The sequence below is a fragment of the Simochromis diagramma genome, unplaced genomic scaffold (assembly GCF_900408965.1).
Source record: "Simochromis diagramma unplaced genomic scaffold, fSimDia1.1 OVJJ01000216.1, whole genome shotgun sequence".
Lineage (NCBI taxonomy): Eukaryota > Metazoa > Chordata > Actinopteri > Cichliformes > Cichlidae > Simochromis > Simochromis diagramma.
In genome coordinates this window covers 1474624-1546712 of record NW_024386883.1, presented here as the reverse complement: position 1 = coordinate 1546712, position 72089 = coordinate 1474624, and the positions used below count along the sequence as shown (strand labels likewise).

At 41.7% G+C, this 72089-nt stretch overlaps 3 protein-coding genes across 5 annotated transcripts in view; all 3 read right to left on the bottom strand.

The window, feature by feature from the left end:
• Positions 1 to 23358, bottom strand: part of LOC120734227 (sodium/potassium/calcium exchanger 3) — a 33623-nt gene extending 10265 nt beyond the window's left edge. The window contains exons 1-9 of the mRNA XM_040032893.1: positions 22736 to 23358; positions 16026 to 16142; positions 5311 to 5387; positions 5061 to 5135; positions 4877 to 4961; positions 4338 to 4441; positions 3851 to 3925; positions 3736 to 3761; positions 2 to 55 (exon numbers count right to left, since the gene is read on the bottom strand). Of these exons, the coding sequence (XP_039888827.1) occupies positions 2 to 55; positions 3736 to 3761; positions 3851 to 3925; positions 4338 to 4441; positions 4877 to 4961; positions 5061 to 5135; positions 5311 to 5387; positions 16026 to 16142; positions 22736 to 22838 (716 nt within the window). The 5' untranslated portion in view covers positions 22839 to 23358. The remainder of the gene's footprint in view (position 1; positions 56 to 3735; positions 3762 to 3850; positions 3926 to 4337; positions 4442 to 4876; positions 4962 to 5060; positions 5136 to 5310; positions 5388 to 16025; positions 16143 to 22735) is intronic.
• A 10693-nt stretch (positions 23359 to 34051) lies between these two features.
• Positions 34052 to 66311, bottom strand: zmp:0000001168 (signal-induced proliferation-associated 1-like protein 2). Its single transcript, XM_040032877.1, is given in 17 exon segments — positions 34052 to 34404; positions 36153 to 36231; positions 37418 to 37490; positions 39599 to 39697; positions 40600 to 40732; positions 40820 to 40946; positions 42566 to 42955; positions 43374 to 43648; positions 43734 to 44084; positions 44086 to 44341; positions 44646 to 44803; positions 45750 to 45853; positions 46181 to 46355; positions 47841 to 48029; positions 48108 to 48232; positions 48869 to 50478; positions 57952 to 66311. Coding segments are annotated over 16 exon segments (3786 nt in total). The 5' UTR covers positions 49977 to 50478; positions 57952 to 66311; the 3' UTR covers positions 34052 to 34260.
• Positions 66312 to 71283: 4972 nt separating this feature from the next.
• LOC120734222 (histone acetyltransferase KAT5-like) overlaps positions 71284 to 72089 on the bottom strand; it is a 10431-nt gene continuing 9625 nt past the window's right edge. For all 3 annotated transcript variants that reach the window (XM_040032880.1, XM_040032881.1, XM_040032882.1), the window contains one exon: positions 71284 to 72089. This exon is cut by the window's right edge and continues 702 nt beyond it. The gene's annotated coding sequence lies outside the window, so the exon portion shown is untranslated.

Genomic DNA, 72089 nt, shown 5'->3' with positions numbered 1-72089 from the left:
CTTCATGATGATAATGTAGATTCCATACATCGTCATTAGCAGTAAGGACTCCCACCTGCACAGTGAGCAGAACGTTTATGTAAGTCTGACCTTCACAGAATCAGTGTTCATTGGGAACAACTTGGGGTTCAGTATCCTGCCCAAAGACTGGAGCAGTCAGGGATTGAACCATCAGCCTTCCAATTAGTAGAGGACCTAAGGCTAAGATTGAGCTCGTAATGCTGCACACTGCATTTTTCTGGGGGGTTATTCCATCTGTATTTCAAATGTGAACAATAACGTGACTATTTTTTTATTCATATTGGGAAAATGATGGAGAAAACACCTTTACAAATACTTCATATAATACTTATGGAAACTTTGAAAAAGAGAGATTTCTTACCCGAGGAGGACTATCACACTATTTTCAGATGAACATGTTGTGTGTGTTTTATTCCAGCTTTAATATCCCTGAAATCCTTCACTTGTTTTAAACTCTTTAAAAAAAATCTCAAGCTGTAATAAAACTCTGTGGTTTCTACAGACCTCAAAACCTGCTGCCAGAGATGCCACATACAGATTTCAAACTTTCTATGTTAACTACACTCCAGGGAGTCCATATTATCAGAGCCACAGTCTTAGTATTAAGTGATATTAAAAACCGAGGACCAAATTCAAGCAGTCGAGCCATTTTTTATGATGGAATTTAAATATCCCTGCTGAATAAAATGCTATGAAAGCATCTATAATCACTCCTACTTTCATCCCCATCCCCAAGTTCTTCTTCTTCTTCTTTTTTTTTTTAGAAAACTAATGACAGTATTGACCTCAAACTCTCCAGAATTCCTAATAAGAATTCCCTGAATTTTTGTTTTCCTCAGCGTGAAAAGTCTCTTGATAAATTGAGAATGACCCTGGATCGCTTTGTTTAGTTAGGATAATTTAATTAAACAGAAACAGCTTAAGTCTATCCAGCTCTCTTGACCACACTTCCTCCTCTTCACTGATTGGTTTGTGTTCTTCTTTGGTCACCTTTTATTCACAGTTTCACTCTGTCACAGTGTAGCAGTTCAGTCTTGAAATGTATTTATTTATTTAATCTTTTTTTAAAGATAGAAATGTGGGACACATTTATCTTTTATGTTTCCCCTTTTGTTTGAATATTTATAACTATAATTTATGTATTTATTTAGAATGGATGGATGGAATTTTGCAAATTTAAGCTTTTAACTGTAAATTCAGGCTTTTATTCATTTCCAACACTTTGATCAGATGCCCATAATGAAAGTCACCTTTGTATTCTGAACCTCTGAATTACCAGAAACCACCAAAAACATGGCTTTAAAAGTCCATTATCATTCAGATTTTACCTACAGACTGTCATTTGAACTCAGTAACATAGGAGCGCCCTAAACCAACTTCTTATAGTCTCTTATAGTTTGTAGTTGAGTAGTCAGTTTTACAAACTCAGTGAGGTATCCCAGAAGCATCTGGACAGTGGCCATGACAGTAGCAGATCTTCTAAATACTAAGAAGGGGTACTTCAGTGCTTCCTGTAATGCCTCCTTTGGCAGAGGAGACACTTGGGCATCATTTATTAAATTGCAATCCAAAGTGATGGAGTGTGCAAACAAACATCCAACCTATTTTCCATTTCCATTGCCATACTCTGCTGATATGTCCCAATGCATGCTCACTAATCCAGGGAAAGAAACCCTGATAAAGTTAATTCTGTTCACCTGACTGCAGCTTCTGCTTCTTTGTTGAGCGATGAAAAGTTTCTCCCACTGAAAACATTAAATCTGGATAAAGTGAATCAACTTTCTCGAAACTAATAAAAATGTTTTCAATCTGAACCTTCAACAGGTTCTTAAACCCACACATGAGCTATGAACATTACAACATGAAGGTGGAGAAGATCGTAACTTGGATAAAAAAAAAATGCATACAAAATAAAGTACAAGAACATATGAGTAGAGAAGACGAGCAACTAATCTCAATTAGTCATCCTAACACTGCATTTCTCTTTTGCTAAGTCCTTATGAATTCCCCTTCATATCTTTCCTTGACCTCATGGCTTTTCCCATAAAGGTCAAAGAGAAGTGAAGTGTTTTGTGAATGATTTTCTTATATAGGGATATAAATGTAGTTGAAATATATATATAAACATCAACACAAAACAAGGCAGTTCAGAAACACTGACACAGATTGAGTCATACAAAGCAATTTTTAAAATAAGCAGCTAAACGTCTAGTACACACTGTCCAGTTCACTTCAGGTTATGCATGTTTTCTCTTTGTCTTTGAATATGAATTGACTGAAACTGTCCCATTGCTCCTTGGCCATCTCTATTTTTTACAGCTAAGCCTTCACAACATAACTTCTCCACATCGCTGCCACATTTTCACTGTCACAGTTTGAGATTCTTTCCAAAACCTGAGAATTAGTCAGGCACGAATCCCTAACCCGACCCTCAATAGGCCCGCTGCATACTTATTCAGCTGTGGCATGACACCACTGTCTCCAAGGAGACACAGTGTTGGTGATCTAGGCAAATCACACTTCAACAATCGTAAAGATGTCTTCAAAACAGAAAAACCTTTGCACACTCGCGTGCATGCACATAAGTGCCTCTTTTTGTCTTACATTCCCAGCATATAGCATCCTTAATTAAACCCATTTTGTTTAATTGAGAAGGATAACAGTAAATTATTTTATATTGGATAAAGTTACTTCTACTTTCCCTGATTTGTGAATAAATAAAGCTATGACTGACAACAGTGAAATGGACACAGAAAGCACAATAAGTTCAGTGTGCTGCAGTCTGCTCTGTCCTTTCTGAACTACTTTGAGCACTAGGATGCCAGTGAACAAGTTCAAATACAATCCGTACCAACAAACAGGACTGACAGTAAAAGACGCCGCTGCAAACAGCGGTGAGGTGAAATACACCAAGATGGCCTCGGTTTGGGACTCAATAAACAGCCTGCTATATATCACGAAGGAATTCAGCACCACAGTGGACATTAGATCCTTGAATAAATCTACCCTTTCAATAAAATCCCAACACGGCGAACAATGGAAAGCTCTTTTACTCTAAAGGTCTCGGGAAGAGAAGTGAAGAAGGCATCCAGAGTGGGAAAAAAACCAGCTGTAAAGGAAGAGTTACACAAAAGAAATCAATCTAACAACCAGTATCAAATCAATCTTACAAATAAGCTGCAAATGACTGAAATGAGTGCCACTGATGGCATAAACCTCCAAAGGAAATCAATCAAAATTAATTTACTAACATTTTCCTTTCCTGCCTCTGATTAGAAATATTTGTTCAGATGTTACTATTTTTCAAGAATAAATCAGAAACATATTGATTTACCACAGTCCGTTATCACAGCTATAACGCTGCCATTACTAATAATAAAAAGTAATACAAATCACTTGAGGAATGAGGTTGTGACATCATTTAGAGCATGAAAGAATGCGCTTTACATTCATTTTTTGTGACCTTTACAATTCTCGTCATCAGTAAACCGCAAACGAGGAATAAAATCATGTCAACGGGAACGTCAGCTCCTGTTGCAATCCAACCCATTTAATTCGATTCCTGACAGACTTTTTAAACACGCCGAGTCTCAAACTGAGCTCATTTATACAAGCAGTGAAAACAGTGTAAAGTACTGGCTCACACAAAAAAAAACAGGGAGTTAAAAATTTCTTAAAACAACCTTTAAAAATGAAAAAGCTGTGTGGACTCACCAGACGACTGTGGCATCATAGATGACCTAAGGAGAAAGAAAAGACGGTTTAAAAGCAAAAAGGATGACACGGAGCTCAGAGGAACTACTCTTTATTGTTTAAATGTGTATCTCACCATGATGAGAGTCAGTACTGACAGGATGTAGTAGGAGGAATCTCTAAAGAGAGACCACCATGTCAGAACCACCGTCTGTGGAGAACAGATACTCGTGTTACAATATTTTATTATTCATTATTCAGAGCTGCGCATGAACAGGTTTCTTCTATTGCAATGTCTTCTATTACATTTTATTAATTTCAAAGCCAGATTAAATGAAGGTTCTTTACACCAGTTTGATAAGTTGCTTTGTCCTGAGATGACCGCGCTCAGACTAAACCCCTCTGTTTGGCAGTGGAGTGGAAAAAACTGTGGAAGACCGAGCCTTTAAAGCAGTCTGAGCTCATTTGAAACTTTAATAATGTTTAACAAACACATCACCACTGTAGCAATATCTAAAAGCACAACAGTTTCCCTTTAAACAAGCATGGAAAAAGAAAAGTTACACCACATGTGACAAACATCTGGCTGTAAGATGTGAGTAAGAGTCACAAGTTTAATCTACCTGGCCTGCAAAGATTCCACTCAAACCAATTATGACCAGGATGTTGAAGACAGCTGAGCCCACGATTGTGCCGACGCCAACGTCACCTTTAGTGATGAAGACACCTGAAAAAGTGCAGAGGATTTGTCTGACGTCAGATAAAATCTGTCTGTCATTCCGTGTTTTTAGGGGCTGTTTATCCTTGTAAACCCCAGATGAGAATCGACAAGCTAAAATATGATCTACTAAGAAAAATCTTTGTGTTGCTTTAAACTGGACTCTGCTGACATCTCCTGGATATGTCCGGTACCTACTTAGATCAGGACCTTTGAAACAACGAGAGCATTGAAGAGAGCCAATCCTCTCCCAAAAGCTTTGCTTTATTTTGAAAGTTAAGCAATTCTTTACCCATGCTCCACTTCACCAGGTTTTGGCACGGTCTGCTGACAAACATCACTTTTTCTCATTTAATCTGATGACAAGCAGTGAAAACAAATGTTGTCATGCTCTCTCTGAATGGAAAGAGCTGCTACTTGGTTAAGACTAGCTGGGTTACTAACCAATGAGAGAGGTGAAAAGCTCTGGAGCTGAGCTTCCAGCAGCCATAAATGTGGCCCCGGCTACATCTTCACTGAGCTGAAGGTTCTGGAAAATTTAATTAAAAAACAGTTTGAATAGTCCGATAATAATATTTTAAAACAATAAATTTATATCTGAAGGCCAGCTGGGGCTGGTTTTCCTCACCTCAGATATTTTCTCCAGGGAAGGAACAAAGTAGTCATCACAGACAATTGCCAGAGCGTAGAACATGTAGATGGCCTGGAAGAGAGGGACCCATACACACTTTGCCTTTACATAACATAAACCAGCTATATATGTCGTCCTGTTGTGTGCGTTTATTCTGTATTGATGTCAAGTGTCAGCATCATGACTCAGGGTTATAAATGGAGAGGAAAATGTGCAGATTTGAGGCAACATTGCAAGAAATACTCACACAGAGTGCATGGAGACACACGGCCCCATTCTTCCTCTGCTCCTTGGTGAAGATGTCCTCTGGAAACTCATGGATGGCTGCAAGGTACACACGTTTTATTAAATAAATGCCAACTAAAAACTGAAACCTGCAACCTGCAAACAAAACAAAAAACAGAAAGAAAAAAACCCAGAAGAATATTTTTATTAATCATCATTTGTAAACACGTTTTAAATGAATATGTAATTTTTATCATCATCATCACCAATTTCAGGTAAGATCTCTGACAGACAAGCTACAAACTGCAGCATCACAGAGACGCAGTGTTCGTTTTGCAGTGACAAATGAGACAGGAAGTGAGGTGGAAGTGAAACTGGCAGCTGCTTCCTGTCCTCCCTTGAGTTTAAAGGAAAAAAAAGGGGAAAAAAAGAACTGTTAATGACAGCTTAGCTCCCCTCTGTTCCCTCGACACTGCGAAAGAAAGCCTTGAGTGTGTGGTACAGCTCCAATTTACAACTCTGAGCCGAGCTGGATGAATGTAAACTACTGGGGAGCATGAAGCTATTAATAGCCCTTCTGCTCTGTGAGACAACAGCGGGTCGACAAGCACACAATAAGCACAGCATAGCCGCCACGATACACGCTGCACCTCGGCTGCATGGAAACCGAACAACAGATTGCATGGATTAAAAGAGGGTCCCCTGTGATCAGGGATATGAGATTTGATCTTTGACTCTGCGGCGGCAGAGATCGAGAGGAGGAGGAGGCCATATGGTCCCGAAGAAGGGGACAGAAATTTGTTCAGTTTGAAAAAATAAATGTTTGTGCAGTGACGTTTCCGCATTTTTGCTGTTGTGCCACGAACTGCTTCTTGTGCATGGTTTTTAAGAGGCGAGATGAGTTTGTGGACGGGCTGAGGTAAAAAAGCTCCTTTGTGGTCCAGCTGTTACTGCGGGGCACAGCTCGTCCAATAAACTGTCAAGGCTTAGCACGTAAACTTTCTGTCACCCAATCTGATGAATGAAAGAGGCTGGATTTGAAGCAGCTCCTCATGCACCTTCTCAAGCGGCCTGTCAGCTGTCGGACATGTGTGCTAACACACAAACTCTCAGATTAGGATGGAAACGAAGGGGCTTCAACATGTAGCTCAGATGGACCCTTTGAGGGGTTGCTCTGGTGAAGGTAGTTACTATGGCGACCTGCTCCCTGGGGGCAGCTTTTTTCTGATGGGTGGCAGTAGGAAGCCATAGGCAAGGCAACTGAGAGAGCAGTGAGAAAAGGGGAGGTGAATATGTGTTTCCCATGGTTAGGGTTTATGAAAAAAGGAAAGAAAAAAAAGTGACAGCAGCTCTGGACTGTAATGTCTAAAAATATTTATTTTTCCTAACAAACCCTCAGGAGAGGTCTGAGAGAGCGGGGGGAGGAGGGGGCACGGCACACAGATACAAAGAGACACAAACAGTCTACTGGCTTCCTCAAGGTTGCTGAATGTGCTTTTGCCAAGAGTCTTACGCTGTGGTCTCACAGTGCAAGGCCACAAACGGAAACACCAGAGGGTCGAAGATGATTGCACATCTGCAACTTTCCCAATCAGGGGATTTGAGCCAGCTGCGCCGTCAGAGCAGTAAAGTCACAAGTTTACTAATCACTCGGGAACATGTGGACAGCAGTGCTGGTGTGCGGTTACTCTGAGAATATATATACCGGTAGTCTATATATCATTTCTCTGGGCTCAGTGTTTTTTATTGCCAGCATCACAAGAAGCTCCCACAGCTCATTCACCTCTGATCCAGTTCTGTCGGTCACAGTGTTCACAGCAGCTCACTTATCTTTGTTGTACTCCTCCACAAGCAGCACTGCTAAAGAACAGACTCTCTTCAGATCTGTTCAGTTCGCTGTGTGGTTGCTGGTAAAGTGACAGACTGTCAGAAACACGAGTATGCATTGTACTGCTGACAGGAACGACTTCTTCACAGCCTGAACTAGCACAACCAAACAGCTTTTGTAATACTTTACAGCTAAGTAGGGTATAAAATTAACTTATTCCTTTTTGCTAAACAGAAATGTAGTGGGTTGGTAGTTTGTTACATTTTGTTGGCATATTAGATTCAAAGGGTTTATTAAACACCGTAAATAAGTTAAACCTGAAAATGCTGTCAATAGCCATGTCTTTAGGGATAAAATTGCTCTATAAATCAAACTGACTGATATATAGACAAACTCTTTTAGCTAAACCTTTCAGAAGACAAACATGAATGAAACTGTAAAGTCTGGTACATAAACATAGTGTAAAAAGTAAGGAGATTTGTGTTTGGCTGATTATTTCTTTGTTGTAAAAATGCATCTTGGTAATAAATCTTTTATGGTTGGGAAGTTTATTTCCTCTTAAACAGAGCCACATTTGTGGGTTAAGCAGCAGAGTTGAGCATGTGGGTTTTGCCCATAAAAAACCCCAAATCTTCAGCTTATTCTGCTATTGACACTTCTTTTGCGCTTCTGGTACCACAGGTGCTGACAATCAGGCTCCAATCAAGGCTGATTGTCAGCACCTGTGAGCATGGACCCTGTGGTTAGTTGGTGTCTACTCCAAGCATATCATGTCTGACTGTTTTTAAAAAGGGTCCGTGCCACAGGGGAACTTCAAGCTGGTGAAGATTCTTCAATAAACATGACACCAATTAAGAGTCAATATCAGAATAAGCAGTTTGGCATCGACAGAGAAGATTTGCCAAGTTTTTCATGGGCGTAACCCTCACGCTCAACTCTGCTGCTCAACCCTGCTGCTCAACCCTTAAACGCATTTTTCTTTTTCTAAAAGTGGCTCAATTTAAAGGAAAATGAACAGGTGTTCCAACGGTATAATATTTATTGCCAAGGAGCATTGCTACAACAAAGAAATAACCCTGCAACAAGTTTCCTTACTATTTGTGCTACACCAAGATGTTTCTGAAGTAAACAAATATATAAATTTTTACTGGAAAAAAGTCATTACCATATTACTAACATTAATAAATGACTGTTTGATTAAGGATGTTTCAATAAAGTGAGGTATCTCCTTGAGTATGCATCTATTTCTATAAAATCCAAGTGATAAATTGTAAACTAAAAAAATTACATGTGTATTTTGGACATTCTTTCCTCTAGTCCAAAAGACAACGCATCAGAGAAACAAATCATTCCAAAATATTAACAGGGACCAATACATTATAGAAATAATAAATATATGTTGTACTGGATACAATTTAATGACAAAAATATGTTTAATCACCAAACGTGTTTCAAGATCTGTGCCAATTGGAAATATCAGATGACGAGTATCATTTAGATTATGTGCAAATTAAAAACTGCTCATATCAACAAAACTTTTCTCTACTTTCAGATGCACAAATGCAAATGATATGCTATGGGTGGACAATTCAAATTTCAGTGTAAATACAAATACATAAATTGTTCACATTACCAAACAAAAAAACACAACTGAGGATTTAGATGAGCTATGTATGCTGACTAACAATAACTTGATGATATCCTGGTCATTCAAGACCTGGAACCTTTTTTTGCAAAGGATTTTTTCCCCTGTTATATACACCACATATGAGCAGCAACTTCAGACTTTGGGTTTGGGCATTTATCTGGATCTTACTTTAACTAAAAACCAAAACACCCAAATTGTGCTCCCTGATGGCAGCAGCCTTGTCTCATAGGACAATGTACCCTATCACACTACAAACTGCTGACAGAGCAGGGCGGCACCAGCAGAGTCAGATCATTTTTTAGGGATGGCCACTGGGGTGGCAAAGAAATATATGTTCTCTTTTGTCGTTTTTTCCCACTACCAAGAATATCATCATTAGCCAGGTCTATGCGTGTGTGTCTAACCTCCTGGCCACACATGGCCGGCCACTCTACAAAACACAGAACCTAAAAGAACTGGTAGATCTGGTCCACCATCCACCCCACCCCCAGAGGTTCCCGTAGCCAATCTGTCTGAACACTATAAAACTGATGGTTTTAATCTTGTGGCTGACAGGTGTACGCTCTGATTGTGTGCCATGAATCTACTCATCACTCTTTGTGTGCTCTAGACTATCCAGTGAGATTTATGCTGACCTTAAAGCAACAGTTGCTGTTGTATTTTTTGCTTTGTTGAAGTTTGTCAGTGTGAGATTGGCATAGAAGGAAAACGCAATCATTTATAGCTGAAAATAAGTCGCTAAAGAAAAAGGTCAGCACATAAATTTTAAAGATTAACTCTAAAGCACAATAAAAACCAGGAGGTATGGTTTAGCATGTTTGTAAAGAAACAAGTGCAAGTTGACCCTAATGTGTCTGCTTCCATCCTCAACGCACTGAAAATCTACAGCATAAAACTTTATTAGCTTTTAGTTGAGTCCTCCACAAGACTTATAGCCATTATAAAATAATGTTTCCATTTCAAACTGAATGGACGAATCAACCAGTTGCTACTTTACAGGATAATGACATCAGATGACAGCCTTAGTCTATTTTTAAATCTGCAGTGTGAGAGGACAGATTGTTTCTTGAATGTGTATTTTATCTCGCTGCAGATCAAAAACAGGCCATGCTGCAGATTAGATCTTGAAGCATAAGGTCAGTGCCGAGCAAATTCTGCAGGTTTTAGAAATCAAACCTCCATGGAGCTTCAGCGGAGTCGATGGATGGACAGTGGGCGGTATAGGATAATGTTATCGATCTGTAAGTCTGCAGGGCGTCCTGGAGTCAAGCTACGGTATTGACAAGCATATCGAGTAAAGTCATATCATGCACCAACCAGACTGGCGCTGGCGTATAGTCTCTTGCTCTCTCTTTCACTCTCTTTCTCACACACACACACACACACAAACAAAGAGAGCGCAAGAGAGAGAACTCTGCAAAACAGCTGCATTTTTCATGAGAAATCAGAAAAATAAATATTTTATCCAGGTGTGTAGTGTAAATTCAATTATGCATTTGTTCTTTGATTCCCTTTCCTTTGAGGCAGATTGAATGCAAAGCTGATGAAACAGCAGCAGGCTTCAAGCTCTAACAACCACCTTTCGCATCAATAAACACTGAACATCATTTTACGCTGTTCTGATAACAGAGAACAAAAGAAAACTGTGGGGTGTACGTTCGCTCAATAAAACTACAACACGATGCATCATTAGCAAGACAATAAACTCAAAGGAGAAACACAAAACTCATTAATCACTCATTTTAAAAGAACACCGGTCAACCCCCACAGTAAAATGTGGTCTTAGTACATTTTATCCATTGCATAGAGATTGTGGCTTTTGCTTCTCTACAGTAAAAGTAAATGGTATTCACATTGTTGTGCTCAAACCATCAAAAATTGTTTGAGAAACTGCAGCAGTGAGTTTCCAGAAATCATGACCTAGTTACTAAACTCGAAAGAAGACCTAAAATGTAAAACCATTACGTGAGCAGTTTCATATATGAGCCATTTTCTTTCCGCACTACTATACCAGCCAACCACATCACTGTGAAGAACTCAGCATCTATCTATGGGAGGCATGTGTTTGTGACAGGATACAAAGAGGGCTCTAGAGTGCAAGCAATTTGGCTGCATATGCGACCTAATTTCTCAATGATGTGACTAAAAAAGTCCTAGGTTGCACCTTGTCTTCGCAACTCTGAAAGTCTCCGTGTGGTCAACAACAAACACACATTATACCCATATTGTGGTCTAAACAAATCAGAGATAAAAGGCGTGGGACCTCTCTGATTGGCCGCGGTCAAGATATTCCTGTAGTTCTACATTAGTGTTCGTTTGAAAGTGCAGGTGGATAGAGAGAGGTGAGTAGCTTGAATAAAGCGATATCGAGTCATAAAATCCTGAATCAACTTTTAAATATAAATATATTTTGCCAGAAACGCCAGAATCTCAGGTTAAAGCTCACAAAACTATTTCAACAACCACCAAACAGCTAAAACATCAAATGAGAGCGAGTAAACGGATTCTGCACAAAGACATAAACACAAAGCGCGGACCCAACACATCAGAATCAGTGAGATGGCGGCTTTCTCACCCAACGGCACGTACACGGACACACCATCGGTGCTGAAGGCCAAGAAACTCACAGTTTCTGATGCCTTGGGTCCTCGTTTTGTGTTTATGTAGCCTAGGCCCGACAGAAGTGGATGTAGCTGTGGGTAATGAGAAAAGATGACTTTTTCGTTAAGTTAAGCCCTGATCCGTCTGAAATTCATAGCCAGTGCTCTGACACGGAGCCATCAACCTCTGAACGCTGAAAAAGCACAGTGTGTCCAGAAAACACATTAAATGCCATGATAAATGCAAGTGTCCCCTCTCCCCGCTGCCTTTCAGCGCTGGTGAGAAGAGGTCGTCAGAGGAGGCCGATGTGAGTTTAACATTGTCCACAATATTGCCAAAGAGTGCCAACACACTTTAAGCACAAGCACTTTTTGAGTAACTTATCTTTCTTTTAGAACTGTGCTCCAAATAAAGAACTTTGTGTTGACAAGATTGTTAGTTAATCATTTATAAATCAATCTTGTCTGTATGGACAGTGAATAGTGAACATGTAAAACAGTGGGGTTAAGCAATGCAGTTAATAAAGTTGGGCGCACCAATGCAACTGTGGCAGAAGGTTAGTCTAGAGCCCTGTGAGTTCCTCTGAGCTGAGCAGCACTCTTAGCTCACTGCACACTTCCTATGGTTGGTGATTGTAGCTCAGCACAAAGACACAAAGCTGCTAACAACAAGGACTGAGTGTTTGATTTTTTTTAGGTACTAGGTAGGTACTGCTTTTATGAAAGGAAATATGATAACTTTTCTTGACATTAATGAAGCAAGTAAACAAGCAAATAAGTAAGTATGTCACTATATGTAATATTCAAGTAAGAAAATAACCCTTTTAAAGCCAAGTACACCATATTTGATACATGGGTTTTTGTTTTTGAGACTTCATGACACTTCTATGATCAATGTAATTTTTTTTCTCCCCCAAAAACCAACATACATTGTACATGTACACTGTACCTTTTACAGTACATCAGAAAATGCTTGATGTAGCAAATATACTACAAATGAAAACTCATATTTTTTAAACTAGAATTAAAAAAATTAGAATTATTATTTCGTGGTTCAGGCTTCAAAGGGTTAAGTATGTATTTCAGCAAGTATGCAAGCATCCATGTATGTATGTAAGTAGGCAATTAAATATGTAAGTATATATCTAACTATGTATGTATCTGTGTAAGTAAGTAAGCTATTAATCCATTATATGTGCCAGGAAGTATGAAAGTAATTAAGTATGTATATAAGTAAGCAGTTATGGTGTAATTAAGTACAATCGAATATACTTACACAGTATTCATGTGAGAATGTAAATATGCCTGTAAGTATCTACCAAGTTTCAATATATTTATTGGTAAGGAGACAACTTTCTTGCAGTCAACATCTCCAAAACTGAGCAACTTCAAGAGCACTCCAGATGGATAAATGGCTCTGCAGACTTGAAGGGATACATGCAAATTTGATTTGAAACATAAACAGCTCCTTTTAAAGGAGAGTGTGATAAACATACTTTCAGCCCTAAAACGCTGAGTACTTAATGGACAGAATATGAACTGGAACAAGGACCCATATCTGCTGTTTTGCAAAGCTTCTTCTCCAGTTTCATTAGCGACTGTATAATGTAAGCGCCCTGATAACAGTCCAGGACCATTCGAAGACAATTTGAGTTGGATTATCAGCCAGTTTTTCTTTCTCAACACTTCCTCCCTCTTGAAAAAAAACTCTCCAAAAATGGCTGTGGAAAAATACTATTCTAAGCCGACTGTTGCTTGCCAAAACAAACATAACAAACCTCGACAACAACGCACTCTGAGCCATTTACTTCATTTACATCGTTTGGATTCTTTGAACCCTAAACCCCCACCCGAGGCCAGCTGTCTATTTTTAGCTCTTTGCACTTTTAATGCTTGAAAGACTGAATTGTCTGGGTTTCAAAATTTAGCATTCAGTTGCCTAGCAACCACAGTCTCCTCGAGGCTTGTCAGCTTGCTAAGAAGCAGAGGGATGAAAAGAGAGCCGGAGGGCTGAACGTTACTGTGCAATCCCCGAGATAATATCCCCCGAGGTCCAGGGCAGGGTTTTTAATCACACTCCAGATTATGCAATCGCTGTCAAGCGGCCGGCTGAGAAGGAGGACTGCAACCTGAGGCTCGGGCCATGCTCACTGCTGTGCCTTATACTACCTGTCCAGCCTTTTTACATCTTCATGTCTCCAGTCTATTAGCACAGCCAAGTACCTTCCCCATGTGCACTTGTGCCTTTGTAAGAGATAATGAGGGAAATCTGTTTGCAGCCAGGAACTCAATAAAGGTCATGTGTCATCAGATTAAAAAAAACATAAAACTGGTTACAAATGGAGCACTGGGGTGGAGATACAATGAATCTCATTATTTTATCTCAGGAGTGCGAAGTATGAGCACCTCTGCTGTAAGGGTGTGTGGCAGACTGAGGGACAGTGAGCTACCTGTATCTCACCTGTATATCTGTTTTCATCATCACGCAACAGAAAAAAAAATCAATTAAAATCATTTTTTTTCTTATATGTAAAATGATGGGTGCGTGTCTCCTGGTGGCGTTGATTAATTCTGACAGCCTGGGATGAAGGCATGGTTAACTATCAATCTGGAGGCTATAAATACCGACGGGTGTATTTAAGATGAGATTTTGCACTTATTGTGGATTTGCAGAGACATTCTAAAATAAATAGACGGTGACTGGTGGTATATTGTTTTTATCTTAAATTACTGCTTCAAAATAATTTCCCGAATTGCTGCTTAGAGGTGTTTCAACATGGCTTCAGAGGAGCAGTCTTGCCCCTGGTCGGCACAGGTTTTTGTGCAGATGTCATTGCCCGAGGAGCGCTTGAACTCCTCGGGCAAGGAGAGAAGAAATTTCACAAACTCACTTGTTGTAACTGTGGCATCCTATTACAGCAACACGCTCAAATTCAGTGAGCTCTTTAACAACAACTCGTTCTTCTGCAAACGTTTGTGAAGGCAGACTGCATGACCAGGTGCTTGACCCTATACACCTGTGGCAATGACACCTGAATTCAAAGATGAAGAGGTGTGGCCCAATACTCATGTCCCTGTACTGTGTTTATTTATTTTTAAGCTGCACATCCAGATCAGGCAGAACAGGTTTTGGGTGGCATTTAGTGAGGAGTGTGGTCTTGGCAGGCCATTTGCATGGAATATTATTAGCATAACTTGCCCAAAGACCAAGCTTGAAATTTTGTCCTCAGCTTCCAACAATAACTGTTCAGTTTGCATACAATACAGGATTGTGACTGACAGCCTAATATTAGAACAGCCATAGAGGGAATGCAAATGATACAGAGATACTCAATTGTATTCTGTCAGAAGGGCAACAGATTTTTCATTGAGCAGCCGTGTTATTTTATCTACTCTGTGCTATTCTCCCCGCACAACAATGAAGAGATTTCCTCTCCGATCTGAATTTTTAATAATAAAAGTGTCAGCTGTGATGAATGCAGCTCATGTCAGCCAGCCAGCTAATCAGCCTGAGAACCAGAGAAGCAGAAGTCCCATTACGGCTGCTCAGCGGCTGCATGTCTCAGTAATAATTTCATGAAGGGCAGTTAGAATCCATCCGAAGCGTTCAGGGCCGACCAAAGCTAAGGAAGCAAAGAAAGTAACTGGGCATTTGTTAGAGACAGACTACCTCAGAAAATCTAATCGGATCTTCACTCTGCCGGTCTTCTTATGGGCTTCATCCATCTCCTCTTTTCAGTGCACGAGCTTGACACGCAAACTACACACTCATGACAGCAAACACAATGCCTACTCTGTGTGACCTTTCAGTTCACCTGCAGGGGAGAAGCACATCTCTAGTAGACTTCTTTTTTTTACCTGCATACACACACACACACACACACACAAATACATAAGAACTCCCGTCAGGCAATAACTGCTGAACCACACTATAAAAAAACAAACAAAATCCATAACCCCAAATAAATTTGGCTTTTGCAGTAATACACAGCCTCCACTGTGGGTTGCTTCCTTGAAGTCCTCTTCTGACCTCCTGTGACTTCAACACAGGGTTCAAACTTGCACGTGAAAGATCAGGGAGTGTCCACACCAAAAGAGGGGGTCACACTTTCAACACAGAGCACAACTGTAACATCCCAAGAAGTCTGGGAGAACATTTGTCTCAGATGACTTGAACTGTGGTGCGTAGAATCATGTGCTGGCACACAGCTCATTGAAAAGCCATGTTTTTGTTTGAACAAATTACAATAAATGCCAACAACCTGTACTTCCTACAAGTTTTGGCTCCCTGCTACTTCATCTTAGGAGATCCAGTTGCCAATACAAATATGCACCTGCAGGTGGAAAAGTGGGAATTCCAGGGAGCAGGAGAATCAGAGGTGGTGGTGGTCACTGTTCAGGTGGGGCGGGCGCCCTCATACACAATCAGACAGCATAGCTTGCTCTCTATATTCCTAACTAATGACTGCCTCAGTGTATAAAACTGTTTTATTTCAGTTTTAAGAAAATGTAAAAATTCACTGTTATAGAGCATATGGGTTTTTTTTAAGGCATTATCTAACGTGGAATAAGTGGAAGGAAGTACAGACAGTGTTGTGGAGCTTGCTGGTGTGTCCTGGAGAAACAAGCGGCATCTATTTAGGAAAAGAATGGTGACTCACCTGCTCGGGGCTGATCCAGATCCAGGCTCTGGTTGTCTGAGTTCTCCTGCATTAACCTTCGTGTCCATTGTAGCGTCTCACCATTCACGCCTGGCTGAAACCCCAAAGACTCTGTCTCTGTTGCAAAACAACACGAGCCATTTTAGTGCAAAAGCAGCCAAATGAACAGGCCTCACAGGACTCCAGATTCAGAAGGTGCTTTGATTTAGAGTGAATACCAAAAACTATTCTCACTAATGTTTTGCACTGCATGTTGATGGATTGTTTCTTTAATTAGCCGACGACAGGACAAACTGCTTATTGATCTTTTCAAGCAAAAATGTCAAACACTTGCTGGTTTACATCTCTCACCTGTAACAATTACTGGATTTTTAAAAACCAAAATTAAAACTAAATAATCAGAGGTCATAACGAAAATAATTAGCTGAATTAAAATACCTGTCGCGATTTCTCAGAGCTGTGTGTGTGCTGCCTAAAAACTGTTCATTTTTACCAACACCATCATTTTTTTTCTGTATTGACGAATTCGAACGCTGGACAAGCAATCTTACTGTAATTTCCAATGTGAGGGTTTTTTGGGGGAGGTCTAGCAAAAAACAAATAAATAAATAATCACACTGTAGCGTTGTGTTTCTGTCTGTGGGAGATAACAGCATGTTCACTATTTCTCAGCCATCAGTGCTGAAATCTTTACAGTGTCTATTTCTGTTGTGTATTTTATTCCTCAACAGTTGAAATGTGTGGGTTTCCTTTTATAGCTTTGGCAGAGCGACAGCTGAATAAGTCCCATCAGATAAATCTGCCTCTACAATCTATATATATGGAAAAAAAATATATATAAATATATATACAGATCTCCTTCTCCACCACCACCCACTGAGAGCTTTCCACTACAGGCTGAGAAGATAGCGAGGGAGTTATTACGCTCTCTACTACACGCCGTCCTTTTATTATGAGGCCTCTCGGCGTCTGCCTCTGATGCATTTCGTGATTGCCGGGTGCTGTCGTGTCCCTTTGTACCTTACAGCTCAATGAGCCCATTTCACGACGGCAGCGGTCGAGGCTGAGAAGAGACGTGAAGGCTTTCATGTTGAGGTATCAAGAGGAGCTCGCCTCGTGTGAAATTCAAATAGGTTTCTGCCACAGATGGCTCTGTACCGCGTTTCACACGTTTCACTGGGACACATCTATAAATGCCTAAACCAACATTTTAGCTCATTAAAAAAAGGAGACATAAATACATGATGTTTATTCCTGTAATCTCAACATGCTATGATCTGCACACATCATGGCTGTTTGACTAACTGTATCATATATCTGGGTTTTGAAGAGTAGATATTTTAAAAGCCGTTTACAGTTGAACTAATTAATTTGTCTGTTGATTAATCGAAACACTGTCACACCTCCTTACCAGAAAGCAAATATCAGTTTTATCTTTAACACTGAATAAGCAATAGCTTCCAGTGTGGGGAAAAATACACTCACTCGCCACTTTATTAGAAACACCTCGCTGGTATTGGGTTGGATTCCCTTTTGTCTTCATAAATAGATTCAACAAGGTGTTGGAAACATTCCTCTGAGATTTTGGCCACACAGCTGCTTATTCATTGCTCGCTCCTCCACATCCCAAAGGTGCTATATTGGATTAATATCTGGTGACTGTGGAGGCCATTTGAGTACACTGAACTCATTGTCATGTTCAGGAAACCACTTTGAGATTATCTGAGCTTAGTGACACAGCGCATTATTTTGCTGGAAGAATACAGGATGATACACAAGGTTGATTAGCCAGGTTAGATAAACCTTGAAGAAAAACCTATGAATTTTACATAGGTTTATATTATAGGAAAAAAGATGTACATGGTCAATAATTCTTTATAAAAGTATGCTTTTAAAATCATCAAATCAATAATAATTAATTAAGCAAGCTTCAAAATCTACCCTGCAAAGTAGTTTACTAGGGCATCAAATCAAACGCACATCATAAAACAATCAGGTCTAACAAAAGTGTCACGAGTTATGGAGTGTAGGAGTGCTGAGGTACCAAATGCAAACAAATGAACTAAAAATAGACCTTTTATTAGGCTGGTGTAATGTCCAGTAACTACAGAAATCTTATATACACTGTACGTGATGGTACACAGGAGGGTACACTGTGGTCATAAAGGGATGGACGTGTGCAGCAACAGTACTCTGTGGCGTTTAAACAATAAGAAGCGGGCCCAGAGTGTGATAGGAAAATATTCCCCACTACATTACACCACAACCAGCAGCACGATCTGTTGATACAAGGCAGGATAGATCCATGTTTTCATGTTTATCCTACCATCTGAATGTGGCAGCAGAAAATTGAGACTCATCAGACCATGCAACACTTTTCTAATCTTCTGCTGTCCAATTCTGGTGAGCCTGTGTGTGAGTTGTAGCCTTAGTGTTTTTGTTTGTAGCTGACATGAGTGGCATGTGCTGTGGTCTTCTACCGTAGCCCAGCTGCTTCAAGGTTTAATGTGTTGCGTGTTCAGAGATGCTCTTCTGCATACCTTGGTTGTAACAAGCAGTTATTTGAGTTAATCTGGTCATTCTCCTCTGACCTCTGAGATCAACAGGGTATTTTAGCCCAGAGAACTGTAGCTCGCTGGATACTTTCTCTTTTTCAAAGCATTCTAAGTACACTGAGTTGGTGTCATGTGATTGGCCGACAAGCAGTTGAATGGGTGAACCTAACAAAGCAGCCAATGAGCGCATATAACTGTAAATATAAGCATTCATATAACTAAAAGCAATTTGTTTTCTAACTTTAATTAAATCAAACAAACACTGATTAAAAAATGATTTAGCCTCTGAATTTATCACTTTAGATTTTCACATTCCAACTACATGGACAGAGTTTTCAATGCACTATATTGTAAAGTTTTCTAAGGTGCTAAACCTCAATATTCCAGTGTTTCATTTTTTTTAAACGTTTTTTTAAAGACATCCTTGAAGTTACAAGTTTTGTAACAGAAATTACACATGCACACACTTTCCACGCATTAAGAACGCAGTGTGAAGGTGCTTTTTACCTTAATGATCAATGGTGTTAAATTTGGACAACTTTACTGTTACAGTAGATAAGACTGTCTGCTAGTAACATTTACATGTAAACAAAGGAATAAGGAACCAGACTGATCAGTGATGAAAGCTGATGGAACAAGAAATGAGGTGTTTGAATGGAAATACCTTAATCCTGCTGAGAAATGGCCCAGTATAAACACATAACCTTTAAATACATAATTTTGGTCATAACTCACTGTATGGCAGTGCAGACTGTGGGAAGGTCCAAGCAAGTTATGTCAGCATAATTTATGATTTCTTTTGTTTATTTTTGTTTTTAGTCTTAATGTGATGAAGAAATCAAATATTCGGAATCTTTTTGTAACCTGTGCTAAACTGGGATTAATGGTCTAACTACCATACAAACCTTTAAAGCTTCTTTTTTCCTCCCTTTGTCTGACTTGAAACAACAATGTGTTATTTAAGATACAGATGAACAAGGCCCTACGCTATCTTCTTTTCCTCTCTGAAAACCTAGTAGTATCGCCATCTTTGGCGGAAACAAGACATTTGATGCCATCAATCACACAATGACTGACAGGCTGGCTTCTTGAGATCGAACCCCAAACACCTTCACTGCCTCCACAAGGCCAGACAGACAGCAGTCTGCAGTATTAATTGTGCCTGACAGTGAAATCCTCAAAAGGTAGCAATACAGGTAAAACGTCTGTGTGTGTGTGTGTGTGTGGGGGGGGGAATCTGCAGTCCAATCTTCTCATGGAAACACTGTTATCTACACAGAAACACTGCAATGTTTCCACATAGATAACGCTGTAGTCCTCTGGGTCTCTTTGACATTCACACTGCACATTTAGTAAGTGTCCTGTGTCGCTAAACAAAGAGCTGATAAACATTAAATTTGACCTGAATTATACCTCAGCCACATTTTGATTAACATCTGAGTGCAGACAATACCAAATCAAAAATTTAAAAAAAGTGTGGAGACATTTTAGAGTCGGACAGTTAGGAACAAATCATGGATGATGAGTATTTTTTTATAACAGAAGAACACGTGCCAAACCTTTCTACGTACCTCAACGACAGGCATCTGGACGTGTGCACAATGTTCCTATCCTAAAATGTCACCGTTATTTTGTGTGAGCAGCAACATTACTATCTGTGTTTACACTGTAGTACTGCTACCTTTACTTACGTAAAAGATCCAAATACGGTACTTGAGCTGTTCAATCTTTCGAGATCTACATACGTGGATGTGTCACTGTAATCTTCATGCAGATGTTTAAGGAAAAGTATGAAGATTTCATGTGGAGGGACTCGGGAGCATTTTGTCAGGTTTATGCAGCTTTAAAAAAATTGATTGGTTGATTCTCAGTGCTCTTATCAGCCGTGGGTTCATCTGCGAACGTGCGGTAGATGCCCAGCAACATGGGCAAAATGTGTGTTTCACTTTATAGAAACTTGGTACTATTAAAAGTTCACATATACGCTGAATTTTATCAGGTAGACGCAAACACAGCTCCAAATGATCCCAAAGTTGCCTCATGTCTGCTGGTTATATAAATTAGCAGTATTGGTACAGCCATGTGTGTACTTTGCTTTCATATTATGTTTACTTCTGCAAAGTTGACAGAAAAATGTGAAAAAGATTAATGTTCACTAAACCTGCTAAGCTTTTTTACATCTTCCCAGAAACTGAGATGAGCTCCCATGTTGGAAGTGTCTTGCTCATGTGGTAATATTGGTGTCCGAAGGGTGTTTCTTGTGTTTTGCATTGCTTAAAAACAATGAATATTTTACCATTAATCTTTTTCTTTGGCAAAAATCACAGTAAACATGATTTTGCACAGAAATACTTGACAACAGTTTGCTTTGGATTGTAATACATTCTCCCAATCCTTAATGTAAAGCTTCTCTTTTCCCCACCCCAGTATCAGACTGATAGTAACAGAGCTACACATCCATAAATGGTTATAGGAGCAGTGGTATTCAGGATGCTACAGTATGTGTAATATTTTCCAACTATTGTGAGAGTAACCTGCCTGTCATCATTACAAACAGCAGGACACATGCTTTGCCCAGCGCTTTGTGCTTTTATATGGTTTTAAGTTGAGCAGCCTTGGTCTCAGTTCGGAAACCCTCTTCAGAGCTGATGGGCACACTCATAATTTAAAGGTGAAGTATAAATATTAATGACACGGCTCATTCAGAAGGACACTCTTCCACCAAGGATGTCCTGTGCTACTGGGATGAAGCCCAAAGGTTAAAAAAAACACTAGTGATGGAACAAAAAGTTCACCTATTCAAATATTTATCTGAACAAAGGGTGGCAGAGGGGTGCAACGCAGTTGGTGATGCTGGTGCTGATGAGTGTGCGTGACAGCGAGGGATCACATCAGCAAAGGCGATGAGGGGATGATGATGAGCTGGAGGAGGACAAGGGTGAGGGGGTGGGGTGATGCCTTTAGGTGCAATGCTGTTAAATGAGAATAACGCATCTAACTTAGCGGCTACTGATGCAACTGGAAGTGTCGCATAATCTTAGAGGGGTTGTGTTTTAAGGAGACGGAAGCACATAAAGATGGAGGTGTGTGTGTGTGTGTGTGTGTGTATACACAAATTATAAAGCCAGTTACTTATGTGACATTTCCTTCACTACATGTCCTTTTATAGATGTAAGTTTATTTTACCCTGGAGGCTGCAGGCATCAGTCCTAGGGGATATGAGTTATGTCACATGTTGCCAAAAGAAACTAACCGAGACAAATTAGATTAATTTAACTATTAATTAACAACACTTAGCAACATTTTCTTTTGTCCACTGAAAGCCATGTTCGCTGCTTTCGGGAACAGGAGGACACTAACAGGGCAGGCGGTCTATTTGGGGATAAGGCAAATATGCCCCGAAAAATTAAACATGCCCTGTTGTATACAGTAATTCTTCAGAGATGAAGATGTAATATAAATTGAACGCCCAACCCATAAGTGACCTTATCCGCAGTGATTGGATTTAAACATGCCACAGTTTGTCACTGCTTTATGTAATCATCAAACTGTCACCTTCCCTCAGGGTGAACAGACCCTGCTGCAGATTTCAACTTGACAATCAATCCAGTGCGCACCTGCCTGCTCTCCTACTTATTCATCACCGTTAAGTGTTGGAATAATGTACATGTATTTCTACACACGTGCATCTGCAGCTGTACCACAGGTATACATATGTAATACATACATCTTTATTTTTTCTCGAAGACAAACACATGAATTATGCAGCGTTTCTACTAGTTTCATGTGGCTCTAGTTGAGAGAAGCACTACCTTAATACACATCTAAGTGCGTGTGTGTGCGTTTTTAAACAATTTCCTTCTGGTTTCTCCTCCTCACTGCCAGGATGCAGAGAATTAATCATCATATATCTTTATATAAGAACGAGATAATAATAATTTAGCATCTAATGCACAGCAGCGGCATTTCTCATTCTTGAGAGCAAACACACATGGGTGGAAAGTCAGATTCATTATACTGCGAATGTGAAGAGAAAGAATGTGTTTTACATTTTATTTCAATCTTACGAGATATCCTACAGCTGATATTTGTACGGATTTATACAGTAGACGCACGCAGGCGCGCTCAGCCTCTGTGTCTATATTAAGGTCTCACCTGGTGCCTGGATGACCTGTGCGAGCCAAATGACGGCGACCAGCCCGACTCCACAGCAGCAGAACCGCTGGAAGGGCCGCCGGTGCCTCGCTGCTGCTTTCATTCCTCAGCCGGCCGCATATCCACCAGAAACATCTGTTGCTCTCTTTTACTTGTTTCACACTTTTACACCGCAAGAAGCTCCGAACAAACCGCCAGCAGTAGCAGGAGCAGAAAACGACTTCTCTGACAAGTTGTGTCAAAAAAAGAAAATCCCCGCAAACGACAAACCCGTTTTTTTTATTTTCCCCCCTCCAGGCTCAGAGGAGACGTTTTGCTGGTAAACTCATCCAAAGGTCCGGGTCGCACATAGCGAGGAGAGGCGCAAAAAAGCTTTCCGCCTTCATGTGTACAGTGTGAAAGGTCGACAGCAGATCCCACAGTGAGCTGCAGCAACAGGAGGCGACATGCTCTGAGCCCTGTGTGCCTTCACTCTGCCTGTCTGCTCACGCTGTGGGCTTCCCCCGTGCGGCCACCAGGCGACGACAAACGCAGCCGATGTCGAGCAGATGACATGTGGTTGATATTTCCACTTTTCCGAGCTGCAAGCTGTGGCTTATTAAAGCAAAACACTGCAAGGTGTGACGGACACCTCTCCAGAAGAACTGTATGATTTAACGTCCCCTGGGGCAATGCTCTGTCTACACCTGATTGGCTGAGCGCACCTGGTTCACCTAATTACAGGGGTGCAAAGCGGGGAATGATGGAAACTGGAGCCGAATGCGTTACAGTATTTTAAATAATCGCTTTCACATCCAGGGAACCTTGAAGCGGCTCTAAATATTTTCTTTCTTGTACTTGTTTATAATTTGAAATGTGCAAAAACAACAACAACCTTAAAACAGAAGATAACCTGACCTTAGTGCATCTCTTTTTAAAGAGAGACCTGGCAAAGAGAGCAGCAGAAGTTACAACAAATTTAACACATTCTAATAATAACAAGTGAAGAAACAAACACATCGCATATTCAGTACATTCAATTATTTTTCTTTAAAGGTACAGTGTGGAAAATTTCACCACTAGATGTCAGTAGATTGCAGATTGCAGTCAACTGAATTCTGTTTTCCTCTCAGTTCAGTTACATAATCTTATCTACTGTAGTCGCTCTAGGAAAAACAAATCTGGTGAATGTAGGCTTTAGGTCTGCTGTTTATTCAGCCAGTGTCCATGTCTATTTACGCTAGGAGGATGTAAATCTTTGTGAAAGGAGTCCGATACAACTCAATTAGTCAAATAAGTTCCCTTCTGATCAGTGGCAGCAATTGTTGTTGAGGACATCTTTTTCTGTTAGTAAGTGCTGCAGTTTTTGCTGCTGTTAGCTGCTGTTAGCTGCTGTTAGCCTTCTTTGAAGTGGATATAACATTTTCAGACTTGGATACTTAGTGAATAAACTCTCTTAAGATGTGAGAATATAATCAAACTGTTTATTAGAGGGAAAGTGTCCTTTTTTATGACACTCAAGCCTAAAATTAGTTGTTAGGCTAACTTATATAAGTTAGCATTTAGTGCTAACTTATAACCAGCTGTTGTCGTAGCCAGCTCATTGTCAGCTGTCCAGATACATCAAGGTTGCAAGCAACTGCAACAATATTGGGAATGAATAAACATGTTTATGCACATTTTTGTGTATTAGAGCTCTGTCTTCAGCTCAGGAGATGAGGCTTGAAGTGAGGAGGAAAAGGATAAAGTGGAAGTGAAGGAGGAGAGAGAGGAGTGGTGGAGGAGGAGAAAAACATAATGAGAAAGAGAAAACATACAGTATGAACATATAGACTTTGAAGGAGCTATTTGTGAAATTTAAATTAAACATTTAATTCAATTCAGTTTTCTTTATATTACACCAAATCACAACAACAATTGCCTTAAGGTGCTTTTGTAAGGTAAAGACCCTAAAATAACAGAGAGAAATAATGAAAACACCAACAATCAGATGATCCCTTATGAGCAAATGCTTTGGTGACAGTGAAGGAAAACCTCCCTTATAACAGGTAGAAACCTCCAGCAGAAACAGGCTCAGGGACACATGGCCATTTGTTGCAACTAGCTGGGGATGAGGGGAGGTAGACAGAACACAGACACACTATGGAGGAGAACCAGAGATTAACAGCTACTCATGATTAAATGCAAAGTGGTGTATAAACACAGTGAGTGGGGAAAAAAGGTGAGTAAAGAGGAACCTCCCCAGCACCTTAGCCCTATTGCAGCATAACTAACTATAAGCTAAACTAACCTAACTATAAGCTTGATCAAAAAGGAAAGTTTTAAGTCTAATCTTATAAGTAGAGAGGGTGTCTGCCTCCCGAATCCCAAATGGGAGGTGGTTCAACAAAAGAGGGACCTGAAAGCTGAAGGCTCTGCCTCCCATTCTACCCGAGGAACCGCAAGTAAACCTGCAGTCTCAGACCAAAGTGCTCTATTGCAGTGCTACAATCACTGTTGGGCAAGTTACTTTGAAAAAGTAATTAGTTATAGTTACTTCTTCAAAAAAAGTAACTGAGTTAGTAACTGAGGTGATTTGCATTTGTCATAAAACGATCGCTTGTGTTGTAAATGACTTGTTAACCTATAATCTATCAAAAAAATCTCTCATGCATGGTATTAAGTTATTTGTAAACAGAAAACACATTTCTGTTTACCAGTAGAAGCTGCAATCAGGTTTTGGAAATGTGATTTTTAGATATCAGATTGAAAAATATCACATTGAAGATTTGACCAAGAGGGTAACACAAAATGCAATAAATATATAGTGTAATGGTTCTATTGTGGCCAAAAAGGACTGGAGTAATTACAGTGCAGAACACAGAGCAGTTGCAAGACTCAGACTCACAAGAACACTTATAAAATAGGTAATTTATTTTCTATAGTACCCCATTCATTATTTTCGTTGACCACAGCCTTTTAACCCCTTACCCACAAGGATCAGCAGTCTGGCACAACTAGTGCAGAAACAGCCAGCAGGGGGCAACTCTGTCTTTGCACAAAGGAGGTCATGTTGTATTTAAGTCTATAGGAAAGTTCACCTTATATATGACCTCAGCAAATGCTTATCTTATGACCTTGTGCTCTCAATCCCTTATTTCATTGGCTATGGTCAAAATGCCAAACTCAAGTCCAGATGACCAGTGGTTAACATCCTATCCATCATTTATATAATCAGGTTTGAACCTCATGAGTTTTCTCTGATTACTCCAGCTTCCTCCTGGCCAGATAAATGCAATTTTACGTTTTTATATCCAAGGCTAGCAAATGGTTTCATTTCCCTCCTTGTAAAACATTTAGGTATGCCAAAAGCCCAAACAAACAATGACAGGAGCAGACCAGAGACCAAGTTGTGAGTTGACCACACCAGCCAGAACAACACCCATCATGGAAAATATTAAGTTTATATCCTAGGTGAACATCGCACAAGAATAAACATTTCAAATAACAGAACAAGATGGTAACAATCCCATGAACTCTGACGGTCCTCCACACAAGATCAGCTCTCCACGAGTTGCCAGCAGATGTAAAATGGTAAAGACCATTAGTTGTGTCCCTCAGCATCGTTGGATGTTTTGTTCTTCTCTTTTTTGGCCTTTCGGTAAAATTGTAAAAAGCATAAAGACATAAAACTAAAAGCAAAGATTTGAGTTTGCAAAACAAAGCAAGGTGAGAATGGTTTCATTAAGAAGTGTATTGGAGTGTGTGTGGGTGTTCTCACTGTATCATCTTATGCTGTTTTCGTATCCATATCAGTGCCATGTAGTGATGCATCTGGCCAGCTCACTAACAACAGCATCCAGATAAAGGTAGTGAGGTAGTGGAGACCTCACTGAATGAAGTATAATTAGCTGCAATCATTTATTCTATTTGCTAATCTCCCCATAAAGTTGTTCTTAATTAATTAAGCTGCATAGTGCTGTGCAGATGTTGCTTTCCTTGTGTCCACTTCCTCCCAACTGCAAGCGGCAGGAGGAGATTTCGAAGCTTCATTTCTCCAGCGAGCTCGCTCTCACAGGAAATGTCCACCCTGACAAGTCACATAATATACTTTTGTTATTATTAGCACAAGTCAGCCAAAAGAGTCACGTGGCTCGTTTGCAACACCAAAAAACTCGAGTCAAGTGATAAATTTTATTTCAGGACACTCAACTTCAGATTCAGATTTTCTGCTTTGACGAAGATTAAAGAGAAAGAATGAAAAAGAAAACATATTTAACTTCTCTCTTTTCTTCCCTATTTTCTCATTCCCAGTTCTTGAAGTAATGCAAAATAAAAATGACAGAAGTGTGCATGGATCATCTGTATGCAGAAACAAAGGCTACTTGTCACATGGAGACCTTCCAGAAACAGGGTGAAGATGAAGAAACACTCCTGCAGTCCGGTCTGCTAGTAATCCACCCTGCCAGGTTTCCAGAAAGCACACAAACCCTTTTGCGTAAAATGTGGATGGACTGTATGATAGAAGCGGTCTGGCTAATGTCTTCTTTTAAAAAATTAAGACCTTAAAAAAAGACCCATTTTCACTTCAGGAGAATGGAAAAAAAAGGTGAAGCAGCCTCATTCAACACCAGAGAGCCTGCAGCGCCCTGGTGTTTTTCATTTTTAATGTTTAACTCCAGAGTTTTTGGCAGGCTGGCAGGACTCGGATTAGTTTATCACTGACTTGTAGGTGTTGTTTTATGAAGTATATCACTTATTAACAGACTGCTTGCTTTACAAAACTACTGCATTTGTCCGTATGTTTGCATTAGATCAAAAGAAGAATGCAGTGCACAACCTGAGTAAATCTAGTATTTTAAATTGTTAAGATTTAGATTTTATTTGAGATATATCCGTAAAATACGTGTTTTCACTTTTCACTTGAGTGAAATCCAACTGAGTAAGAGTATTTTTCCAAAACACAAATCTTCCGTTTAACCTTAGACTGGCCCGCATTAGCCTGCCTACATAAACTGTTGGGTATATTTTTAAATACATTTTAAATACATTTTAGGAAAACCATTTATTTTTTTTGTTTTTATAGATGGGTATCAAATCAAATCAAATCTAATGAATGTGACTCATCTATTGTGAGTTTAGTTTAACTAATGGCAGGAAGTCTACACGGGCATTGCAAACTTACAGCAGGTTTCATGTACTTGTTGTGGCCTGGCCATTTAAAATCCAATATACAGCATACACACACATTCACTCTCCCTCCCTCTCTCTCTCTCTCTCTCTCTCTCTCACACACACACACACACACACACACACACACACACACACACACACACACACACACACACACACACGCCGCCTCTGTATTTACAGAACACGGATGAGTCAAACTGGCTCTAAGCCCTTGAGCTGTTTGTGACACGTAGCCCCTAGTGAAGACTCCTGCTCTCCAACCCCAAATAAAGACATAGACCAGCGCATTGTTGTCATCAGTTCTCCTCCTGGTGTCAGGGCAGGGAAGATTAAGTGTTTTGCTCAGGCTGGTGTTTAGGAAAGCCTTCCAGAGGACAAAGTCCTGGGAAATGTTTGTATCATGTTGTCGTGCTGTATTATGATTGTGGAGCAAGCTGTGGAAAATGTATGTCTTAGCTCACGCTGCATCAGTTCTGGGAGACGGGAATGTGCAGCAAATCAGGATTAAAGCTGCAATGTGTCACCTAAATGCATGATAGTTACATCCTGAATTAAATAAATAAAGATACAAGGTTTTATGGGGAATGTTTTTGGTGTTGTGTAAGGAACTGGTAACATGTTGAGCAGCTGATTATGAGAAGCGCTGTGAAGAGTGCAGCAGGGAGTCCAGGCATGATCATTTCAGCTCATTAATCAGCTCGGCACTTTGATCACAACAGAAGTATTAAAAATGTTCCTTGGATTGAATTGAAATGTGGAAAACACACTCGTGGTTGCCAGACGATCTCCTGTCTGTTCCTCTAATGCTGTGTGATTTCTGGTTTTTGGTGATGTGTCAGAAATTATTGAATGGACTGCCATAAAACCGATTAAAGGAATAAAAATGCAAAGATGGGGTGATCATCAGCCTCATCTGCACTTGAGTGTTCATTACGAGGTGCTGCCTTGCTAAACTAACATGGTAAACTTGGGAAACATTACATCTCCTTAGCAATAACATGCTCGTCTGCTTGGATGTGCTGTTTCTCCTTCGCAAGGAAGGAAAGTTATGGGAAAGTGCGAATGTGGTCTCATTATTTCAAAACATGAGCCAGATTAAACTCAATGTGCGATGTAGTTTACACTGTCAGCATTTTCAGTTCCCCTGTGGGATGTTTGATGACAGAGAGCATCTCGACAAACAAAACTGCGCCCAACTTGCCAGCTGATATTGTTATGGTGGAGTTTTGAACTGTCAGGGCCAGAGCCTGTCACCGCACGGTGCTTGCTCAGCTGATCCAAGTGACAACCAGGAAGTTAAGTTGTCTGTTTCTTGGATGCATTTTCAAGTTGGTCAAGTGTCACGGTCACAGATCTTCCACATGCTAAAATACTTCAATACCAACGTGTCTATGGTTTGCCGTGGCTCTCGGGAGGATATAGGATAAACAATAAGTAAAAAAATGTACATATTGAGGGAAACAAATGCCTAAAAACGAGGCACGTGTTTAACTCATTGATTTCGCTAACCGACTGTTTATTCTATTTAAGATCTCAATCCTAATAAACGTTATTGGTCATGTGACCTTTCGCAGGCAATTTAAGATGGTGCTGCTTGGTTTTTTATTGTCTGATGAATAGCAGAAGTGCTTCAAATGTCACCAGATACAACAATTAAGGAATCTGGAGTTCTGCAATGTGCAAACCATTCGTTCATTTTCTTTGTCCTATTTTTTCAGCTCTGCACCCACAGGATGAAGAGGTTGTGTAAGGATTCTTTTTCGTTCTCAGTAATAAATAATAAACAATAAATAAACACTGGCATGTGTCCTTTCACTAAATATCCAACCTGTGCAGTCTATAAGCACATATGCTATATACATGTATATATCTATTTATTTATATTCTTTAGTACAATTTGATGCTATATTTATTAGAAACTGTTTTTTGTTATTGTGAATAGAATAAAAGTTTGATAAAACTGGTTATTGCCTATGGATGCGAGACATTTTATTCTGATTTAAATGGTTTTAGTGTTCAATGCAAAGCGATAGTGATTTAAATCATGCTTTTCCAGAACAAGGATGGATTCACACCTCAACTATTACCTGCAACACTGTAGACAGCAGATATAGAAGAACCCAACATTATTATGGATGCAAAAGTACTGCTTCTGAATACACAGATGGCCAAAGTGCACCAATAAAATATCCCCCACACAATCACATCATCCTCATGAACCAATGATACGAGGCAGGATGGATCAATGCTTTCATGTTGTTCACACTAAATTCTGACCCGACCCTCTGAATGTCACAGCAGAACATGAGACTCATCAGACCAGCCGAGTTTTTTCCATTCTTCAATTGTCCAATTTTGGTGAGCTGTTCTTAGTTGACAGGAGTAGCACAGGGTGCAGTCTCCTGCTGCTGGAGCCATCTGCTTCAAGGTTTAATGCGTTGTGTATTCACAAATGCTCTTCTGCATACGTTCAATGTAACAAGTGGTCATTTTAACCAATGTTGCTTGTCTTGTCTGCTTCCTTATGTGATTTCTAGCGTCCCCACAAGGCCCAGAAAACCGCAGCTTACTGGATATTTTCTCTTTTTGGATCTGGTGTCTGTAAATGTGTGGGAAAATCCCAACAGCAGTTTCTAAAACACTCAGACCAGCTTATCTGGCATTGTAAAACTCATAGTCACTTAAATAGCTTTCTTCCTCATTCTGATTCTTAGTTTGATATTCAGCAGGTCGTCTGGACCACATCTAAACGCCCAAGCACACTGAGTTGCTGCCATGGGATTGTCTGGTTAGATATGTGTTAACAACAGGTGTACCTAATGAACTGGCTGACAAGTGTATTTCTTCCTGCCTTATCATCATACTTGTACGTGTTTTCAGTAATCTGATTTGGTCTCTTTCACCTCTGTGTGACTCATCATGCTGTTACCAAACTCTGAGCTGCTTTCACCTGTTCCTTCGTCACAGTCGTTCTGTTCTTGGACAAATTCATCTGACTGTTCTGGCAAAGATCAAACTTTCTGTAGTCGCTAAAGTCTAGATCTTCACCAAAAACTGGATGAAGATAGTTCCTTTAAAAGCTCTAGAGTTTTTAAAGGCCAGCCAAAAATGTGAACTTTTGTGCTACAGCTCAAATGGCATTGAAGTTAAAAAGAGTAGTCTTTTCTCACAGTTTAGTTTTTAAAAGAGTGACCTGCCTGCTCCGTGATCCACAAAATCCCTGAGATTCCAGATTTGAAAAATCCAAGCCAACACAGAATATATGATTTCTCCTTGTAATCTGCTTTCAGGGTATTTGATGTCATATCAGGTTAAGCAGACGGTGCCCGTTGTCTCTCCCAACATTTATCCCTTTGAAATTATTAAAGTGCATCTTTAAAAATCACACAATCATCTCTAATAGGTGAATCAGACCGAGCTCATCAAATTCACTGTGTTGATTTCAACGCATCATCAGCCGTCATTTTAAGCACCTTTTTCCTTTTTATTGACTTTTAAAAATCATATATATATTTATATGTCGCTTCTCTTAACAATCTGTGGTACTTGTCGAGCTGTGTGAAGCTTCAGTGATGCTTGAGATTAACAACACACATCTATTATTATTATCCGATCTTCAGATCACGTGGTACCAAAATACCCAAATGACTTTTCCTCAACCAGCGGGATGAGACCAGATGTTGTCGTCTCTTAGAAAATCCTTCATCTGACACAAAAAAATAAAAATAAAATAAAATGGAAATAAAACAAAAGTGCAACCAAAGTCAAAGAAATTAAAACTCTAAGCTGGGTTAGCATACATTACTTTTTTTTTAAGGTAGGCACAAAGTCAGAGAAATAAACCTTCACATTAACACCAGTATGACCAGTTGGACCATCCTTTCCGATTTACACATTAAGGCGTACCTAATGGTGTTATTTTTAAGACCTTATCAAATATGAAAGAGCTATAGCTGAAAAAGCTCGAACAATAACAAGACCCATAGTTACATTAAAGAGTTTCAGATAGCATTTTGTCATCTTATATCATAGTTGCTGGTCGTCTACAAAAGAAAGTCAAACTTAGAAGCAAGCCCACTTCCTTTCTGCCTTGTTTCACATTTTCATCCTCACGACTTTCCTCCAGTTAAAACAGCTACAAGAAAATCCACATTTGCACTGATTAATAAGTTACATTTTATAGATACACACATACGGAGGGGAGCTCAGAAGTTGCTTGGCACATTCTCATGCTTCACCAACCTCTCCTACAATCTAAATAACTATACAAGATACAGTAAAACGGGTCTTCTCGTGGCCCTCGAGGCTTCAGCATGAAGAGGAGATCAAACGGGAGCCCGCCGGCCATGATCAATACTCGTCTGCATTGGTTATTGGTCATCGTCCTGCAAAAAGGAAGGCATACACAACCCAATGCACTAACATGGAGCGGTTCAGTTGTACATACAGTATCTTCGCATACTGATAAAGTTTTCGATTCATAATTTAATCTGTATATACTGTATCTTAATATGCTGGTACCAGGTATTCACAGTGACTCTAAAATAAAATTACAAGAGGAAGTTTGTACAAGAAACAACGGATTCTGGGCGTCCAGCGAACGTTTGGCATTCCCATTTTTTTTCCCTCGGAGTTCAGAGTTCAGAGTTTGGAGATTAGTTTGTGTGGGGTTTGGGAGAGCTGCCTGGGCTTTTCGTTGGCACTGAGGAGAAGCAGTCCAAAACTCCTCTGAACGCACTTTGTTCGTCAGCAGTGGACACAGAAAGGTGAGGTAAGGTGGCGTCAGGGGGATGAGATCTTACCACCTCCTTATGTTGAACAAGACGTTACCTGGGCAGCCTAAAGAAAGTACAGTATGTGCCCCACCGAGGGTTGATTTTTACAAAAAAAAAAAAAAAAAGGGAAAAAAGTGCGAGAATGACACAGAAACACACACACACACAAACACACACCAGGGTGGAAAGGTAAGACTTCACCTATCGTCCTTACTGCCACCACTCATGAGCAGTAGTAAACAATTACCCCAAAAATAGTCACGGTAGACATCCGCCAAACACAAAACATATTTAAATACAATATTCTGTATTTCACTATCAGTTCAAAGGTGCTGTTATTCGGACACCTAAAGCTATTTCGCCAGCTGAAATAAAAAGCTGCCTTTTGGCATTCAGTGGTTCAGGCCAGCAGGAGGAGATCTTCTACAGTATGGCTGCTACAATAGTGAGGTTAGAAGATAACAGCTACAGGCAATCATGGAAGGAAGCCGGAGCAGTTCTTTCCTGCTGTAGTCTGTGTCTTCAGGAGAGGTATAACCCTTATTCAGCGTCCCTTTAACACTCTTTTTTTCCCCACACATACTTCAGACAGACACGCATGCTCAGTTCATTTTTTTAAGCATTTCCAATTTACGTCCCTTATTTCATGGGCTTTTTCTTTCTTTCGTTTTTTAATAGTCTCTCCCTAAAAAAGAGAATTTCTTAAATACAGTACTACTGAGAAGTGAAGAGGGCAGGGAGTGTGATGTCCTTACGTAATGGACTCTGAAGCGAGTCAGTTATAGTCATTACATCTTTTGAAGTAGAAGGCTGCCTACAGGCTTGTAATCCTCATGTCTCCCCCCTTTTTTCTCCCTCCTTCTTGTTTTTTTTACATCAAGGCCTTCCACACTATCAGCCAGAACCACACTCAGACATTGCAACTACATGTCTGGCAGGATAGCAGTACTACAATTCACATATATTACTGGTGATGTGATTGATATATATATATATATATATATATATATATATATATATATATATATATATACACACACACACACACATACACACACACACACACACACACATATACACATACTTTGTGTGTATATATATTTACATACATAAACTATATATATATATATATATATATACACTTTTGGTCATTTTGGCTAAAACACCACCAAACATGCTATTCAGCGTCTCTCAGTCTTTTAAAGCAAGTACTATTAAGCCCAGCTCTTCAAGTATTTGAAGCAATATATAGACGCACACACATCCACACACACCGAATCATACATACACACACACACTACTAGAAGCACTCTGGCATAGCACATCAACACAGCAGCCTGTGTCGGTCAGTCTGCAAAGGTCATCACTGGGTGATAAATGTCTTTTTTTCCCCCTAAAAATTGATTTGCATACTCCCTCACCAGCAGGCAAGTCCAGGATTCAGGACAAGAGACTGTGAGATTAAAGAGGATAGGTATGTGTGTGTGTTTTCAAAATATGTCAGAACAAAGTAAATGTGTCGAGCGTAAAAAAACCCGCACTGTACGATTTGCATCACTCTGCTGATTTCCGTGCGTGCACGCACGTGCGGCGGTGAAGCTAACAAGGCTTGTTGACGTTGCACAGCAGCTCGGTGACTTTGATGAGACGGGCCACCGTGCTCTGTGACTCCTCCTGCAGCCGCTGGTTGTTCTGCCTGAGGCTCTGCACCTCAGCCTGCAGCACCGCCTTGTCCTCCTTCTCCTGTAAGACATCGGCACACAACAGAACAAAAAAAAAGCTGTTGCTCAGATGGCTGTGGCAGGAATGGGAGGAGAGCGGCAGGTGCACCGGTGGCTTTAAGCAACTTGTGGGTACAAGTCATAGACTGTATATAACAGTCTCTGTATGCGGTCTTTATATACAGTCTATGGTACAAATAAACACACAGAGTGATGAGATAAAAACAACACAATGTGGTGTGAGCAAGAATAAAGTCGCATCCCGAAACAGCGCAGAAACAATTAGTCAATCACTTGTTTGAAAGAAAAGATTTTTTTGCTGTTGTTGTTGCTGTTTTAGACATTTATCAGGTAAACACAACCAAACATTTGCTGACTTTTCACTGTTGCATATCATTTATTAAAATCAGTGCTTTAAGGGCGTCTTACAGTGGGGTGTAGGGCTGCAACTAGGGGTTATTTTCGTGATTGAAAAGTCTGATGATTATTTTTCATTGAACACTTTCACCGATCGATCACATGCCAGAAACTATGGAAAACAATCACATCAAGCTTGCAAAAGTCCAACTTAATGTTTTTTAATATTGCTTGGTTTTAAAGTAAAACAGAGAAAAGCAGCAAATCCTCATATCTGAGAGGCTACGGCACTAAGAAGCATTCAGTTTCTCTCAATCAACTAATTGTTTCAGCACCAAATGTTCTGTTTTTAGTTTGTTTGTTTGTCTTGTTATTACAGCATTGGAAATTCGGAGGTGAATGATTAGAAAAATATCCATTAGATCTCTCAATGCTGAAAATAGGTATAGTTGCAGTCCTAAACAAGGACTTCAAATAGAAAAAAACTGCCATATGTTTGCTTTGTACATATACAGTACAGGACATATACAGTGTTTGGCAAAAATAATAATAATTAAAAATAAAAAAAATCGCAACACAATGCCCACTTGTCTGTAGTAGCCATCAGATGTGGTTAAAGGCTCCGGAAACGTTGCGTAAAGTGGCCTTTGAGTTCCTGACACATGCCGTTTTCACACATGCTCTGCACCGCCGATCTTTTCTATAAATCACCCGACGGGGTTGCGTGCTCGAGCGGTATAAAGTGCACAAGAACGAGTGATGAGAATCGTGCAGGTAGCTCAGTTCACAGCGAGTGCGCGTCACAAGTCGGGCCTCCCGCTCGCTCTACTCAGGAAGCACCCCTTTCTGCACCGCTTCGAGCATTTCCGCTAGTAAGAACACTTCTGACGTGAGTTAAATACGACAAAAAAGGGGAGCTGCACACAAAAGTCCTGATGTGACTCATCAACATCGTCTGGAGTTCATGTGTGAAAATGGCTACACAGCATTCAGAGGTATCGACATGAAAATAAAAACAAAACAAAACAAACCAACAAACAGAGCACATCATCACATTATCAAAGCACTGAAGGAGTTGTCATAAATACATGTAAAAATGTATAATACTGGAATTTCAAAAGAAATCTGATAATAATTTCTGTACACGAAATTATAAATAAATAAATGATTTTTTATAGTGTTTTTTTTTTTTGTTTGTTTGTTTTTCGTGTGTATTTAATGCATCTGTATAGCTGTGATTCGACATGAGTAAACAAAAGGCTGCACTGGCAAATGGAAATCATCTCTCCGCAGTGACAGAAGCTTAGCGATTTAAGTGATAGTTTCTTCTACCTGCTGATTTTTCTGCTTGAGCTGAGGATCCCTGAAAAATGTTACCCACAGAGAGAAAAACATTCATGGAAGTCAAAGCACCTTTTGCAGGTCATCCTGCAGCTTCTTCAGCATGGCCTCCAGCTGTGACACCTTCTCCTCCAGGTGGCCTGGAGAGTCACTGCAACAGAGAGCGGCAGTGACACTTTGTCAAAAGCGATCACATGACGATGACCTCATGATTTCCCCCTTTCTAATCCGAACAAATAAATAAATAATATCTTGAAAAAATAAATGCATGAATATAACACAAAGTGTCAGGGTGTTTCAGCATCCCAGCCATCAAATCAACAAAAGCCTGCAGTGGAAAAGTTTTCCTTTCCTCTCGAACCAAGTGTGTGAACTTTTCAATTTGCTTGATTGCTCGAGACGCCATCTGTCACTCTGACAGCCTCGGAGCTCGACGCTTTGTCCCTCCTGCCTTTTAATGAAACTTGTAATACTCACACATCAATTTACAGTAATTGCTACATCCGACGAGCAGAGCCGCTCTGAGCGAGCGCAGTCATCCCACGATGCATTTCGTCTGACTGCGGCTGTACATAATAAGTACACCCCACGGAGCGAAGCGAAAGCGGCCTCCCAGCAGTGAATTTAAAGTGCGATAGGTTTAAACGACAGAAAAGGGCAGAAATTGCAGTGTAGCATGTTTGATCTTTAAAGAAACTTCATTTGGTTTTCATGACGATCACCAAATACGATCTGACAACTGGAAATGTAAAAGCTGAGGAAAATTTTGAACCGAAACCCTCCCCCATATATTTATAAATTTGCGTGTTTAATAACACAAAGGTGGAAAAATGCGCTCTAACTGCTGTCAGCGTCACTCCAATTGTTAACTATGATGTGTGCATAACTTGAAGATTTTATTGTTGTGTTTTTGATGTGAACTTGATTTATCAAAGAAATATTCACACCTTTGTTTTGGCTTATCTACTGTTGACATTTGTTTCTGTCTTTGTTTTGTCTCCGGCAGATCTGCAGGACTTTGTTTGTTCAGTCTCAGCATGGAGGAGGCGAACAAGGCCACTGAAGACAAGTAAAAATGGAGCTACAGTTTTAAAGAAAAAAAAAAGCCACAGCAGTGAGTCACACACAGAACTGCATCACCGAGTCAGCAAGGGGCTTCTCTTTATGGCGGCGAGAAGCCATCACGTTGACTCAAACAGCTGGATGTAGTCTAAATAACTGAGTGAGAATAGAGGTGCTGTTCTAACTGAATTGAGAAAAGGGAGTAATTCAGACAAAGGCGCTAACTACAAAGATGTTGAACTGCTTCGGCTTAGACGCACTTTATAGCAACCCACCTCTCCTTTGATTCTTTTGGCTTGCCGTCAGTTTGATCAGCGCCTGCTTGGGAAGGGTCTCCGGCTTTGCGGTCTGCGATAAGGAACATTATTCACATTATTATAATGATCACAAGTGATATATACAGTATATTAAATAAAATGTGATGAGACAGAGATGTGAAAGTTGATGAAGTCAATAAAGATGTTTTGACTCTATGCACTCCTGTGACAAGCTAAGTACGCTCTCACTGCGTTTATAAGAATTAAGAGGGTAAGTAGGAGTCAGATCCTGCTAATCAGTTGCACTTGGTTAATTGTCCATCAGCAGGTGTGATCACCTCTATAAAAGCAGAAGTTTTGGTAGTTTGCTGCACCTACACCTGCACCTTCACATTCAGTTAGCAGCTTAAATGTTAAAGTTGGTGTAGGTGCTAATCATAATAATGTTAAGATTGCAACCGACCAATCACGTTGTTGTGATGTCATTTCTTTGTAATGTGGAAAAAAAAACCCAAACACCTTTGTTTTTATATAAAACTCTCGTCTGGAATAAATGGTAAACATTTCAAGCCTTCTTCTTCTTCTTCTTCTTCTTCTTCCTCAAGCATTCTAAATTAATTCGTACAGTTATTAATAACAATATTAATAACAACTATATAATCAATTTAGGTTTGCTGTTAGCCAAATTAAGGTTACTCATGTTGGTTTTCAGAAAAGTGTTAGCTAACTGCTTGACTAATGCTAAATAAAATCTCAGATAGGCTCACTGGTCAATTGGGATGTTGATCCTGGACCAACAGTATAATGATGATGTGGGGACGACACACATGTGGGGATAGGAGATCACGTGTTAAAGGTCATGTATGGTAAGAAAAACACTAAAAAAGTACGACTTATTTGGAAGGTTTGCCAGGAGAAAACCTCTTACACAAAAACTTGTGGAACAATGTCTTTGGACTAGATGTTTGGCATTTAATGCCTGATGCCATTCTTGGCCAAATCGCCTCATACCAGCTGTCACGCACGGTGGTGGAGGGGTGATGCTTTGAGCTTGTTTTGCAGCCACAGAACTTTGCACTCATCAAGTCGACCGTGAACATTTCTAGAGTCAAATGTGAGGCCATCTGTCCACAGCTAAAGCTTGTATTTTGCAACAGGACAATGATCCTAAGCACAGCAGCACATCTGCAAAAAAATAGCTGAAAATGAAAAAACTCGGGGTGTTGCAATAAGTCCAGACCTCAACCTGACTGAAAGCTGTGGTGGGAACCTATTAATGCTGTGCATAAAGAAATGCCCGCAAACCTCAATGAACTGAAGCAACATGTAAAGAAGAGTGGGCAAAAATCCTCCACAATAATGTGTGAGACAAATAATGTCACACAGTAACCAATTACTTCAAGTTATTGCTGCTAATCGTGGATCTACAAGCTACAGAATCAGGGATGTTTTTCAGACGACTGCATGCCCCCCTTTTTACAACACTTTTATACAACATGCAACTTTTTGTGCCCAAACACACCAAAGAACACACCAACATTTCTGACATGCTACACACGAAAACTGTTGTGACTGCTCATTTGATGCATTGCTTGCTTGGCACCATGCTCGCATTAGCTAACTGTTCCCAACAAATGATGCCCCGCAGGCTGAGGGCTGTTGACATGTCCGGCAGACAGGTAGCATTTGCAATACTATTTACTGCCAGTTATTTTTTATTCTATTTGTTAAGGTGGTGCAATAACAGTGCACCTGAGCAGTCAATCTGGGAACCCTTATGCTATGCGGCCAAAGGACAAACAACTAGATCACTCATTTAAACATCTATTCCGGATCTGTTTCTTACAGGAGCCCTTGCTCTTCTAAAAAGAGTTTCCAGCATCTTAATTCTGGCTGCAGAGGTTTGTTTCTATACAGTATTAGCGAGGCCAGATGTCGAAGTTCGGCTGGGCTTAAAGTTTAGTCTTTCTAAGTGGTCCCAAAGGTGTTTGATGGGGTGGAGGTGCAGGCCAAGTGGCATTCATCCAGGATGCTTTTAGTTATAGCGCATAATGGGTAGCTAATTAAGGCAATGTTACAGTTATTTACTTACAGTAAAGTGAGTCTATTTTCCTGTGATTGTGCAGAACATTTTAGGAGCTTGATGCATTATTTACAGTCTAATCCACATTTATCAAGTATATATAAACAGTTCCTCACCCTCTCGTGACAAAGCCTCCAGGATGTTGCGGCAGGCTGTGGCCAGGTCAGAAATCGACTGCCACTCCTCCTCAGTCGAATCTGTTGTCTCCGAGAGAACTGTAACACAGAGGAAAAAGTTCACTAAACATGCCTCAGATTATAGGTAACAGCGCAAGAGGACTGGGATGTGTGAAGCAGCTGATTCCTTCTGGTTCTGCAATAGCAAAGAGTCCCCACCTGGGGGTGCTGCTGTGTTACTGCTGGTCAGATTTTAGAGCACAGATGAGCTGATGTGCCAGCCTGGCCATGTCAGACCAACTAAGATGAAATTTATAGGAGCACGCGATCAAAATATAGTACATGAGAGTTACGGTGCAAGACAGGGAGCTTTAATATTTTAATAGTTTTCGTGAGTTTTTGTGAATATAAGAGTTTTAATGACATTGAAGGTAGTGAAAAGTACTGGTTTAAGACATATTTTGAAGCTAAATTTCAATGAGAGAACCCTGCATCCCCCTGAAAAAAAAATATCAGAAGACTCTGATGATGAGAGGATGAGCAAGTGTGCTCTTACAGCAGTTAAATGATGAGTCTCATAGTCTCAGTGGAGGCAGAGCAGATGGTGTAAGAGGGGTTCCTTGAATTGGGGCTGCCTAAAACTCCACCCCTCCCACTACCCATCTGTCCCCCTTTTATCCCAGCCTTGGCAGGGGGTGGCAGCGGAGCAGGGATGATATTAGATTAGCGGAATAGGGGGCAGCGTGGATGAAAGAGGAGGAACAAAGGGGATGCAGTGGGGACTAAAGGGAGGATAATGAAGAGAGGATTTTAAGGCAGAGGAAATCTGGAAAAAGGAATTTGAGGTTAAATCAGGCAGAGATGATTCGCAAACATGTGTAATTGTTGTATTTCGGCTTCATTTAAGCTGCGGCTGTGTCTGCTGTTCTGTCTGAATGAGATTTTCCCTTTTAGATTTTGTTATGCACATACAATGAGACTCTAAATAAGCAAACACTTACTCTTGGTGATGGAGTTATGAAGACTCAGGGCTCGTGAATTTCTTTCAGCTCGGTCCACACTTGACAGCCGCGAAGACGAGAGAGAGGAGTCACTCGCCGAGGCTTTGTCATCGCCAAACTCGGCCCCCATGAACTGAAGACAAGACAGAGTTTGAGATGAAGGAGAGACAACGGTGTCGGAAAGGAGACGGAGAGGTGCTGCGGCGCGCTGTTTTTTCACCTGCTCGTCGTCGAGGGGAACCTTCGGTTTGACTTCCAGGATCAGATCAGGTGTGGCATCCCTCAGCTCCCCGATGTTCTCATAGATGTGGTGTTCAACCTTCAACCCCACGTTGTCATACACGTGCCTGCACACCGGGGCGGAGGGAAAGAGGGTGTTGAAAAAATAACCACAAAAAACCCAATGAAAATTGGATGTTGAGGCTTTATTTTTTTAAACCAATCTAAAGGTCAAAACAGAAACCAGAGAAGTAATCTCCAGGATGGCTCAGATTTGAGCCTGATTCACATTTACTGTGGTGCACTCGCAGAATTATCTGTCAAATATATCATGTGATGCCGTCCAGTCTAATTTCTCAGTACTACTTTGTGTGACGATAAAAAGAAGTCAAATTCGATTTAGCGAGCAGCAGAATTTAATATTATCCTCATGAATATTTCCTTTATGCACAGCGTTTTCCTCAAGCTGACCAGTGTGGTTAAAGGGATTTACCCGAGACAGATGCGGACGGCCTTTGATACTCAAGAAAATGAGGAAAGAGTGCACAGTGCAGATCATTATGTAAGTAACCTCTGAATTGAAAGCAAGCTCGCTTCATGGCTATCATTCTTGACTTGTTTGCTAATATGGTCCTTGAAGATGTTTTTGTTTTGCTTTTCATTAAGAAAAATCACTAGCAGGAGATCAACTGCTTGGCCAGTCAACCTGCTTCATGAGAATTAGAAAAGCAAGCGGTGGAAAGAGTCTTCAATTTCAGTTCATATTAAATCAGGAAAAAGGGATTATATTATCAAAAGTTAGCTCTATGACTGTGGGGATGTTAAATGTGCTATACTATCATCAGCAGTATTTACGGCTTGTCGTTGCTTGAGTAGTTTTTAACCATGATACACGCTGATGAAACTGCTCCTTTCTGTTATCAACCCCCTTAATCGTTTATTTGCAAGAACAGAATATTGTGAAAATATTGTTCCTAGTTAGAGATCTCCGACTGATATCATCAAACTTCTGTTTATTCTGAGGAGATCAGAAATCCTTCTTCAGGTTTAACCTAAACTGTTTGTCATTAATATTTTTTAACAACGCTTCATTTGTTCAGAAAGAAACTACAGTGACTATAATGGATAAAAGAACAAGCACGAGCACCACAGTATCCATCCGCCCTAAAGAATAACAGTGGGAGTGAGCTTATCCCAGCTGACACTGGGACTGAAATACAGTGTTTTCCTCTGAAATGTGGTCAAGTAGAAGTGAAACATAAATGAAGACTAAAACATATCGCTCGAAATTGAAGGGAGCTCTTGAACAATTTGAATTTTGAAGCACGATATTGATTTCTGCTGACTGCTGTTACATCCTTTTCATTCATCAAGATCCGATTTGCGTTCATTTTTTTGAGTATTATATCCTAGTGTCAGTTTACTACACTACACTTTCTACTTGAGAGAAAATAAAGTTAAAAAAGCAATTTGAACAGGAACATCAAAGTGAGTATACAATGTCAAACATTTAAAAGTGGAGGCGCTAAATTCCCTGAAGATAAAATCAGTCCGTTCCTCAACTTCTGAACCAGAAAAGTGACATAAAAACAAAGTGACGGAGATTTTGCATCATCAGCAGATGCATTTAAATAGCCTCTATAAAACCTAGCTTCTCTTTTTTTCCTTGATTTTCATTTCTTGTGTTTCTTCATGATGCCGCCGTAACACTTCAAAGAACACCTCTATAAGTTTTAGTCGCACTCACCCCGCGTCGCAAGTGTCGCTGTAGGACAGCTGTTTTTCCAGAGAGTAGCTGCGCGGGAGCTGCGAAGCGCTGCCCTCCTGGCCCTGATTGGCCGGCTGGTCCTGCAGAGATGTGGCTCGTAACAAAGGTAAGCTGGGCATTGTGAGGAGCGAGTACGGATTGCGCTCGCTCTCCACTTTATCGCAGAGCTGCTCTTCGCCTTCGTCGGTCTCCGCCTGCGCCTCCTTTGTGTCCGGCTCCTCGACCCCGCCCGTCTTCACATCATCATCCTCTTTTTTTGCCTCCTCCTCTTCCTCCCTTTCGTCCAGCACCCAGGCCTCTCCTGACTGATTCTCACCGGGCTTGCACTCTGCATCCTTGATGGCTTTCAGATACAGCTCAGAGAAACTCCTGCAGAACATGGAGGAAAAAAACATCACACACACAAATTAATTTAAAAAAGCTAACTAAGCTGAAACTAAGATGAGATGGGAGGAAAAATATCGTTGACGTCTTTGTGAGACTTTGCGCTTTGTTGTAACGAAAGAAGAATTTTGAGCATCGGTTACATTTATCTAAACAGTCCCCTCCACAGCTGCTTCTGTCCTGCCTCTGATCTGAATGGAAAGGTGGTGGTAGCAGCAGTGCAGCATGTGACAGTGTGATTAAAGATCATTAAAGGGATTGACTTGCTTCTAGTCAGCTGGTGTGACACTGACTGCAGGCTGTAACCCACTAAAGAGTGAGAGGCGAGTAGCACTTGTGTTGTTCCGATCTGACCTGTCCCACAAGCCCTGTTCAATACCCACGACTCCCTTCTCGTCCCCACCTGCGAGGCTTGCCGTTCTCGTCCGGTGGGATGACGGTGATGTGGATCTTGTGGGCGGTGCGGAGCAGCCTGGTCCTCTCGTCGAGGCTCAGGTGAACCAGCGAGTGCCCGCAGAGCCTCACCACGCGAGCCCACAGCTGCAGGCCTCCGCTCTCAGCGTAGCAAAACCGCTGCAGCTCCGTCACAAAGCCCTCCTCGTTCATCAGGAAGCCGGGCTGCCCCACTCCGTCGCGCAGGGGTGTGACCTCCAGCGCCTCGCAGCCCCGTGTAACCAGCTGCAGAAGAGCAGATTCGGGTGAAGGAATGAAAAAGACGTAAAATAGTCACGCAGAAATTTCGATTTGGTTCACAGTCACCCACCTCAAGCCTCTGCACCACCTCTCGTATGTCTTCTGCCTGGTTCTCCATCATGCTGATCGACACCGACTCCCCGCGCTCGTAGAAGATATCTAAGCAGGGCCCCCCGTCTTTGGGCTCTGTCACCGCCTTCCAGCCAATGACATCGCGACAGGAGCAGTTGAACACCACCTTGCGCGAGTACCTCTCGATGAGCACCACCGATTCGGCCGACACGCCGAGCAAACAGGGGAGCTTGTGCTCTCCGGCTTCCCATTCATCTATGCTGTTCACCATCACCGCCCACACAAGGGCCCCATTGCTGTGCAGCTCGGCCCCTTTGGCGCCCTTCATCTTGTCTTTGCGCTTTTCCGCCCAGGGAGAGCAGGGGGAACTTAGTGGAGGAGTCTATGGGCGTGGTGGTCACGTAGTTTTCCGCCAGGTCCTTCAGGTATTCCTGACGCGTGCGGGTGGCCATGGAGCGGAACTTCTCTGACTTCTCTGCAGCATTTTCAGCGTTGACCGCCTTCGCCAGGAGGAAGTCTCTAAAGGCGGCCGAGCGAGGGAATCGGGCACCTTTGGGGAACAGAGGCCCGAATAATGGGATGTCTTTAGAGCGTGTCACAGCCACCCTGAGAGGAAGAGAAATGAGGAGTGAGGAGAGGGTGCAGCAGGAACATTCAATCTATGTCTTGTTTTGTTTTGGAGTGTTGTTGCGGCAGGGCACACGCAAATACCAGGATGTGACTCTAACACCCGCAGTTTTTTAAATTTTTTTTTAGATCGACTAAAAATCCTTATAGCTTACTTAAATCTGCCACTTCTCACACAAAGAACCCAAATCCCTGATTTCCTTTTCCTAAGTGCTTTTTTAATTTTAGCTGCTAAAGAAATGTACAAATTCTCATTAAACCCCTGAGAATGATGGAGTCAGACCTGTAGTAGGTGTTCTCGGTGCAGTGCTCGTGAACTTGCACGATGATGAAGACGTGCTGGAAATGGGAGCGGATGGACTTCGGAGTAAAGGGCATAGCGCCCGGCTCCTGGAACACGATCGTCACAATGTCGTTACCGATGTGGCGCTTCCGCAGCAACTGATGAGACCAAACAGAAACACAGACATTAATTAAACCAGAGGCCATTGCAGCCAATTAAACCTGAGAACAGTTACCTACCAAACAAAAACATTTAAGGGAAGAGCAAACAGATAATGCTTCAAGACAGGCCTACAAATGAAATAAGCGAGTTCATCATAACAACGATCGTGTTTTACCAATCGGCCCATTTATTCATTACTTCTTCCGTTTTAATGCTCTGTACATGACGCATTAAACGTGAACAAAACAATGACAATTAATCATGTTTATTAGAATAAATAAACTAAATAAGTTGTAAATACTCCTGCGTCTTTTCATCTGAACTTCATTAATCATACTTTGGGAGAGTTGTTGTGATTTATGATTTGTTGTGATTTGTTGTGATAGACAAACATATAAAAATAGATTACAAAAACCCAAGATACAAACGCAGGCTTGGCTGTAGATTATTGCACCAAAGCTACCGGAGCCTAAACCGCTGCTGCTGCTGCAGAGGCTGCAGATTAAAGAGGCAATGCAGTGCCCCATCACTGCCATGTAAAATCTTTAATCTATATTAACATGCAATGTCCAGTTTCTTTGCAAATGACATCAAACAGGCTTAAACCCTAGACGGCACGTTAAAACACGACAGCCGGATGAACACGCAGAAGACGGCCTGCGAGGCAGCAGTGAATACCTTCATGGTGGGAGTGAACACTGGGGGGCAGGATTTTTATGTCATGCTTGTTGTGGAGCGCAGAGGCTTTTTCTGCAGCTTTTACTAAAGCACGACGGTACGCAGAGAGCTACGTAATGAAAATCGCGGCTCATTCGGTCTTTTGAAAAATACTGAACAAAGGCTGAAGGAAGACTGCAATTCTGTGGAATTGTGTTGTGATACACAAAGAGCAGGAAAAGGAAACCATGTGTCACGGGCCTGTTAGGTTGTGGCTGCTGTTACCTGCTGTGTGTTGTTGGCTGTGTAGGGCAGCATGGTGGACACATGAAACATAATCTCGTAGTCCTGGTAGCGCGTGTAGAGCGAATGAGTCCCAGTTGAGTCGGCTGCACAGGTACGCACAGAAAGAGACAGACAGGTAGAGATTTAGCAGAATCAGTCAACGTCTCTGAAGGAAACACTAAACTCAGGCTGTCACAGCCGGGATGAAATGTGTCCCGTTCGCTGTTCTCCGCTGCTCACTCAAGGGAAAACAGCTCAGAGATAATCAGCAGTGACTATGCTATTTTGCAGGCATTACTCAGATTACATGTGGCTAGATAGGAGTTATCTTCGGCTTTCTGTGGTGCACTGATGCCCTTCGGATAATCGTACTGCGACAAGGTGAGATGTAGCCAATAGATGTGGGTGTAAATGAAGTGTCTGTAGCTCACTCTTGTTGTCCAGCTGAGCTCGGTATTTTTCCCAGCCCTTCAGTCGCACCCGTTCCCCGAGCAGATCCAGAAACTCCTCAAATGCCGGCCCGGAGCTCTCGTTGTTGTACATGTCTTCCTCTGAGCTCTGCCCGGCCCGGCAGTACATTATCCCAACCTTCCGCTGAAAATTCAGCTGAAAGATAGAGAGGCACAAAAGTTATTGAGCACTGAAAAATATACAGAGTTAGAGTGAGAACTCTCATTTCTAGCCTTTATTTGATATTTTACTTTACAGGAAAAGGCAAGGGAGTTGGGTATTACTGAATGTAAACATAATCAAACTCATCACAGCACCCAAGACTTTTTTAACTGGTCATTTCTTGCAGTTTTACACTTTCCACCCAGATCACTTTGTGTCTATACGCCACTCTGCCTTTAATCATTAGTTTTTATTAAACTCGCTCTTCCACAGCACGTCTTTTGTCCTTTCTTCCTCCCATCACCTCCAACTGGTCGCAGCTAATGGCTATCCTGATGTACTGGAAGTTTTCCTTCCCACTGTCACTAAAATATTTGGCTATAGGGGTTCGTCTAAATGTGTGTTTTTTTTTTTTAATCTCTACTGTTGTAGAGCTTTATAGCCAGGGGCGTAATATCCAGGGGGGTTGGGGCGGGGGGGTGTCAATAATCAGACCCAACCAATATAACCCCCCCACCCAATAAAATTATGAATTATCTTGCATAAATAGGCTGTTGATTTTCTTTACTCATTTCAGGTATTACCAGGAAAATAGTTGCATGTGTAGTCATCGTGGAATTTACACAGATTTATTTATTTATTTTAGACCCCCCACAAAGTTACGCCAATGCTTATCCCTTACAGTATAAAGCATCGTGAAGGGACAAGTGTTGTTGTGATTTGGCAACATGTAAATAAAATAACATAAAATTGAATTAAATTGAATATATAAATTCAGATGTTGGCTAGAGAGCAGCTACAGGATAATGGAGGAGCTTCAGTATTTGGCAGGTTCTGCAATGTCAAAAAAAGTCAATAGAAATAAAGAAATATGGGTTTTAAAAAAACGACTTCAATGTTGGGTAATCAGCAAAAAATATTTTGCATCTCACTAATTAAATGTTTGGTACATTTTTATATTTATTAGTACCTTTTGATTTCATTATTTAAATCTCATAATTTGTTTCTTTTGAGTGTTTTTCAAACAAATTGGGACACTAAATGTTTTGGGCTCAGGATGTGTGACAAACAAATTTTAACATTTTTAATCACGACAAAATATGAAGTGTTAACTAAAAACAAATTGAAATTTGAATGAATCTTACTCAGTCCATAATATTTGCGATAAATACAGAAGAAAAAGCAACGGCTCCAAGTCAAACAATACAGGAGAAAAACAATAAAGTGAGAGCTTTTTGCTTTTTACTCTTTCTGCAGCACATAATCAACTTGAAAACAATTAGCTTACAGCTCCAGTTCTAATGGAATAGAAGAAAATGTAATAACTGGGTTAAATGACCTCTTGGACAGCAGTTGTAGGCTTTTAACATAAAGTGGAGAAAAATACACAAACCCTATCTGATGCCGTTTGACACAATTTACAGTTTTCTGCCCGACACATGCAGCAGTCTTCAGTATCACCGGTGTCGCGTTACTCACCCCCTGTTCATCCAGTTTGAGCAGGGTGTCCCGCACCTTGGGGGAGTTTGAGGCCAAGCGAAGGCAGTGCTGGTTCAGCTCAGGCATGATGAACTCCAACAGCCTCTTGGGAGTCAAGCCTCTGGGGGTCGTATGTCGAGCCGCAGAGGGCACCGACTCCTCCAGGATGGAACCTCGCAGAGTCTTCATCTGCGGACGGGATTCACACTCAACACATCCGGTCGAATCAATTTTACACACAGGACAGGAGAAGCGCGCTGCTTTTACCTCTGTGGTGCGAAATATGATTCTACAGTTGTTCTGAGCGCCGCTGGATCCTTCTTTCTCCTCTCGACGGAAGCTGATGGCCACCGGCCCGAGGCGTTCGTCAATTCCAAAAAAATTCTGATGTTCTGCGACGGCAGGACAGACAAATAAATACTGAGAGGAACGAGACCAGAAGACCCACAGTGGGTCAAACAACTATCAGAGCACCTATAAGGCTTATAAGGACCTGTACAAAAATTATAACAGAGGGGAGGTGAGGGGGATTTATATGGAGGACCAAAAATGGCAACATAATGTAAAATGTAAAAGAAAGAGGTTCAAAACCATAACTCTATTTTACATTTTACTTTTCATCTATTTCATCTGTTAAAAAAAACAATCTCAAAGTGACTAATATTTACTTTAAACCACCTCTCTAAGCAGAAGACTCTACCTCTTCATATCAAGGCAATATGATGGCGAACTCAACAGTTGCTGAAAATAAAGTGACTCAGGTGCAATTACTCCTACCTACAGCACTGAAGGGAAACTGAAGGCTCTTGACCCTTTATTACTCACAACACACACAGTAAACACTCATATAAATAAACACTAACAAGGAAAGGCTAAATTAAAATAAAAAGCATAAAAAAGTGACTGAATGAATTTCACATGGCCTATAAAGGACGGGAAAAATCTTCCTAAATCTTGGTGAGTGTTAGACTTAACAGGGAACAGCTGAAAAGTAATTGATCGTAATCCTTTGACACTATGACACGTACCTTTCATGTAGAAATACTTGCGATAGTAATGGGCTCCCAGATCAGCATGCTCTATGAAGTAGTTGCTCTTGCCCTGCTGCTGCACATTGCTCTCTCTGGGCTCTTCCAGGACCGAAACTGCATCGTTGGGGATGCGAAGGCTAGACCAGAGTCCCTTCCTTCCCTGGGATCGACCCAGGCCCGCCTGCTCCTCTCCTCCAGTCTCGTTGCGGAAGTGGGGGCAGCTGAGGAGGAGCTCGTTATCGTTGCCATCACCTTCATCTAGCATCATTGACTGTTCGTTGTCTTCTGCGTTCCCTGTGCTGCCACCCCCGCCCTGCGCAGGTGAGGATGGGGTGGACAGGGAGAGGGGACGGGGCTGGGAGGCAGCTGAAGCCCCTGAGGTGATATTCTTTTTCCGTCCAATGCTGTCTCTGTTTGTGGCTACCTCGGTTAGGTCAAACAGGATGCTCTGCACGTCATAGTGAGCAAAGCTCCTCACCCAGGCTCCGCCCCCGATGTTGTCATATGGAACTGGTTGAGGGACCTGAGAGGTCGTGGGTTTAGACTTTTTGCTAAGACCTTCAGGCTTTGGTGGCTTAACGGGTTTTGGGCCATCCACCGTGCAAACACCTCGAAAGTATCCATCGGGTTCTGGAGGGTGTCCCTGCAGCCCTAAAAGCAGGAAAGGGTCTTTGAAGCGGAGGGCACTTGGACTCAGGGGTCCCTGGTCGTCTGCTCTTGACTCCTGGGCTTGAGTCTGTCTCTCGAGTGATGACAGGCTGCCGTACTCCCTGTGTAACAGCACACCTGTGTCTCCCTGAACCCCAGCATCCACCTTTTCACCAACCGCTCGCGCTGTTTTCCCCCCCGCCTTCCCAGAGGAGTCCAAGTCCCCAAGTGTGACATCGCTGTTACTTCTCTGCATGATGTGCCCCCGGCCCATGGACCGCAGGGTCAACCCGGCGCGGCTCGGGGTGAGGCTGTCTGCTTCGGCCCCATCGCCGTCCCTTCTTGGCGGCCACTCCACTACACCCGTTTCCCTCTTGGGGTCAAAGTTGACTGCTGCGATAGGCGGCCGCTGATTCTGACGGCGAAACTTGCGAATGAAGAGGTCGTCTGACTGCATGGTGTCCACCTGACAAACCAACTCCAGTCCAGCGGTATTTTCTCCACTCTGCTCCAGGGCTTCCCACTAACCCCACCCTCCCAGTTAAATTGTTGTCCCGGTCTCTATGGCGCTGGTGTGAAATGGGAACACTGAGCGAAAGCAGCAAACTCAGTCCTCATTCACACCACTTACGAAGGCTGACCTTCTTCTCCACTCTCAGGCTCTCACAGATGCTGTGTGAGACACTGCACTCTGTCAATACGTTCCCAAGTGTGGAAGATGAGGACACGCGAAAAAGTGCTCCTGTTTTCTGCAGCGGTCCATCCAGGTGTGCAGATGTGTGTTTAGGTGGTACTCCAGTTGCGGGGTGCTCCTTCCTGTAAAGGATGTGAGGATCATCACTGGAGCCGGACTCTGTGTCCTCTGAGTAAGAGAGGCTCCTTATGTATCAACACAGCGTCCTTCCCTGTGCACGCTTTCAGTGCCTGCGGCCTCTCTTTCGGTCTTATCCACCGGCAACCTGTACAGAAAAGAAGAGGAAGAAAAATATAAGTTTGGACCCCATCGTCACATTTTAGCCACACTGATATAATCTCAATCAACAGCTTTATATTCAGCCCGTAGCAGCTCACCAGAAAAAGATTTGATAAACAAGTACTGAATTGCAACAATAAGGCAGTAAGCAGGTGTGACGTGTGTTTTATTGTTGAGTAATGCCTTGTACCTCTGTTTTCTGTTTTCCCTCATTATTATTCTTTCCTTTAGACACTTTCCGTTCCAAAGTTTCCCTAAATAGTTCCATAGCAAACTTAATACTCACCACATCCACCCCGCACACGCTCACAATAGACAGTATTAACACAGGGGAGGGTCCTTCCTGGCTTACTGACAATGTGCCAGCATACAAGCGAAATAAGTGTACGCCGTGTCTCTTACCTCCCCTCCACCCCGACACTGTGCATTCGCACACCACCAAACAGTTTTGTAGTTCACTCTCGCGCCAGTATTCAAACAAATACGTCAGTATGGACAACAAAAAGCATTTTAAATAACTGCAAATGCCGTGTTTTGCGACAGATATTACTTTCACTATTTTGAGAGTCATTGAAAGTCAAGAGGGTTTGAGAAAACGACAATGAAGCAGAGTGCTTCCCTGTTTTTAAGCCCTAAAAGAATTCATCTTCTTTTTGTTTCAACAAAGCCGACTTACCGTCAAAGTGGATTCTGTCCTAGGTACAGATCAGCCTGTTTGTGTCATCGTTTGTTGCTCGCACCCTGTTTTGGACCAAACTGACGTCAATCAACTCAAGCTGAAACCTTTTTGTCGCTCTCAATAAGGTATGAAGCTTCTTCCTGTCTAGTTTTTTTTAAAGCACCCATCTCCTCTATCGAGCTTGCAGCCTAAAGAGCAGGTGCAGCGGTGCAGAGCGCACACACATTCACATCACACTGACTTACATTCATTTCCTTCTCCCAACTCTAACGCTAACCGCTACTTGCATTAACCCCGGCCCCCCTAGAGGTTTTTATTTTGTCCCCGAAAAAGGGGTCGAGTCCCCACAGCGTGATTGTGTAAACTATTTTAGGTCCCCACAACATGCGCAATACAAGTACACACAAACACACACAACACAAAAATATGCCAAATGGTGAGGAAGTCACAAGAAATCTTGGTTTCCCCTCCTTGCTGCTGCTCACGTTCGCTTGATTTTTTTCACCCAAAGAGAAAATATCAACGTGCAGTTTAAACGTTGGCGCTAAAAATGCATTTTAAAAAAAAGCAAACGTTGAATAAGGATCAAATTTATTTGTTCATTTGCTCGCGTGTCAAGATATGCTAATGAACGTGAAGGTCATGTTATATCATCGATATGAGCACTGTGAGCAGGAAGTTCTCTCTAAAGGAGATTGTGTCTAGGTTTGAAAAAGGGGAAACAATGATTATTAGACTTCTCTATTATTGTTTATTCTAACAAATCATCCATTGGAACACATTCAACATTGCCTTCAGTGCCTATTTTTCCATTATTGTGACAGTATGCTTTTATAGACATGTTATCATTGATCTGAACTGTGTTATAAACTAATAATACACTAATAATACAAGCTGCCATAGATTTTCAGAAACTGTTTTGTGATTTCTTACTGATAAAAATTGAATCTGCGTTATGTGCACACCTCTCGATGACTACTTCAGACAAACATGCTGTGTTTTCAGCATTAACTTAAGTATATTTAGTTGGAATATCCTCAAGTTTCTAATCCAGCCTAAAAGCAATCACCATCTGTAAATACTCTAAGTGTAAATTTCTCCTCAGGTTATTTAATCCCCAAACTTTGTAGAAACAAAGCCAAGGACGTGACCTCAGCATTCTCCGTGGTACCTCGAGGCTCTGCGATGTACGTAAATGTTTATCCTTACGGCTGGCTACTATCTGTAACAGTGTTACAGATACGCTGTGGCTCAGTGTGAATGAGTAATATGTGTAACTATGTGTAAATATAATATTACTTTCATATCTGTCTGAACTAGAGTGAAGACGCTTATTTTGCATGCCTCGAATGGGAAAGAGAAAGCACGGTGAAGTACTGAATTAGGGGCAAAAGTCTTCTCATTTTTAGCACCTCTGATTGAGTCGGGGTTTCCCGTGGAAGCCCAGAGCGGACTTAATTAACGCGACGATCTTAATCTAATACTGAAAAATTAAAATGCAATTCCTGAATTTTCAAAAGTGCTGTTCACTCAATATCGTTCTCTGTTGAGCGCACTGTTCCTTTGGAAAACAACAGCCACGAGCTGTCCTCGTGTTTTAATTTTGAACTTAAAAACACTGACATCAAATGCGCCTGCTGATGTTTTAGTGTAGCTGCATTACATAAGGGGTTTTGCTCCATTTGAATTTCATCTACCGCAGAGCTTATTCAATCTATGTAAATGAACTGTTAAATGCTGTTTTACTTTCTGTTTTGAAATTGTGAAAGGTGGATATTGCTTGCACTGTATTTTAGTATTATAGTATTGTTTTAATTAGGCCCCCAGTAAGCTCCCATACTCCTCTCTTTCATGCGAGACTCCTGATCTGACAATGAGCACCAGTTAACCGCTTTGCTTGCCTCTGTGTGTGTGGAGTGCTGCAGCTTCTGACATTAAAAACGTGCTCATGTTCCCTCCTGGAAACTTTCAGATGTTCAACACCTATGTGTGCACAAATGATCTGTGTCTATGCCTATCTGCAATCATTACATGCAGTGTCATCTGCATGTTTCACAATGCTTTGAAAAAGTGTGAGCAATCAATTCTCTCCACCGTCTCAGAGTGGGGGTGTAGATTATTGGCAGCAGGTTGTTTTTGGAAAAAAAAGATTTAAAAAAAATCGCAGATTGCTCTCATGTTGTTCCAACAACAATCTGAATGCCTGAGGTCCACCAGAAGCACTCCTTCTCTCCACCAACACACAGTGCTGGTTGAACTTGGACACTTATCAGTCGGCCCTTTGTAAAAATTCACATGTTCCTGAGCTTCTCGGGACCTCAAACCATGAATCAGTCCTTGTTTCCATAGCAACCTGCCTGGTGCCACCCTCTCTATGTGGCATGTAGTCCACCGAAGCTTTAGAACAACCCTGTTTACCGAAATAGCTCCACTTTTGTCAAACAAGCCCGCGACTGGTGACGCTTATGTTCATAATGTATGGTAAACTATAAGAACAAGACAACCTCCAAGTATTCACATGTGACACCATTGCTATTTCAGCTACACTGGCTTCCTGTTGAATTGAGTACATTTTAAGATCCTGGTCTTGACATTTAGAGCCTTGCATGGATTGGCACCTCCCTACATCTCCGATCTGCTACAGCCCTATGTCCCCAGCAGGTCCCTGAGGTCATCTGATCAGGGCTTACTTGCTAGAAAACAGACCACGATGAGAACTAAGGGTGACAGAGCTTTTGCCACTGTGGCCCCGAGACTGTGGAACTCTCTCCCTCATACATTAAGAACTCAGTGGTTGTTTTTAAAAAACAACTCAAAACTCACCTTTTTAAAACTGTTTTTGGTTCAATTTCTGCCTGTTTTATATCGTCTGTTTTACCCTTTTATTATTTGTTATCTTATTTGCAGCCCTTTCTGATTCTGTCTAGAAAGCTATATAAATAAAAATGTATTTATTTATTTTATTTATTGATTTACAACGAGGAAAACAAGGTGGACGCTGTCATGCTGCGACTTCCTTTCATAAAATCAAAACATATTTGTGACTGATGGGATTCATATTTCTCAGTTTTTAAGAATGAAAGTTAGTAACAGACATTATATACAGTAGGTGTCGCATACATAGACGTGTATCAGAGTGATGGCCGCAGGATTACAAAAGCGACAGTTTGCACAGCAACAAAACACATCTGTGCATCCGACAATTTGTCTCGATGCTCCAGCTTTGACAAAATCTAACAACATTACAAAATATTACGGTAGCACTCAATCTGCAAACACATCACAATGTGTGACTGTTTTCCACAGTGCGCCAGCTGCTTAACATCTGCCATAAATACGAACACACGCGCGCAGTGGTGACCTTGTTAAATTGCTGTTAAATGATTATTAGGATTACAATAACTTACTTTACACATATGCAGTGCACCTCTGTACCAAATATATGTCACAACTCATTTACCACAAATTAGTTTTCATATTTTTTTTTTGCATGAAACCAGAAATATTAAATGGGCGTTCCCAAAGCTCATCTTTAGGATATTTATAGGTGCTTCTCCAAATGATTACTGTAGTTCCTCATAGGTTCCCATTGTCCTGGAGTACCTGAAACTGATCATAAGCAGACATCTGTGTTCTGCTTTTGCAACGTTTTGCTATCATAATCAGACAGAACTGAACTGGAAGCAGCTTTAAAAAAAATGGCACCGAACTTGGCCGATTTGGTTGATTCGCATCTTCACACGGGCGTATTTTCTACATCTGAGGGAAATGTACAGAGTTTCTTTCATGCAAAAGAGCAATGTTTCAAACATTGCTGATATACACTTTTACAAAAAAAAAAAAAAGCCTGCCTTTTCCATACATTTGCCAAAACAACTGGCCATGCATGAATGCACAATCCATGTCAATACAGTGCATCTTAAATTAAAAAAAAAATCTTATTTATGTCAATTAAAATAATGATTAACGAGCTTCAGAGGCCATGTTGCAATGAGATAATAAAAGTTGTGTCACCTGCTAACACTGTCCTGACCCCGGGTGCTTACTAGGCATGATGGGTGTGTTTAGCAGTTCAGAATGAGTCTCTAGGGGTGACTATGCATGGAACCATGATTAGTCCAGATACCAGAAGGGTAATGAATCTGTCTATTTGACAGACTCTCTGGATGTAGTGAAGCAAGCCTGAAACTAACTCTAATCAAAGTCTAAATCCTGAAGAAGCAGTAGATTCATTGTGGGTTTCAGCCACCACCAGGCAGTGGGGTGACTTCACATGTGTCAAAGGAATAATTAGCCACAGTAACTCTGCAACTGCAATTTATAGACACAGCACCCAAAACAGTCTCTAGTTTGACACTGGGTGAAAGGGTAGCACTGACCACGGGAGATGGAGTAGAGCCATTATTTCTGTGGCTTGGCCCTTTTAGCTGCCTCTCAAATTCTTTGCTAAGTGTTTTACTACACAGCGGATGATTCATCCATCCTGAGTCCAGGTCCTGGTCTTTCTCAAGCCATGCCTTATATGTGTTCCACGTGAAGCCAGACGTTATATCCCAATCAGAGCAACAGCTTCAACGGAGTCTGACGTTCTGATGTTCGGACAAAAAGCATCAACATTAATTGAGCAGGTGAGTCTCCTCAGACATACCAATATAATTATTTTTCCAGCAGCTCTTAAATGATATGCACACTCGGTTACCTGGGTATTCATCAACTTGACCTGCGTTACTTTTCCAATAATTTCTAGGTTTATATTTCCCCCCCAATTTTTCCAAACCCGTAAAACACTATTTTAAAATCTCACGATTTTCCTTCTTTTTTCTCCTGTTTGAAAGCAAATCAGTCCATTTCTTACCTTTGAACACAAAACGTCTTCAACAAGATCTTCAACAGAGCCACACTGGTGTCAAAAATACATATTCTCTCTGAAGTCACTGAAGAGAAACTGTCCTGTGTGTTACCACGACAGAGAAGTGCGTCATATACCTTGTGAAAAAGTACAAAGCAAAGAGGAACTGGTGTTTTTGTCCCAGCCCCCTCAAGTTTCTGTTTAATATATTTAGGAAGCCATTATTTGCATTTTTAATGTTTTTGGGGTTTTGTTGCTACATGCACATAAACTGCTACAGCACAAATCATTGAAAACCAGCTTAATGTTTTCCCAGGATCTACCAAGCTGAGCAATTTTATGAGCAAATATCAGTCTGGCTTAAACCACACTCTAATATGACCATAAGTGGATCATCTCATAACAGCAGGACTGACTGAGGGTGCAATAAAAAATAACTTAGGATATTAGGCTTGAGACAATAAACAGTAACGGGAAGCTCTTTTCTCAAAAGCTTTCAGTACAGCTGATTGTACATTGATTGTAAATGTGCATGTGCATGTGATGATTCTGTATCTCGCTGGTTTAAAATCTATTAGCACTAGAGGATCCAATATCCTAACAATGCTGTTGCTACTAGAAAAAGGCTAAAGCTGATGCCATCATTATGATGTTGTTCATATTCTAACACAATAAGGATAAACAGCAAGTCGCTGTCCGTGGAGATGCTGCTCAACTTTCTTTTCAAGATATAGCATGTAGCATGACACATCAGCTATCTACTCCAAATATGCACAAACGCGCCTACATCCACAGATTAGCCTACATCAGATGACGCAGGAGTTGCTGGAAACTATGCTTGACCTCCCCCGATGCTCTCCAAGCCACAGTTCGACCACCACATTACCAGAAACTTGACCCGTAACTGTCTGGGCTGGCTAGCGCAAACCACTTCAACTGTTTGAATTAAATGGCATCAATAAAGAGCACAGAATGTGATTTGGTCATGATTTACACCTTCGTGATCTGGTTGCGTTGCCATTTAAACTGACTTTTCCCCACACGTGATCTCTGTCACCCCAAATTCGGGAAAACAGCAGCTTCATTCTCCTGCCTATCATCCAAAACTGCTGGTTGGAACTGGTCCTATATAAATAATATATAAAAATGATTGCAGTTTCTTTGTTTTTCTATTTAGTTATATATTCAGTTGTATAACCCAGGCATGCACCTCATGCTCTCCAAGATTTTTTTTAAAGCTCCATTGCATCTGCTAGGATCACTGGGAGGCTGCTGCCTGCTTTTTCCTGCAGATACTCCCATGATGCAAGAGCCAGACTCCATCCCTGGGAAACTTAATAATACATGCAGACAGCAGTGTTTAATACTGCGTCTCAGAACTCGGCCTCTGGACGGTAATGATCTCCGTGTTACGCATGCTAAAACAGTTTATTTTAATGCCAAGTAATGCTTCCACCCATCAGAAGCCATGACAATATATGGCTCTTGATTTCGTCGCAAAAATTAAAACCTGAAACTTTTAAGCGAAAGGGGAACGTGAACAGACTTCCTGTCATAAAATAAGCTTCTGAAAACGTAACTTATCTTTCACATTCGAGCTTTATTGCACATACTAGTACGGATTCTAATTTTCATGCTGCGAAACTGTTGTACTGAAGAGTGGAGCATTTAACTGTGTTCATCTCAATCTGAGTTTGAGGCCTTCACTTGCATCACAAAGAAGCGAGCCCCGGTCCATCACTCATCTTACAAGTGGGAAGTGGAAACCTGAGGCACAAACACTGAGGCTCGACCTCTTTGTCATATCTGAAGTTTAAACATTTAAAGGGAGAAACTGATTTTTTGTTTTAAGAAAAAGAAGAAACATATACTTCAGTTTGTAACTTTCATCAGACATTCATGCTTCAAAGAGAATTATTCTTTAAACATACCTGACCGGGTGAAAATCTTTAAGTATTATCTGTCTTTGCATAGTGCACCAGATGGGCTTTGAAGGACCATTACTGCTCTGGGCTTGGCTGGCTTAACTGATGACAGTAGGTGAGCACCACGTCCGTGTTAAGTCCAGGACAAGGTTAATGCGCCTCTTGTGTACAACGTTAGGACACACGCGGAAGTCAGAGGAGAGTCAAATTAAACATGCACAGTTTTGGGGAAGTCACGGCCGCTTGACTTATTTTGCACCGGCTCATGCGAGTCTACGTCCTGTGAAACAGGAAGAGACGAGTGACTTTTGAACTTCGAGAGGATGTGTGTCGTCATCGTTTGTACACCACACTTATTGGAGACTGGCTGCCACACTGCAGAGTGAATGAGCACTTTTTTTTTTTACTTTGTTAAAGTGACTCAACCTTCAGCTCATGTGCTTTTATCGTAATTACCGCCGATGGCGCGGCCATTGCAAGCGTTTGACCGTGAAAAAAAAGATAGCCTCCCGATCAAGACGATAGAGATTTGATCTGGTTTCCCTTTGGGTGAAGCTGCAGCAATCAGCTTAACAGCTTAGCAGCAATTAGATCTGATCAGTGGCAAAAGTTACTGCAGGCTTATCAACTCCATCACGTCAGGTTGTGGCGGTCATTTCGACCTGCAACTTCTTTCTGTGCTTGGCATCTTTCAAAGACGAAGCTGAAGTTGTGAAACACCACACTTGTCGCCACAGATGCATGCAAGTCTTTCAAAAGACGCTGTTTTGACATGTGACCATAAAGTGACACACACAGTTTGACTCAGGCAGCTATTAGAAAGTGTCCAGCTTTGCAGGACAGCTCCTCTAACACCACTGTCTATCCTTATAGTTAAAAGCTGTCTTGCTGATTCTTAACCACAAGGTCTAAATCAACTCCTAACAGTGATTGATTTGGGGAAATTTAAAGCCAGGCTCAGTCTCACTCTCATTATTGATCGTTCGCAGTCCTGCTACATTTGAGATCAGGTTGCATTCCTGCTCTGCCTCAGAATATGTGACATCGAGCCGGAGCAGCTGCAGTGCTTTCAAGAGAGTAAATGTGTATTAATGTGGCTGGACCTGATTCAGAAAATGAGTTCATTCTAATGTTCAACACTTGCTCCGGCTTCCTCAATCTTCCTCATGGACCCACTACCACACTGCAAACAGTGAACTGGGCCAAGTCCAGAGGCTTCTAAGTAGATGATGCATTCTCGTTCTTTTGTGACATGTTTTATTCTTCTTTTTTAATTCAAACAGTTTTGCAAATGCTCGTCTCAGCTATTGGTCCCCAAAGACACGTAAGCCTCCTTTCCTGTTGGCACCTGGTGCTCAATGGGCCGATTTTAACAAAGAGGATAGCTATCAAGGTGACAAGAAAAACAGCAGGTTTTTGAAGAGTCTCAAAAGAAATACATCTACCATTACTGTGAGCAATATTTTGCAGTGACACAGGTACTCAAGCCAACAAGTATGACCTGTCAGAAAATTTCTGTGCAGTTCTGCCTTTGATAGTACACATCCATCATCGCGAATGGAATGAAAGAATTGTTTTTAGTCTTGCTTTTATTATGTTTTTGCAGAACTTCAAGGTGATGCTGACAGGAGAGTGGTTAGTCAGAGTTGTTGTCGGCAATTATTTTCTTCATGACAATCGAAGTGTCACGGCTCAACAAGAAAGCAATGACTGCATCTGGTATTTTGAAGCATGAGTGACAAAGTATGAAAAATGCAGTTCTGCAACTGGACGCTAAAGGCTGGTTTAACGAGCCAGTAAACTCCAATGGACTTTCATGTTAAAATGTTAAAAGTTTCAGTAGAAATAAATTCAATTTGATTCTGTTCGCTTGTATTTATATAGCGTCAAATCACATCAACTGTTGGGTACAGGTGGCCCCTAGAGACAAAGCACGTACAAACTCCAAAACACGCACAAACTCCGAAGCACGAACAAACTCCGAAGCATGTGCAAACTCCAAAACACAACGGAAGTGCTCCAGGACGCTAGGGGCAGTGTTGAGCTTCTCTCTGAGCAAAGCACAGTGACTGTTAGCTAACGTCAGATTTGACTCCACCATAAACCAAACGTTGATAGTAATTCAAAACAAATCAAACAAACAACAGTTTGCACATTACTTTTCTTATAAAGCACGGTTGTTCTATCCTTGCAGGTGTTTTCCGCAGGTATCCAAGTCCATGTGTTTGCAACAAACTTGCTGTTTATTTTGCAAATCGAGCTCAACACTGCCCCTAGCGTCCTGGAGCACTTCCGTTGTGTTTTTGAGTTTGTATACGCTTTGTCTCTAGCTGGCCACCGTAGGTCGGGTATGATTAAAACCCCACAATAGAGAAAAAACAAAGAAAACAATCAAACAAGCCCCTGTGAGCAAGCACGGCGACAGTGGGAGGGAAAATCTCCCTTTTAACAGGAAAAAAAAACCTCTGGCTGAACAAGGCTCAGTGAGGGGCTGCAACCAGCTGGGGGTGAGAGGAGGGAGACAAGATAAAAGTCAAACAAGTTCACTGCCTGGCACAAGAGATGACTTGGGTCTCTGGTTGCAGTGGTGGTGCCTTTTTTAAAAATGTTAATTTAGCTAACAAAACAATATTATGGCTTGCTGTGCAAGTGTCTGTGCGTTGTGCCCATAGAACCTATGTATGTGGCTTGCTTAACAAACCTGCTAGCGTGAGCTGATAACTCAGCTGTAACATATTGCTGTAAGAAACCAACATGACCACAGCCAGAATACTGAAATTGAGGCTCATGAAATCAGTAGATGAGGTCATAGTCACTACATCCATCTTTTACCTACAGTCTATGACATCAAGACTGTCTGCTTGCTTTATTGTTCTGTCGGGTGTACTTAGTTCAGTGGGAACTTAAATGTACTCCCCTGCAAAATGACCAATAAGTAAAAAGAGTGAAGTGTCGTTTGTGTTTGCATCAGCTCTGCTGTACTGCACTGTTTGTTATGACTATATATAGAGGTACAGATTTCCTCTAAACTCTATAGATAGAGAGGCCACTCAACACAATTTAACAGATTTCATACTTCAAGGAGAGCTGTTCTCCCTGAAAGACAGAAAATGAGTCTATTACATTATTAATAGGACGGGGTAAAAAGGGGCGAGGGTTTACCATGTTAATTATTCATTGTTTGGTTGCTCCCTTGTCCATCCACATCCATGCACACACACAGCAATCACTGGAGCTTTATTTGTTATGATTTTTTTATTTTTTAAATCTAAGACTGCGCCCGACTTCTCTCTCTGTACACGTGCCTCGTCTCTTACAGTAAGCAAGTATGGTTAAGGTCATCTAACGTGTGACTCCAGTGGTGTCTCGTCCAGTTTCAGTTCTTTTTTGGTCGTCTTTTTGTAAGCTGAAAAACAAGCTGCTAAAATGGAAGAAGAGGCTGTCAGAGCACAAAGTACAAATCTGAAAGTTTCACAAATCACTGCATTTGGTGATCATTTTGCATTATTTTAATTGCCCGCCTAAATGCAAAGAGGAAGTATGCTCCGAAAAGCCTTTTCTATAGTATTAGAACCTACAGGAACTTCCTCTTGCATTAAACAGCGCAATGCACAACTCACGCACTCTCATGCACAAATTTTCTTTCTATCACAACTGTGGTGCTGTTTGTCCACAGTTAAATAAAGATACTTAACTCATGCTATTGTTTTACATGTTATTTGCCATGACATCAACTCTACGCGCTGGCAGAGCACTGCCACTTCCTGTAAATCTGAAAATACACCTTGTGGCACACCACGAGAGAGACGAAGGCAGAGAGGTTTAAGGCACAGATGCGAGAGGTACTTTCAGAGCATGTGTGTCTTTGTGTGCGTCTGCTGACTCTATAAAACAGTGTCCTTATAGATGTTGCACGCTGTCCACACAGAGACAGGAAGAGCAGCTGTCCCCCTGCAAATGCCCCGTTTCTGTGTGCCTGGGTTTGTGTGACAGAGAAAGGAACTGACCCTCAGCTTCATGACTGTATCTATTATATTGAGGCTCAACGGTTCACTGTTACCCCTCCGTCATCTGTGCAACCAGCTCTGAGGCAGAGGAAACGAGATTGCTCAATATTGCTTTAAAGGCACGCTGAAGAGTAACTGTACACTGTCTACTTCCAGAGGAAGAGACTCCGACATCCTCTGCTTCCTCACTGTCCCTGTTGTAAAGAGACATAAAATAGCTGCAATGCCGATGCCCTGAATTCATCACACGTTTTAAGCTCAACATCTTTGTTTACTGGAGCAAATCGAATCAAATGCCGTCTTCACTCACTCTAAATAAGTGTTGCTTATGACTTCGGGGTACAGGAGTGAGGAAAGGCCACGTCTAAATGGCTGCCATCACGCTTACAAGCTACACTGGTTCCATCTACGCTCATTATGAGCTCAGAGGACACAAATTGCTATCATTATTTGGAGAAATAGACTAATGTCTCTCACAGATGCGCGGGCATCTGTAAAGCCTCACATCAAGCCATTCTCCCTGCTTGTGTAGCGACGTCTTCGATACGGAAATCAAGCTCGACCAAAGTACTGAAAAAAAAAAAAAAACCACACAAGGAAGTTGTCGTTTCCATTTCCCCCTGGATAATACGATTTGTCTTTTGTGCTAAAACATTTCAATATTGTAAGAAATCCACAGCTATGAGCATCATTATATGTAAATGTCGCAGCTGTAGTGCAGTGCTGGATTCCCTTCAACCAGCACCTCTAGAGCAAATATTCTAAAGCAAAGTTTCGCCCTGATGCTAATGCAGCTACTTACAAAGAAGACCAACATATGTGTGAAAATATGAAGCCAAGCCCTGCTGACAAACTATTATTTTGCACATGTGAACACTGCGGCTACCTTGCTGCACTTTGCAGCCAAACTACTGCCTGGTGGCACTTGTTTTATTTGCACCAGCGTCACGGCACTTTCTGACCTAGATAGAAAAAAGGGAAGCAAAGAGTAGCTCATGCACCAATATGTTAAGTACGATGACGCAAACAGCGCATCGTTTACTGAAGGGTTTTGATGTGATGCTATGTGCGTAGGGTACAGTCAAAACAGGGAACATGTTCTGTACATCTGTGGCTTTCCACTTGTGAATGAAAATGCACGCTGTGCATTCTGGGAAGTGTGCAGTAATGGGGATTGGTGATTCACCGGGCCACAGATTGAATCTGCTTAAATCTAAAGTATGTAGAGTGTATTTTCTCCCCTAATTCTTTCCTTTTTTTACTGCATTTTTTTTTTAACCTAGAATGAGGGGAAATGTGGCAGAAGCTAAACACAAAAAAAACCTCTCCTCTGCGCCTCTAAGGTCACATCTCTCAGTTTCCTGTGTGCGGTCGCTGCTGTGCCCCACAGAGAGACGATGTGGAGCTCTAAGGTACCTGTTCAAACTGCTCTTTACTTCTTTATTTGCCTTTAACATGCAAATGAAACGGTCGAGAATGCAACTTCCTTCTCAAATTTGTGACAGCCCAAAGAGCCTCTTCAGCCTGAAACAAACACAGAGGCGATCTCTAATACGTCAAGTATCATCCCCAAAATAGAAAACCTTATGAGGGTATTTTTAAACTCCTATCAGAGCCTAAAAATGTTTTCTGCTTTTTTTGATCTCTATCGACCGAATGCGGCGATGAAAGTGACGTGGCACGAGCATGAACGGTTGCTCCTGGTCTGCTTTCAGTGGCTCTGAATACCCCAGAGTGCACTTCTCTCCTGTAATAGCAATGAGAACAATGAGAAGGAGCCACTGCACCGCTTAATGGTTTAATGTATGTATGACATAACTGAGAGAGGTACTTTGCGATTTGGTACAATGAGCTTGAATATATATTTCTGGAAGGGGGCATTTCACAACACGGAGTAAAAAGTGGGATTGTATTCATGTGGGCTGTGTTAACAGCAGATGCTTACATAAATATGTCTCATGAAGATAGCAGCTTCCACATATTTTAGGACTATTACATCAGGGGCGCGTTGTTGGACATGCCTAGCTCTGTTTCCCTCTCTCTGCACAGAAGACATGATACCCATCAGAACAATTACAACATCGTTTATTTAAAAGGTCTAAAGCGTGATTCACCGCCAGCGGTTATGTCTTTTTGTACACGAAGGGCCAATTTCTCAGTTCGTCCTTGATTTCACACTCAAAAAGCTGATGGGTTTTCTGACGGGTTTTGAAAGTGCTCGAAATTTTCCTCGTGTAATTTATGAAAATCTAACAAAATTGTCCCATGCACATGCGAGTGCGTGCAGCAGAAATCACAGGGGGGAACCGTTTTAATAGTTAAGTATTTCGATGCTTATTTTCAAAAAGACAATAGCCCGTGAGGATTGACTCCCGAGACGGTAAAACTCTCCCTGAATATTTGTCATGCTGATTTATCTCAACTGTGCAGTCCTACTTTAGCTGACGCTGTGAATCATGAGTCATTCTCCAACATTTATTATGCCGCTTTCTATTTGTGCAGCTGAATAGGTGGAGAAGGGCAAAAGCCTTGACAAAAAAAAAGAAATTAGGGGAAAAAAACCCCCCAAAGAGGCCTGATCTTGCAGGAGATCACCGGTCAGCAGTAAGCAGGTGACAGCAGAGAGCATGAGCTAAGAGGATCTACCTTGTGGCTAATGCTGCCGGCATCCTGCCATCAGATGTGAGGAAGTCTCCACCTCCGACAGCCCTTCCTAACTGAGCACCCACAGGGAGCCTGCTGGGGTGTAGCCATGCAAAATGGCTCCAAAACAAGCGGAGTGACATAATGCTGAGTAAGACCAGGACAAAATCTGCCCGGTAACCTCGCGATATGTTTATCTGATTCTCACTGAGTGCAAAACCAGATAAAAATCGCTTTGATCAAACGGGGGTGCTTTGTGGTGCAGAGCGAATTCAAAGTAACACTTTGGCAGCATTCATGCTGTCAGGTGAGGACTGTCATCTATTTGCTGTGTGGACAAGAGAGTCACTTCAGGCATCGTGGTTTAATTCTGAGCAGGAACACGGTATGAAGCAAACCTGAAACTACTGTTTCTGTTATCAGAGGAGACGGTTGGTATAAACAGCAGCTGAAGGAGAGCAGGACAAATTTATGGCATCGCCAACAAGGAACAATAGAAGCTGACAGCTCTGCATCCACATGACGCTCGCATGTACAGAGCCCAGCTCTCTTGGTTCTTGTTTGGTTCAGGAAATGAAAACGGGCCGATCGATTCAAGAGTCTCCCGCGACTCTGCTCCCCTGCTACTCAACCAGATACAGAATGAGTCCCACTGAGGAAGCCTCTCATGGGAGAGGACACATAGGGTGCCGCATTAAAACACACACACATTGTCAGGGCTGCTGAAAGCTGCCTGCTCGCTGTATGCTTTTGGTTGTGGATATTTCATTTTCTATATATGAGGGCGGCCAAGAACAAAGTGTCAGGTTAAAGGTCGCTTTTAGCATTTGAGAATTTATATCAAATGTGTAAAATAACCAATGTAATACATATACAAACTTCATAAAGGCAGACTAGCAAGTGGGCCCAGGCCAAAATAGACTCCATAATGTGCTCATATTCTGGATGTCATCATATACAGAAATGGAGCTGAGTCAGATAATTAGCCAATCAACTGCAGCAGATGTGAGGGCTGATTAATCATAAAGTAATGCCATGGTGTAACATTTTTCTTTTTTTTTTAAGTGCTAGAAAATTTATGGCATGCGTGTGTGTGTGTGTGTGTGTGTGTGTGGGGGGGGGGGGGGGGGGGGGGGTTAAATACATCTGCACTGTTTCCTAGTATCAAAAATAAATGAATTCTCAAAAGATCTTCCACCTTCACTCACATACAAGGCGCTAACTCCAAAGTTGCAGCAGGTAGACTTATTGTTATTTGTGGTGATCTGCTTAATGAAAAGCGACTGATGCTAACTGCTCCACTGCTTTACCAACAGAGTGAGTTTCACATCAGAAAACACACTTTCTGCAGAGGAGGCAGTAAACGCAGCAGGTGCTTTATTTTGCTTTATTTGGCCAAGCAGAAAGCAAACTACAGACCACGAGGAGACACAAAGGATCCTGGTTACATTAGGGCTGCCATCCTCTGAAATGGCATTTTACTTCCGCGCAACTGCTCTTCTAAAATACACACACGCATTCAGATTTCTTTTTTTTTTATAGACAGGGGCCTTTTTCACTTATCCTTTGGGCATGGCCCACACAGAGGACTGCGCTGCCTCGATATGCCGTAAGTGCGACGCAGTGGATGGCAGCAGAACAAAAAGTCATCTGCAGCTGAGTTGTATGAGCAGGCTGCACGCTGTGAGCACCATTATGCCGGTGCACTTCATGCAGACATCCTAATCGTTCGCCGCGATAAATACCTGCAAGGCTGGGGTTTCACTCTACTGAACTGTCCAGCAAGAAAGTTGAGATTGTAGAAAAATATAACGCCCTCCTGTTCGGGAACACCGACACAACGCTTTAAGGTCATCGCACATCCTTCCTTTTCATCCAGTCAGGTCAAACTGCATTTTATCATTTGAAAAAAAAGAAAAAGCCAATGTGAACCACAGTGAACACCACAGTGGATGAGCAGCCAGGCAGCTCAATGTAAATTAAATGGCCCGTCCTTTGAGTGCACTGGCTTATGTAAGCTGCTGCTGCTGCTCGTCTTCCCTCTCGATCGGCTCTTCATCCCTGCTTTTCTCTCCCTACAGCAGCCCATCCAGCCCTGAAACCCTGGCGTCTCATAAACACACAGCCCCATCTTAAATTAGAGAGTGCGGTGGGTAGGGTGGTGCGGAGGGCAAGGAGAGGATGGGGATGGTATGTGTGTGTGGTGAAGGTGGGGGGTTGGGGGGGGGGACTGACTCCTGCATCCCTCATTTTCTCTGCCACCTTGAAAACAACACCCCAATCCCGGTTGTGCTTCTCCATTCCATCATTGTCTGTGCACAATCCTCTTTATCCACACAAATCCCAGCCCACTGCAGACCGACGGCTTTTCGGTCTTTGAAAATATGTATCTGGAGCAAATCCTGATCCTCTTTTTATTTTTTTTGTTCCTGCATCTTCTTTCTTTCTGACTCTCTTTCATTCTGCGCGAGTGTCCCTCCATCAATCCCCCCCCCCCCTGTCTCTCTGTCTCCCTCTCTTTCCTCCCTCCACCTTGCCCTCGCGGCCAGGAGCGCTTAACGGCGAAGGTTTCGCAGTGCCGCCCCGACAATGTCACAGCGCTGTTTTTTGAGACAAGCCGGCCTCGTTAACAGATCGCACAATGGAGAGACACAGGATAGATGATGAGGAGGGGGTTAGTGTTGGGAGACGGGGAGGAGGAGGAGAAGGAGGAGGGGGAGGAGGGCAGGCCTGGGATGAAATGCGACAAAGGTTGTGAGCTGGATTCAAACCTACAATGCAATGTGTAAATGGTAGATACAGCAGACCTTAGCTGGCTGAATAAAATCCATTTATAAAAAAAAAAAAAGGGGGGGGGGGGGCAATGGCACAAAGGGCAGAGAGGAAGACAGAGGACAAGCTGCAAGATATCATGATGCCAACCCCATCATTTTACATCTCTGCTGCTCTCATACATTGTCGGTGGGCCGGATGGTTTGTCTATCAGAGCAATATGCATGCCGACACAGAGGTATGTGGCACACAGAGGGTGTGCAGATCCATCAATCTGAATTCATTATCTTCTTCTGGACGAGGACACAGGGTGGGTGTTAGCGACGGTGGTGGTGGTGGGGCGGCAGCAGTGTGAATGTAAAATCTTAATACGGAAAGAAAAGGCTTACCTCCACATTTCAGTTCTGCTCAACCCTGCCTTGTTTCATCCTGTTCCTCTCTGCCGACTCCCTCCCCTTCTCTCCCCGTGACAGCATTTTTCTGCTATCTATCTCCACGGTGAGGCTCCTTCTCCTCCTCCTCCCTCAGTTCCTCCTGTCTGATGTTCTCTTCCTCTCTCCAAAAATAAAATAAAACAGCAGCACACGCACGCACACTTCCCGATCTCTGTGTCTGCCGGCTCTATTCTGTTGTTAAAGTCAAGGGGCAGGTTGATTTGCGCTGTCCTCCTCCCTCTTTCTTCCTCTCGCGCTGATTCTATTCCATTCACATCACACTAAAGCCAACCCCCTCTTTCTCCTCCTCCCCTCTCTCGCTCTCTCTCGTGCACACACAGCTTCGCCCGGCCTCTCTCTCTCTCTCGGCCCCCCTCCTCCTCCTCTCCTTGTCAGAGAGAGGTTGAGGCAGTGGCGGACGGACAGCGGCGTCCAAGCGGAGAGCTCTGCGTTTCTTACGCTGGAATTCAAAAACCCTCCCTGGGCCATGACTGTGGTTAAAAACATTTTTTCTTGCTGATTCAAATGCCCGAAACACTCGTATATAACGGTGTGTGACACACACACGAGCAGCAGTGTGGCAGACCCGATGCTGATGCAATGTTGTACCAAGACTTTCGCCTCCCAGGATTTCTCCACCTCTCTTTGACTAATTTATTGATGGAAAGCGACACTCGTGACATCAAACGCGTTCATTTAAAGTGTCACTCTCCCCCTGCCAGCGCTGAAATTTCTGCACGAGAGAGATAAAGTGCACACAACCTCAGAAGCAAAGGTGAAAATGGCAGTTGTGTGTGCTCAAGTGTGTGTGTGGCAGAGTGTTTATTTGCAGAGGACCTCTGCGTACTCCCCAAACATGCTCAGTGTGCTGGAAGACCACAACAAACAATCAACCTCCTTAAGAACAATGAGAGCACAGGATACATAACAACACAGCTTTGGCCGTCCTCTCTCATCAGCCTCTGCAGCGTCTTTAAAAGCACATACCTGTCAATTTGGGTAAACCCTTGCATGGTGCTCGCAAGAGGAGATGATGTATCACGCTGCTTAACCTGCACCGCAGCAGAGCCAAGTGTCCGGCACCATCCCCCTAATTACTGCGTGGAGTTTTGTCCCGGCCGTACCATATGTTGCAGCGTGTGTGTGTTTGTGTGCGTGTGTCGCGAGGTCAGCGGCTCTGATCTGGGGTTGGGGGCAGGGGCGGGGAGGAGTGCAGAGAGGAGAGGCCTGGTAGAGTGTGTCTTGAGGAGATAAGAAAAATTAAAACAGAGTTGAGAGGAGAGAAACCAGCTTTTGTGGCAAACATTCATACCTCTTTGTGTCCTCATAAGGGGTCAGGAGGTGTTTTTGCGGAGATGCCTGCTTCCCTTTGCTTTCTGTTTGATGCAGAGACACGAGCACAACAAGCCAGTGAAAGCATCGGCAGCAAGTGTCGGAGCGTGACACCAAATTTCACCAACGTCTAACAATGGAACAGTCAGCGCGAAAAAGAAAGGTTAAAGTCAATTCAAGCTATAAAATAGCCTTGTGTCAGACGGGTTTAACATCGTGGATTACATCCAATTCTCACCCAATCTACACTTGAATTCCAGGTAAACATACATCTTTAAATATTTAGTTTGCAGTGATGGAGCATGATTTTTTTCAAGAAACCAAACAACCCTACAACTCTCAGTGCGGCAGTGACACCATGTGGAAATCTGTTGTTATGCTTAGTGGGATATTCCATTTTATGAGGCATGCTTGGTATAATCAAGCAGTTTGAAACAATTACAAATGATGGGCTCTCCTCATCCTTCTGCATAATAATGACTCTTGAAATTCAAGCTTGTTAAAGTAAAGCCCAAACTACTCCAAACTGGCAGCTCTAATGATCCAACTGTGTATCTGAGTAAAAATAACCAGGGCCCAAAATAAACTTTTGGCCCATAAAGCACAAAAAATGTGCCAGCACTCAGACTCAGGGTGAGGAAATCTAGATGTCAGGAAGAGGATATTAGATTAGTGTGAAATTCCTGTGTCCTCCTGGGGAGTGGTGTGGCTCTGTGAGGTGGGGAGAGAAAAATTGGTGTGATGTGATGCTGATAACTCAAACCTGACTTGCAGACATTAAAACACCGTCAAGCCTGAGCGCCGCCAACACGCGCTTTTAAGCAGATCCATTGATCGGTCCGCTGAGGAAACGTGCTCAATAAACGAGGCCTCCTGCAGACACTGAGGTGTGATCCATTGTTACACATTTTACACATCCAGAGAGTAAACTGCAGCGCCGTGTTCAGCTGGGAAAGTGTGCGTTAGCAACATGCACCGTGCAGTCTAAAAAAAACAAACAACATACAATTATCTAACATGCTAGAGTGCTGCTCTTCATGCAGGTTGTTACCAAATTTCAACTTCCAGTTGTTGTCTAACTCAGTTCCTCCGCCGCTCAAACACAATTACAGAGGTCAGGTTGTAATTACAGCTCCGCTCGACCGTCCAGTGGTTTCAACTTCAAATGTCGCACAGGTGAGGGGTTCACAATACTGCCCCCTGGTGATCAAGCTTTACACTGAAACTCCGTGAAAATATTCTAAACCGTTTTTAATGTCTAATATGTTTACATTAAAAAAGAATTGATAAATTGACTGTAGTGAACATGATGTGTGCAGCTGTTATGTATAAAATCTAAAATGACCTGTTTTGCATCTGTTTTCCTCATTGCACCTACACTGTAATCAGTCGTCTTCTTTGTTTGGTCACATAAAACATGATTATGTTATATTTGTTACCATTTCTGTTGCCCTCTTGGCCAGATCTCCATTGAAAAAGACATTTTATGAATGAGTATATAAAAGTCACTTTGTCAAAAACTGACTGCAGCTTCGATCTTGTGACAGGAATGTTCATTCTGGCCCAAAGACTGGATTCCATTCATGAGAAATATTTTTTGACATATTATAGGCCAACAAGTCCTTTATAACAGTTTCAATTCCTGCATTTTTTTTTTTTGGCACATACTTGAAATCACTTTTTGGCACCGGCTACAAATCGGGCTTGTATATGGCTCACGGACCACCTGCACCCCTTTTGATGACAGAGCCAACCTGTTAAAACAACTACATAAACTTTACTGCGGAAAACTGGACTAATTATTAATTAATAACAATTACGGCAATTTCTTCACCCTCTGTAAAGCATCTATTGGGCTGTATGGCACCTTTTGACAACCGGATCTCAAAGCTGGATAGCTTGTTTCACATTTCTGGTGCAGTAATAATTTCTCGCCAAACTGCATATTCTGACATGAACTGCATTCATTTTACGTAAAAACGTATGTAATTTAATTTTACATACAAACTAACTCAATTTTGAACACCCTCTTTATGCACTGTGTCCACTGGGAATTTGTTACATTCATTTACACGGCTTAACCTGTCCACGCAGATGAAAGTGGCTCTCAGACCAGAATAAACACAATAAAGACGCGTTGTTTTTATCAATTCAGCCAGCTTTTCTTTTCTTTTTATATCAAACGTTCAAACGCTCTGAAGTGTTCCACATAAAGATATACTAAATCATTTCAACATCCTTTTCTGACATGTAAACATAAAACACAAAACTGAAGGTAAGATATCACTTTTAGGTCTTTTTTTTTTTTTTTAAACATTGTGCAGCTTGTTAGATAACATTGAGTAAAAAAGAAAGACGACTGTACATGAAATTTACATTCCTTAAAGTTCAACATGGCTTCTGTCATCAGTATGTACAGACACGGCAAATATACGTTTAAATCAAGGGGGGTTGATATGCTTGAGTGATGAAAAAAAGAAAAAGAAATATTGGCCTGAATGATCACAAACCAAGAACATATATAACTGCACAAACGTGTAACATAACTGATGCCTAGTTCTGAGTTTTATGTAATGGATAATGCAAAAGTTTTGGGCTGTTCATATTTATAAGTGAGCCTAATAAAGTGACACTAAAAACAGCCTGATGCATTATAATTATTATTAGCTAAGAAACATTAATATTCAGGCACTCGAAGAAAAACTTACCCCCCCAAAAAAGTCTTAATGTACAATTTCCCTCTTTAAACTCTCAAAATAAACATCTGCCTTAGTCACAGGGAGAGTATAAAAGTATCCACAGTCTGATTTTAGTTCCTAATAACAACTATTCAATCTTTTATACCCAGGAAGAGGTTTTAGAGGTCCTGAAGCCTTGGGAGAAAAAAAAAAAAAAAAAAAACCTTTGAAAAACCTTCAAAGTAGAAAAAAGTAAATCTTGGAGTGTTGTTCAGGCA